At 34.5% G+C, this 72,089-nt stretch overlaps 1 protein-coding gene across 1 annotated transcript; it reads right to left on the bottom strand.

The window, feature by feature from the left end:
- Nucleotides 1–33,634: 33,634 nt before the first annotated feature.
- Nucleotides 33,635–35,084, bottom strand: LOC149187821 (uncharacterized). The gene is made up of 2 exons (XM_089409775.1): nucleotides 34,121–35,084; nucleotides 33,635–34,023 (listed from the first exon to the last, which is right to left on the bottom strand). The coding sequence occupies exons 1-2, from the start codon at nucleotides 35,082–35,084 to the stop codon at nucleotides 33,635–33,637; spliced, it is 1,353 nt and encodes a 450-aa protein (XP_089265901.1).
- Nucleotides 35,085–72,089: the final 37,005 nt, after the last annotated feature.

Here is a 72,089-nt window from a genome sequence, read left to right as displayed (position 1 = left end):
ATAGTTTTATGATGTTTTATATATAAATTAATTATGGTTAATAAAATTTAATTAAATAATAAAATTTTCTATTCTTTTACTTCGATAATATTTTGTTTAAGTAATTAAATTTTAAAAACTAATGATACTATATTTATTATTAAAAAATAGTTAAAATATATATTAAACTAAATTTAAAATAACAAAAAATTCTTATTTGATAAATATAATTTTATTTAACAATTATATTAGCTATGTTAATATTAACTTTATAGTTTGTTTATTTATTGGTTATTATTCACCTTGTTTTATATTTTGGAGTTATTTTGGCATATTTTTTGTAAAATTTCTTTGAAATGTAGAATACATTTTAAATAACAAAAAAAACTAAATGTTTTGAAAATTTGTTTCACTAAATTCTTAAGAAAAAAATTTCAAAACATAAAATAATTAGAAAAAAAAAAAGTTTTCCAATCCAAATTTAGAAACCAAATGATAATAAATATGCTACCAACGTAATTATTAAAAATTTATTCAATGAAATATAATAAAATAAAAAACCTTAAATGATTTCGGGGTTCTTTTGTAATTGGCTAGGATTTTGTTTTGGTTTTCAAATGTTTTCTTAATGTTTTTTTAGGAAACTTACCTTCGCTTATAAATAGTGTTTGGTTTCAATTGCAGAGATGGTGATGGGGTCATTCCTCCATTAAGCCCCAAAATTGTTAATCAAGTAGGTAAACACCTTAGTGGAACACTTGTTTGCATAGTGTTATGCAAAAATGACTTGCCACATGGCCACTGCACATTATAATGACAAATAGAGACTCAACCCAACTCTATTGAGAGTTTGTTTCAGTTACACATGAGCTAGATTGAAAGTTTGTTTAAGCCCTTGATAGAAATATATATAAGCCCTGAAACATCATGAATTCTTAAAAATTGTTCGTGCATAAACTATATATATCTATATATATATATATATATATTTATTTATACCAAAATGCACCCTAGCTTTTCCAAAAAATCTAAATCAACTCCATGGATAAACACTAGATTCAATAGTTATAATGATTTTTCTTGGGTTAATCTATTTGGTTAAACATTTATGTTAGAGAGTCTAGATTTTGGTCAAATTTACCGAGTTTTTGAGATCCATATTTTTTACAAATTAGTAATGCTTTCATGGTCTTTGATGTGGGTAGTTGAGTGTAATTTAAAATATTACATAATTTTTGGCAAGCCAAACTTGCTAAGAAAAAAATTTGGGAAGGCTCCCCAAATGCTTTTTAGGTTCGACTTGGCTAGAAACAAATAGATGTAGAATTTAAGAAAATAATAAAAAAACACAAAGAGATCATTAGGCGAGTGAAATTTGTTATACATTGACTCAGAGGACCTCATCCCAAGTGGCTTAAAATTTAGGAATATCAAAGGTCCTTGTATTCCTCTTTCCTAGCGATATTAGTTCTCAAGATTTTTTTGTGTGCTAATAGCCAACAAAGGATGTTAACTTTTGGATTATTATTGGGTTCTTGGAGTGTTTACTAAAGAATTTATTTTGGAGGTATTTATGTTAACTTTTGGATTAACATTGGGTTCCTGAGAATAATTGTCTAATATCCTGCCAAACTGGGTGTTCCTCTTTCTAGCTCTATGGGCACATCTAATCAACTTATTTCTAAATATTGCAACCAAGTGTGTGAGATATGATGGTATTCCATTCAAGCTCCATCCATTCCAATTGCCTCGTTCATCCCATAAAGGGATACTTGTGAATGAGGACCTCCTTTTCACTACAATTATTTTTGTAAGATGTGAAAGCTCATGTGAACAATCCAAATGTTCCTTATCCATTATAGGGTTTTCCATATGTTAATTTTCACTGCATTTCCTAGAATCTAGTATTAATCGTTGTTGATTTGGCTGAATTCAAAGGAAGAGGAACCCTTATTAGATCCAATATGGAACTAGGAAAAGGTGTAGTTATTAGATCCAATATGGAGGAATGTTCCTCCTTCCAGTCCAATATCTTCAGCGAGGTCAAAGGGTGCATTATTCTAAGACATGTAGATGAAACTAGGGATTGATTTACGTGGATTCCGGTGTAACTCTAGCTCATTAATGCAAAGGAGGCGTAATGCCGACACTCGGTCCAGCCAGCTGGTGGCCAGTGCTTCTTCCCGGGCGCAGCCTTGGCACCTGCAAACTCACCTCACACGAGAGTAGGCCAACCTGCAGAAAATCAGAAATGATCCAGCTGTGAAATGAAGAAAGATCAATTTATTATGGCACCCATAAATCCATATCCTTGCCCTCTGTCCTTCAGCGTTTGCCCACTCCAAGTAGATATTCCCTGCAACAGAACTGCTACTGGAAAATTTTGTTGCCTACTCTATTGTCTTGCCTTTGGCAATGGGTTTGATTTTTCCCATTCCAAGCACTACCCTTTGAACCCTACCCAGAAGCCCTCTATGCAGCCTTTGTTTTCCTTCCAAGCCCCCAATTCTCCAGAGCTTCTCATCTGCTGCACAACAATGGTTTGTCGCTGCATGCGGAGTCACAACAAAGGTGTTCGTGGACTTAGTGCCCTCTCTCAAGCAACACACAATGAAGCCTAGCCACCACCACCTGTTTCGCTGCCTCCCTCTCAGGCCAGCTCTCTCCCTCCCAATCCACCTAGCAGTCACTACCCTCTGCTTTCCATTCAAACCATTTCGGATTCTAGATCAACCTGAATCGGCCTATTATTACAGCTAATATCACTATCACCTTCTCTGAAGAAGAAGACCACCCCAGTGCTCCTGCGTGTATCTCTGCAGAGCTACCTCAGAACATTAGTAGAATGGAAGTTTGTTTGGGCTCTAAGAGGCCTCTGTTGGATAAAGGAAGGGAAACTAGGTGTGGTGTTCTAAATGTTGCAGGTGACTCTAAAGGCAACACTCGAAACCGAGGTGGCAGCATTCATGGCACCACAACTTTGTTGGCTTTTTTTGGCAGCTCGAGTGGCACTCCTCTGGCTATGCATTTTCTAGGTGGTAATGTCCATGGTGCCACCATTGCACTGACCATTGCTAGCCACTCGAGAGGCATCCCTCAGGCGACGGGTCTTCTAGCTAGCAGAGAAGATAGCGACATGGTGAAGGAAGGCGAGATCTGGTATGGGAACGAGTGTCCAATTGTAGAGGAGGCCCTTGACCAGGATTTCCCAATGTAACACCATGTGGCCTCCCAAGAGCCACCTCAGAGATTTGCTACTGACTGGTCAAGTCTTGTTACCTATGGTTTTGTGTCCAATTCTCTGGTTAGGAATTTCTATCTTGTTTCTCAACTGTTCCAAATGGTGAAATCTCAAGATTTCATTCTGGTTTTGTTGGTTTTCTCCTAGTCTTTAGCTTGGTTATTTTTGAAAATCCAAATTGGTTTCCCCAAATATGGGGCAGATTTGCTTCCCAAAAGGAACTTAGTGGTTCTCGGCTGAGGCTATAGACTCATTGTAAATTTATTTTGCCTTCCGTTTAGTAGAATTAGCTTTTACAGAGAAAAAAAAAATTAGGGATTGATTTTATTTTATTTTATTTTTGAATTTAAAGGGTTTTTATTAATTAAATAATATAGTTATTTAGTTATTTTGGAAAGAGTAGTATAATGATCAGGTCATAATTTTGTCTAAAAAATAATGGAACTTTTAATAAGTTTTTTGTTATAGTGGTGAATCTATGTCCATAATCAAAAACATTATTTGAACAATCTTATGGTTATATTTTTTGAAAGGAAAAATGGTCTAATTCCCACTAAAAATAATTTTATGGCTAAAATAGTAGCTTCCATAATAATGTCATCTAACAATAAGTGTTTTGAATTTCAATTTAATTATTAATTAAAAATATAGCTTGCAAAATTTAAACTTAATTATTAATAATTATTAAATTACAAAATGTTAATTTAATTATGATGGTAGAAATTTAACCTCCATAAAATGTTACAAAATATTCTTAATATTAACACAAATAAAAAATTGAGATATATTTTTAAAGTATTTATGTTTTTTTTTTTCCCTTTAAATTAAATTCATTAATTAGAACTAAGGTCATATGAACAAATTTCATATGAATTGAATTATGGTTTTTTGGCATATGATATTGATAAGCCATGGTATTGTAACAAAGTTTATTTAAAAATTAATAACCTCCATGGTTAATAGTGTTCCATGTTTTTTATTTACATATTTTAACGTATATATTGTTTCTTTTTTTTGTAAGCTTGGTGGGATTAAATCTTCATCATTTCATTGGTGGAATTGAACCAATGAGTTCACATAAAATAGTACATTAACACAACACCAACCATTTAATTTATATGGTTGTGCTACTTATATCAAATTTAGTACAAGATATTTTATTAATTATTGAATATGTATTAATATTATTTTTATTAGTGAAATAATTGATAATGAATCTCCATAATTAAAAGTGAAATAAGTAATGATGAAGTGAAATTGTATTTCCATAGTTAAAAAGAGAAATTTAGGTTCAATTCAAGATGGATGCTTTGTTTAAATAATTTGTAATGTTGGAGGATTGAAGAACTTCTACTTCATTGGGGTTATGCCATATGCATATTGAGAGTGCTATTGAATAGTTTAGGGGATATCCAAAATTTAGAATTTTGACACTATATTTCTACAAAGGGCATGAAACATTGCAAGTGTTAATAGTGGTGATAATATTGTGTTGGAGTTGGTATATATCCTCATGGAGTAGTAGCTTGTAAAGTTTTAAAAATAGTTAGGGATGTTGATATTGGAATTAATAAGTCTTGTATCATTAATTTCTCATGATACTATAATATCCTATTCACTATATGTATTGGTTCTTTTGTTGTAGAAAAAATCTCATGTATGGAATGTTGTTGAAATATTCTAATTGTGAAAATAATTAAAATATTTCCTATCTTATACTAAAGCTTGAAATATTTATGTATAATAAAATTGCTTAAATGATATAATGAATTTTTTTTTAATATAAGAAAATATATTTACATTTCCATTATATTTTATCATAAAATTTAACATAAAATAGTGTTTTTTAGGATTTCATACCATAACAATATTCTACTGGGCATAAAAATGTTTAAAAAATCTAATATAAATAAAATTAGAAAGGTGTTTTAGAAATTTAATATAAATTATTAGAAAATAACATAAATTTAAATAGAAGGCATGATAATGTTTCGTGGATTTGTGGAAAGTTGATGATGGCTCTGCAGAGCGGTGGCAACTACGGCTGGCCAGACGTGGATGCAGATACGTGTAGCAGATGGCAGACCTGGGTGGATCCACATAGCTCGGGCTTGGGGCTATGGCCATTACCCTTACCATAACCCTGCTTTCAGGCCTGCTTTGGTTTTTACTGCTTTTTACTTAGCCGTTTTACCCTAGTTTCGAGTCCTTTGTTTGGGGCTGTCATCCCTCTCGCTATCTCCTTGGCGGTTACAGGCAGCTTGCACTCATGACCCCTCGACAGCAATGGACCTCAATCTTGTTGATTATTTGGAGGACCCGATGCTAGAGGGGTCCATTTGGTCGTCGCTGAATACCTCAAGGGAGGATCGTATCCTATTTAGTTGTGAGATGAATGAAGCCATTGTTAATTTGCCTCCAATCTCTAGGCCATTCAACTGCTTGGTCATCCTGCCAGACATTCCCCTGACCTAGACATCCCTTTCTACCCCACTGGCATCCCCATCCTCGTTAGGGTTTTTTTCATGCTGTCTAAACCCTAACCTCCTAGAGTACTGGGCTGACCCTCCTCACTTACCCCTCTCATGTGGAACCTCTTCTATATTGAACAATTCGTCACCTCCCTCTGTTTCAGCTACTCTGTCCTCATCTCACAGTCCTGTCCATCCTCCCGCAATCTTACTAACACCCGCGCCCTCTTAGGCGCCCTGCAATATGCTCCATAGCCTGGCCCTGAGGAACCCACCACCCTTGGAAAAAGCGCTGACTCAAGGGAGCCACCAACCGAGGAAGTGAGACCCCGTAAGAAGGCTAGGTGCTTCAGATCCAAGATTGACGACATCTTCCTAAGGTTGGAGGAAGATATACAACTGGCGAACTCCATGGATATTGCAGATAGGGTCCTGGCTGGAAGGATTCGTAGATGAAATTATATGGTGGAAAGACTAAAGGCATGGGTTTCCGAGGTATGGGGCCACTACCTTGCAAACCTACCCACTATCCAGACATTTATGAGGGGCTAGTTTGCTTTTAGGTTTGCTCGATCAGACCATACGAACTGGGTATTATCTTCTTACTAGCATTTTGATCATGCATTGATCCTCCTGAAGTGATGGTCACCTCTATTTGACCCTATATCAGAACAGATGGGGGTCGGGCCAATTTGGGTGAGGTTTCAAGGGCTTCCCCCTAATTTTTGGTGAGAAGAAATCTTCAAGCGAATTGGGAATTCTCTAGGTTCATATATGGGATCGGACAAGTGCTACCACACTACGGGCAAGTTTTTGTATGCCAAAATTTTGGTGCACATGGATATGAGGGGGGGGGGGGGGCGGGGGGTCTGTAGGAATTCATCATCATCCAATGGTGGAATTTCACCAAGAAACAAATTTTGGATTACAAAGGAGTGCCCTACAGATGCCGATGTTGTCTTAAGGTCGGCCATGTGCATATGGATTTCCATCTGATTTCAAAATGGGGATAGAAGCCTCGTGAGGATGCTCAGAATACTGAGACCCCCATGGAGCCTGCCCAGCATGTATAGGATGTCGTGGAGCAGCCAGTGCAACGTATTGCAGAGGAAACTGAAGATGCAGATCCTGGTCCCAGAATGAAGCGAGGAAAAGATCCACTTCGGCTACCCTCTCCTCCACTGACAAGAGCTCAGGTGGCTTCAGGGGATGCTTTCACCACGGGTACAGCCTCTTCTACTCTCCCTTTTGATTTCTCTGTATCTGACATTCGTTCATGATATGTTATGCATTCTCATGTTTATCCTCCCCCCCATGGGCATTTCGTCCTGCTCACTACCCCTCCCTTCAATCTCCCTTCCCCCCATCCCCACCCATCACTCCCTCTCTATTCAGCACTGCCCCATTGCACCCCCACCATCCGCTTACCCCTTCCCTCAACCTACCCTCCAGGAAACTCTTACTCCCTCCTCCCCTGATTCCCCCCCTCCCCTACACTGACCATCGCTACCATATGCGCTCAAAGTTCCATTCATAAGGCCAGGATGCGGTTGGTTTTGGGGTAATACCCTTCCCCCTTCTCCCTAAGCTCCCCCGGGGCCGACCCTCCTCTATCTCCAGGGAAAAAAATAAGGCCGGGGAAGAGATCACATCTGGCAGACAGAAAACAATCCCTTGTGGTCTTAGAGCAGAGGAAGCCTCAGCCCACCACCCTCCCCCCATGAAGATACTCTCTTTCAACTGTTGGGGATTGGCTAGTCCCAGGAAAAAACTAGCGTTGAGGCATTTATTCTCTTCAGAAATTGTGGACATTATCTTCCTCGAAGAAACTCTTGGCCCAGCTTGTACTATCACCCCCCTCCTAGAATCCTGGCTCCCAAACTAGTCTTTCCACTCCCTTGATGCAACGAGAAGATCTAGTGAGGTTACCTTAGGTATCTGCACCCGCTCCACACAACTGCTAAATGTCTAGTGGGGTATGGGGCTTTTGGGAGTGGATATATACTCGTCCATAGTAGAAACCAATTTCAAGATTTTCAACATATATGGCCCTTGCCACAACAGGGTTGTTTTCTAGAGGAATCTACTATCCTCTTCCATCATGCAAGGAGATAACGTCATCTTCGGAGGCGATCTAAACTTCTTTATGGGGTTCACAAACTCTTGGGGGCTACAGGCAAAAGTGGACACTCTGTCGGTATTTTTTGAGAATTTATTGAGTCCATAATCTGATAGATATACCTTCTGCTAAAATCCAGCCTACTTGGAGAAATAATAGAACAGAAGAGGCCATTCTGGCCAGAAGATTAGACCACTTTCTCATCATAGAAGCTCTAGTAATAGACGTTACCACATTAGACATTGGGTTGGCTCAGGCGGGTTATCAGACCATAGGCCTATCTATCTGGAAATACAAGCTATCATCAATAAACCAAAGGCCCCTTTTAATTTCAATGCCACCTAGCTAAAGGATGTCAGGTACATGAAGGAAGTAAGTGATTACTAGAAGGCTCATCCAGTGGGCTCAGAGGGCAACATTGCAGAAGGGTTTTCCCACAACATGCTAGCTTTGAAGACTCTCTCAAAAGAGTGGGCCCAAAGGAAAAGAGAATAGGAGGAGCAATTTCTCAAATCAGCAAAGGAGGCCATTGCCACAATGGAGGAGGGCATGGGAGGTATTTTAGGCTCCTAGGAACAAAAGGATAAGATGGTCGCTCTCCTCCAAAAAGGGACCCAAATTCTGAAAGATAGGGAGGAGCTCTGGAGACATCGTAGCTGAGCTATATGCCTCAAAGAGGGAGTTGACAATACCAAGTTCTTTCACAAACATGAAAATGGGAGAAAGGCGATCAACACCATCTGGGAACTCAAAAATGAACAAGGAACCCAAGTAAAAACTTTCCAGGAACTCAAAAGCCTAGCAAGTGCTCACTTTAGGGGAATTTACAAGGAACCCCCTATTTCCACCCTGGCCGAAGTCATGCGCATTGCACAAACCTTCCCTAGATTCGTGGATGAAGAAGTAGAGCAGGATCTGACAAAGGAGGTAACCCTTGGAGAGCTGGAAGCAACTCTCAAATGGTTAAAAGGAGATAAGAGTCCAAGACCGGATGGATGGATAGTTGAATTCCACATATCATTCTTTGATATACTTGGTTCGGACCTCTTAAGATTGATAGAGGATTGTCGAGCAAGGGGAAGGATGTGAGAAAGCTTCAAATCCACATTCATTGCTCTCACCCCTAAAATTGATAATCCCTCGACCTATGAAGATTTCAGGCCTATCTCCTTATGTAACTGCATATACAAGATCATTGCAAAAATCATTGCTAACTGCCTTAATCCTATATTGTCTTCAAATCTCTCCCTTGAAAAATTTACCTTTTTATAGAATAGACAAATCCACGAGGCTATTGGCATAGATCAGAAACTCCTTCACTCCGTTCAAACCAAAATATTCAAGGGCATGATATTGAAAATTGACTTGTCAAAAGCTTTCGACAGGGTCAACTGGATCTACCTCCGCATCATGTTAACCCATCTAGGTTTCCCCTACTCCTTCATCAAGTGGATCCTGTGTTTCATTACGAACGTATCATATAGTGTGCTAATCAACGGCTCTGCCTCCCCTTTTTTTCATGCAGAAAGAGGATTGAAGCAAGGCTGCCCCCTATCCCCGCTACTCTTCCTAATCATTATGAAGGGCCTCAGCAAAATTATCGGAGAGGACCATAGTCAAGGGTGAATTAGGGGAATCAAAATAACTGAAGCTTGCATCCTCACCCATTTATTATTTGTGGACAATGTGTTGGAAATAATACTCAGAGGGGGGAGGTGAATTAGTATTATCAAATTCTTTTCAATATACCTTACAAATTTATAATTAAATTTATTATTCATATGCTGACCATTAATTTATATGTCAGTGCCATATAATAATGAACAGGAACAAGGAAAACAGACAGTCACACCAAAGAACACCAGATATTAGGTGGAAACCCGATGTGGGTGAAAACCACCTGCTGCAATATGCCTCTATCTTCTTTCAATTAGAAACTTCTTTTTACAATGAATTTATACTGGTGCAGTCCTTTACCAGTACGGACGCTATGACCTGCAGAGAGCTACAACCCTCTCTCATTTTCCAGACTCTCCTGGAAGGGAGCTACAACCCCCTTAGCTCTTGCACTAGCCGAGCTACTAGTACATAGGTGTTCACCTACTGAAGGCTTCAACCTTCTCTTTTCTTCCAGGGACCATGTTTCATAAATTTTCAAACTGGATCCATGAACATTCAACAAACATCAAGTACATGTGTATCAACCAATCTCCTTTCCACAATCAACTACTGAATCAACCATTATCCTCTTAGAAACTAGAAACCAGACACCTATTCTGAACCTAGAACACTACAGTAATAGACAAAAGTAGCTAAAATAAGTTTCAAGAAAAGTCCACAACTTCACCAATAGAAACCTACAGATATCTACACTTCATCTGTGTCGAGCCTACAGACCTCCGCACCTACACCTGTCACTGAACTTCACACCTCCGAACTGAACCCATGTCTGAACTGCGCACCTCCACACTGAACCTGTGTCTAAACTACGTACCTTCGTACCTGAACCCGTGTCTAAAATGTGCTCCTCTGCACCTACACTATGGTTCGCCTACGGACCTTCGAATAATGCCAAATTATTAGTCCTCCAATATGCCCCAAACTATCAGATCCAAATTATCTATCAAACCGATCACCAGAATTTCAGATCTTGATTTTCTTTAGATATTTCACATGCAAGAGGGCCCAGCCAAATGATCTCCTTTCCTTTTTATAGACTAGCCCTTACTAAAACCATGGTCAAAAACCATAGAATTTCAATAAAAGGGAACCAAAACTTGGGTTCAATACTTCAGAAGAAAACCCACGACCCAAAACCATAGGATCAAAAATGTCGGACTAAATAATATGGATCACCCGTAAGTTTTCCCACGTATGTGCGCTTTTCTCTACATGAAAGTCTGTGAACTTTAGGTCTGCACCTTTTGTTCGGAACACCTGCGAACATGACCGCATCTTTTGAATGGTGCACCTGCGGACTGAGCCTAAGGCCGCATATTTGGGAACAGGAACCTACGAACCTTTCATTTTCTACATTCTTTGTAGTCTGATCGTCAAACTTTCACTACTGCCCTGCTGCACTATGATCTTTCATTTGTGTGAGTTTCCCTCAAGGACAATACTTGTATCATAATCCCAAGAATCTCCCCCTTTGGACTTGATGGCAACAACACCAAATCACTCTCCCCCTTTGACATCAAGGGCAAAGGGTGGACCAAGATATTCTCTTTCCTTGATAACCATCCCACTGACCATACTCCCCCTAAGAACTTGTTGAAATCTCTGCTAAAGTGTGTTGAACATGCTCCCCCTGACTATAAGCAAGGTATGCAAAAATATGTTATACAAGAAAGAACATGACTTCATACATGATAAGAGACCTTCCTATCACCTAAGACTCATACATACAACTCCCAATCAAGTGGGAATACATAATAATCACATTACGTTATCCATCCCAGGCATAGTGGGGCAACCAAGATAGGTTGTTACATGACCTTGACAAAAGAAATATAAGACATAGAGACAAAACATTAGTAGCATTCTTCAGATCAACATCCATGTTCTTCTTCTATACTTTCTCCTCCAAGATCTTCTACCATAATGCCAACAATGCATATTTAGAAGAATAGATGCTCCCCCTGAACCTCTGCCAACTGGTCTCTGACCAATCCATGTACGCGTATACCCCATATGAAATTTGTGTACAACAGACAAGATTCAACAGCAAGATGATGCATCAACTACTCCCAGCTTTTGTCTCAGGTATTCAAATGTTTCCGTGGGCAGTGCTTTGGTGAGTATATCAGCAACTTGTTCCTTAGAGGGAACATACTCCAACTTGACCTTTTGTTCAAGCACTTGTTCCCGAAGAAAATGATATTTGATAGGTATATGCTTGATTTTTGAATTCATAACTGGGTTCTTTGAAATGATGATTGCACTTGTATTATCACATAGGATGGAGATAGGTGGAGTACAAGTGATTTGAAAATCCTGCAAAGTTTGCATCTTCCAAAGAAGTTGTGTGCAACAAGATGCAGCAACCACATACTCTGCTTCAGCTGTAGATAATGCTATTGAGCTCTGTTTCTTGCTAAACCAAGATACTAATCTCGAACCCATAAAGAATGCACCACCACTAGTGCTTTTTCTATCATCCACACTTCGAGCCCAATCTGCATTTGTATAAGCATGAAGTGTGAGATCTGTATCTCTAGGATACCATAAGCCATAGTTTTGAGTTCCTTGAAGATATTTGAAGATTCTCTTTACTCCCTGAAGGTGAGTTTGGATTTGCCTGAAATCTTCCAACTATTCCCATTGCATGCATGATGTCTGGTCGGGTACCTATCAAATAAAATAGACTTCCAACCATTGATCTATAGGTTGGTTGATGCACTGCTGCTCATTCACTTCTAAGAGGAAGATAGGACAGAATGTATTTCTTTTAATTTTGAGATGTTGAATTATAAAACAATATTGAATCAAGTTTGATGTAGTTTTAGGATACTTTTTATTCTTCCATATTATTTATCTTGTTCACATAGGTTAGGTACCGATTTATAGTTGTGTTCCCAATGGAGGAAAGATTCACTTCGATTTGGAAGACACGATACTCCTTTTTTAGGTCTCCACCCATGAACGCCTAAGCAATATTAGCCCACTTACAACTCCAATAAAAAATATATCATATTCCAATAGGTAGTGAGAAGAAGCCCTTGATTTTTCATTGCACATCCATAAAAAATATCTTAAGTAATAAATTTGTAGCAAAAACCTTTGTAACTAGTCTTTGTTACCACATATTCAAAAGATTATCACTCATTTAATAATTAAAATTGTATATATGTATTTTTTGTTTTGTTTGCTAAGTTGTATGAGTCTTGAAATGAATGCACCATTAGCTTTTTGTTTGATAAAACACAACATAGGGGCATTTAAGCTGTGAAGATTATCAACAAATCACATTTGGTTTGGGTCACACCAACCATTAGCATAACTAGATTTTTTCTCACAAAAATTCCATGACCTTTATATCACAAAGTGCCTTAAGAATATACCAATCATTGTTTATTCTACACCCTATCAATTTTATATATGTATAATTTATTTAATTTTATAAAAAAAATTAATTAAATTGGTGAATATAGTTGTTTATCATTATTACATATTAAAAAAAACATAACTCAAATTGTTAAGTGAGAAAGGTTGGTTGTGGTCCAGTCCCGTAAGACTATGTAACACTATGTATGAGGGCATGATTTCCTAAAAAATTGGAATTAGTAAACATTAATTTAGCTTCAAAGGCCACATATTGTCCGACCTCATGATCTCCTCCTCCATCCATGACCTGCAGCTTTAAATCCGGTTGCCTAACAGCTATTCTCTCAGGGCCATAGAAGTCCACGAAGTTAATGTTGTGTTATGGAGAGACAGGTAACGCCTTTCTAATGTGTAACATCAAAATCTCAATCTTCGCTGGTTCTGGTTGAGAGTGTTCTCTTTGTTCTGGATATTGTCATGCTGCGATAGATGCAATGTCTAAGATTACAAGGCTTGACATACCTTCGACTATCAATGAATTATTGTTATAAATATGCATTGTCTAACGTTACAAGGCTTGACATTCCTTCGGCTATCAATGAATTATTGTTATAATCCGGCTATCAATTAATTATTGTGACAATTATAACACATATCGACAATGAGATTTTTTATTATGATGGGAAACCCCACGCTCGTCACTAAGAGTTACAACGGAACAAGATAACAGTGGCTATAAATTACAAATAATATGTCGCGGACTATGAGAGAATTGCTAACAACAGTGTCAAATACAAAGTTAAATGCTCCTAAATGATATTCCCAAAAAATGTTTCGAAGCTTTGTCTTGTCTTTGTCGTCACACCACTCTCTCCTTTGCGGGCTATGGAAATAATCTATGGATGACAAAACTCTCTCTGTCATCTCTTCCTCTTCTTTCTTAAGAATGAGGTTGTAAACTCCCAGCAGAAGTTATGTCTGGTTGTAGCAATAGTAGTTATGTCTGGTTGTAGCAATAGTATCTCATACTGTTGAGAGTGGCAAATCGCTAAATAAGTGAATCCTTCGTTGGGTTTCACGCACTACACAGAATATACGTTAAGAAAGAAAGCCCAATTCTCACATCCACATCTTGAAACTTTTTGTTATACTGGACAAAACTAAACTCGGGGTTTATTTGACATTTGTTTTCTGTTTAGTTTTCACTTTTAATCTCTTTTCTCCTTAATGTAAATAATTTTAATCTCCTTTCTCCTTAATGTAAATTATTTTCACAATTAGTTTTCACATTTAATATCTCTCATGTTTAACTTTTAATATCTCTCCTTTTTAAGTTATTATTAAAAATGTGTGTGCTGACCACACAACTAAAGTACATCTGAACAAATTCTACGAGGGAATTTTTTTTAGAAAACAAGAAGGGGTTCCAACAATGAACCTATTGAAGGTTAAACATAGCAAGGTAAAAAAAAATCAATGGATTCAAAGGAAGAATGCAAAAAATTATTCATGAAAGATGTAGAGATTCAATAATACTAAAGGGGTTGAAGATTAAACATAATAGTTTTTTTTTGTATAAGGGAAGATTTTTAAAAATTGTTGGGTCAAATTTATGCAAAAACAAAATATTTCAGCTAGATAAACCTTTATTAGATCTACATGAATTTTTTTCTAAGTGTTATTAAAGGATAGAGAAATGGATTTATTTCTTAAACATAAGAATATGAGGGAAAAGAAGAAGGATTGAACACTTCTTCCTCTTCTTCTTGCTTCTTTTCTAAAACAACAATTTTTTTATTTCCCTTAGTTATAGCCTCTTTCTAGATGGAAGAAATGATGGTCTTTGAATGTGCTTGATTTAGAATTGGTCGATTAAAATGGTGAGTTGGATGAGATTTGGATTCTCTAGCCTTATTGTAAGCCAATAAAGATTGTAAAACTCCAATCTATTACTGGTGTGAGAAGGCTATAGAAATTCAAACCTCTTGGCACGATGTTATCTCTTAGACAACATATTCTTAGGTTTCCTTGAAACTTGTTTGAATGTTCTTTGCTCATCATTAAATTAATAAAATGGCATTAGGATAGAAGGAGGCTCAAATACTAGACCCTTGAGACAAGTTTTCACAAAGTGATCATACTCATGGAAATAATTATATTTAAAGGGTACTTACTCATAATCCAAGGCTTGAAGATGAATCCAACCCTTCAAGCCAAGTTGAATAGCCTTATGCAGTCCTATTGCAAAATATGTTTCAACATTAATTCTGGCACATGAGAATTTATTCTCCTTCACCTATGAAGAATAATTATATTATACCAATTTGTCTCCAATAAATCTAGAAATACCATCATCTTAGAAAAGTAGGGGAATATTTGGCAATCTAATCCATACATGCACATAAAAAATATTGTTTGGATTGAAATATAGAGTACATTAGGTGAAAAACATATCACTTGAGCCCATTAAATAAGCCATAAATCTAAATATGACATCCATATATTCCTTTCCATAAAAGATAAAATTATAATAACCCTTACCATAGTATAGAACACAAATCCATTCATGATTTTCCCAATGGTTAGATATCTAGTCCAAAACATAGCTATGACAAGGTAGAAGGTTGATGAACTTATCAATCAATTTTTTTCCTTAATATCATTAATATTCTTCTTTATTGAAGAAGGAAACCCCAAAGTGAAGAGAAGGAAATGTATCTGCCCTTTTTACAAATATACTTGGCTGAAGCCTTTTTTATTCACTAAACCACTTGGTAGAGAGTTACTATTATGGGATTGGAAGGAACGCCCATTGAACATGAATGATAGTAACTTCATCTTCAATAGTTCCTCACCAAAGCGTGGTACATACATATGGTAAGGGGTGCATGTGGGGTACAAAATAGGAGTGCTAAACTATAGGTATGTCAATATTTATATTTATTATGAGAAAAACACATTTGCATAGTATATAAATTGAGTGATTAATTGTGGGATCTCTAGATCATGTTTTCTTCTATATCCACCTAAACGTGCCTAAATACCAATCCCCCAAATAGCTATCGAAAGAAAAATAACCAATTGTATGGAGCGATACTACCATAAAGGGGTAGTGTTATAGACGTTTTTGTGCCTTACAGCATTGAGCATGAAATGTCCATAATCCAAGGGATCCAAAGTCCCTAAAAGAGTTGTTCCTACCCCTAAAGGAACAAGGTAAACAAATGACAGCTTCTCCCAGAAGTTCTCCACCAGAAGGTGCCCAAAACTAGTCAAATCAGGATCAATTCAGAGGCTCCACTAGGTGCCTGCGTTGAAATGTAGAGGCTACACTGGCTAGGTGCATTGCAACGTAGGTGGAAGCACTACCAGGGTGCGTTGAGCGAGAAATGACAAATGGAAAGCTCATTCAACGAGGTGGAAAGACCATGGAAGCTTCGAGAATCTTCTCCAATGACACTTGCCTCAATGAATTCGACTAGTGATGAGTAAGAGGTTCTGAGCCTCCAAGTGGAAGCAAGAACTGACAGAGAGAAGCCACAAGTCAAAACATAAGCTGACTCATCCTCTCTGCTTACATCTATATATGGATCTCTCACTCAGAGGTTCAGGAGGCTGGAATTTTGTACTTTGCAGAGAATTGCTATTGGTTTGAGGTTGAGATTAGTACATTGGGTGATTTATGCTTTTTTGGAGGAGAGGAAGGGATTCCTTTGCTGGGAGGTAGATGCTAGATCGGGACTCACTTGGTTGTATCTCCTCTTGGACTTTGTTATCATATCAATAAAGCTATTTGAGTTTCTCCTATATGCTTGTATATCAATGATGCTTTGTTATATTTGCATATTTAGTTTATATCTGATCCTAAACTAGTTATGAATGTAAATCCATGTCTTTTGTGTAGTTTTCCTTTCTTGTGATCTTGCAGGAACTTGGTGAAGTTGGGCCAGTGAAAGAGCAGGAAGCGGGAAGCGAACGGAAGAGAGAGTGATTGGATCGACAAACTAGCGGAAGACACCGGTTAGTTACATCCTTCTTTCTCTATTTACATCTCATAAAGAAGAATACTCACATAGTTTTCCGTGTTTGTTGCTAAGGCACTATCACACCTTAGAGTGGGATAGGGGCATTCTAAATTGGATACTTTTCCCAAAAACAAATTGGCGACTCCGCTGGGGAGAGTATCCTGTTAGTTTATTTGTGTTTCTATTGCTATTCATTCCATAAACTCAAGAGTGGAGAATCGAACTACATTTGCCATTTACAAATGCAAAGTAGAGATCTGCTACTCTAGTCCATTCGCTGGGCCTGTTTATGATCTGAACAGCTGATCCACAAGTGCTCTAACAACCCTTTGTGATAGACCTTACTCCTCCTTTAAATCATCCCTCTAATTGTACCTAATTGATAGCTTTTATCTGGCCAAAAACCGTAGATTAAACTGCAAACCGTGACCTTGAACCCAGAAACAATTCTCGTTTCTGCATCAGCGCAGACTTTGTGAAGAGGTTCTGCATTTCAACGCAGGTCTCGTGAAGGCTACCTGCGCTGAACTTCAATTTCTCTTTGCTGAGGGTGTGCTAATCAGCCTTGCCTTGTGCAACTGTGGTTCCCTACTTCCTTTTGCTCAGTTTTATCTCTGTTTTTGCAGCGTGTAATCAGTTAGTGTACCTATCTGAAACCCCTTTTCTTTGCCTCAATTCCGCCTCAGTTGTATAAAGAAACTATATTTGTTCTTTGTGTATTTGTTACATCATTTGCAGTTTCCCATTACAAAAGTAAACTAGTCGTACTGTCGCCCTTAGATCTAGACCTGTCGTAAGTGTCGTTTTGATCTTAGGAGTGAGTTTGTTGTTGTTCACAGTTGATTACGCTTTTACTTTTGTCTTTTGGTTTGAATTTATGCATTTCAAGTGTCGAAACAAGTAAATCATAAAGTGTCGTAATCGTCTTTTTGATTTCGAAAAAGGAACTTGTTTGTGTTTTTCAATTGAAATCGAATTCAAATTTGTACAACAGCTTTCTTTTTAGGCATCAATATTAAGAAAGTGAAAACAAATACATGCATATGTGCATTTGCATTTTGAAAGTTTGTATGTTGATTTAGGGAAAAGTGCATTACTGTGTGCTCTATGCTCTTTGAGAAAAGATGGTGTCTTTCTTTTCCCCTTGTAGCTAGGATTTTCATTGTTGAAAAGATATAAAAGCTTGCTTATCATCTTTAGACTACATTTAGGAATTGTATCATACATCTCGTGGTGATCCAAAAAGGCAAACTTCTAAGAAAGATCAACCTAAAATAATTGAATGAACTTAACAACGCTTTGTAACTTAACGCACAACATAGAGGTCTAGGCTAGAGACGTGTTCCGGCATCGTAAAACCTGGTCACTGGTCGCCTCACTGATGGTTGGGTGATTCCTCCTGAGAGACGATAAGTGCGAGTACGGATTGTGCTCCCACGTACCATCGAGTATATATTGGGAGACCCCTATAGGCATAAAACCTTTATCCATAGGAAGCCGTGTCGGCCGCCCTACTGATCGCAATGCACTGAACACAGCATTCGGGAAGATTGACCGCCCGTACCTTAAAAAGTATTCTACGGTTTTGCAAAAAGTTTAGCACACCCTCTACCTATCACTCCACAGTAGTCCCTTTCGTTCCTTTTCAGACTCCTTAACGGAAAAGGTCCATCTCAGCACTTGTCACTTCAGGCTCATTAAAAATCGAAGGAGACTAGAGTCATCTTTAGCTTTTTCTCGACTCTTTAAAATTGAAAAAGCAAGTTGTGTCTAAGCGTCGTTAAAATTTATTTTAAACGGAACAATCACCCCTTTTTCCTGCGTTGATCTTTAGGTTGAGAAAATGGAGCCCACCAACCAAGGAATTCCCCTTGGTGGAAATCCTAGTCTCTTCTCCTCTTTGGGAGATGTTGGTGCGCCCCATATGGCCACATTGTCACTTCGAGGAGTGACAATTGGCCTACCGGTCTAGCTCTTCTCAACCAATGTCGTTCAGAACACCACTATTCCTGAACGGTCGAATGAGCAATTAGACAAGTCCAGAATTTCCCACCAACCTTATACTTCTTCTAATTCTTCCTCTCTTCCTTCCTCTTCGCATGACGGGACTGGTAAAGCTAAAAACCGAGTTCCTAAGGAGAAAAAGGAAAAGAAGAAGAAGGAGAAAAAGAATAAGGAGCCAAAGGCAAATAAGGGAAAACAAGTGTCGTCTAATGAAAATCCACACACAGCAGTGACCAGGCCTAAATCGCCATGTGTCATTTGCAAGGGAGACCACTTTCACAGAGATTGTCCTTGCATCCCTCGGATATTAAGGGACCGGTCTCCCCATTTGCACAATTCGATGTCATCAACCTCTGATAGCCATGTTGAAAGTACACAGTCAACTAGCGAAAGTGAAGTCGCTGGACAAAAAGGGAGGGCTAGACCTCCCTGTAGACTATGCGAAGGCAGCCATGATCTCCACTATTGTCCCTTCTTAGACGAGGCTAAAAGAGTCTTGGAAGATTGTCTGGTTTCACCGTTACGACTTCCTCCTGGACATAAAAAACTCTTTCCAAGTCCTTCGTTAGTTGAGAATCCAGCTGGTCCACTCAAGTGGTCGGCTGAAGCGTCTATCATTGAGGATAAACCGACTGAATCCATACCAGACGAAAGTCAAAAGGTCGAGGTGGCAGTTGACCCAGTCTTACCTTCAGAGGATTTATCTTTGAATGATACAGTCACGGAAGAGGATAAGGATGACACCATCCAAATTCTCTTCATCAACACAGACTCCGATGAACACAGGGGAAATGCACCCATTCCTTTATCGCAGGAAGGAAGGTTGTCAAAGTGATATCCGGCCGTCTACTCGGTCCCACCACCAAGCAACCTAGTTGTGTCCTTCGACTGGAACCAACTAGGCAGACCCCGATTGCCAGCAAGCATACCATTCCGAATTTACAAAATGGTCATGGCTGGTACCATCATTGATGAGGGGGCATCTGTGAGTATCCTTTCCTCTATTGCTTGGAAAGTGCTTGGTTCGCCATCGCTTTTTCCTGAGATGAGAAATCTGACAGGCTTCGATAAAGGAACAAGTCGACCTTTAGGGATCCTCCCCAATGTGCCTATAACATTGAAAGGGAAGATCGTTCAAATGAACGTGATGGTCGTTCAAGGACCCTTGGATTATAACCTACTCCTTGGACAAGACTATATATATTGCATGGGAGCCATCATCTCCTCACTCTTTAGAGTAATGTGTTTTCCACACGAAGGAATAGTGGTCAAGCTCGTGGACTAGCTTTCATTTCCCGGATCACGCATCGCAAATAGTCATATACCATCCCTAAATGGTCTCTTCATGCAAGAAATGTCTCAACCCACGGTCCGTCCTCCCGATGAGTGCGAGTGATTCAGAAGGATATGACTGGAACCCAGGGGGCATGCGTCCTGGTCTGCTTTGGCAGGAAAACTTTGGGTATAGTGTAGGTTTCCGCGGGAGAATATGACTAGTCTGTACCCCGCCCATGCTGGAAGAGGGTTATTCTAGAATAAGATTCTTTTGTCAAAGTTATGTAAGTTGGGTCAGCGCCGCTTACCTTTGTTTATCTCGGTAGACATCGCCGAAGAAGTGTTTTGTTTGCTGCGGAAATGAGACAATCTTTGGATAACCTGAAAGAGGTAGGCCTTTCCTGGTAGAACAAATGTTCTATCTGCAAATTGAGGGGTAACCTTGAAATCGTACTTTATACCTGGGGGCATGCAAACCTTTTGGAATGCAAGCAAGGGGCGGCTATTTATTTTTTTAAATTTTTAGGTCCTCCCTTTAAACCCGTAGGTCTAACCCTTTAAACTCGTAGGATTAGTCGTTTTCGAACTTGCATAAAGAAAGGATTCCAGGGCAAAGCTTTATAAGGTGCAAGCCCCATAAAAATGGCATCTTAAATGAGACATTCATATCATATGACTGGATTAATCGAGTAGTTTTAGCACATAGTTCATTCTCGTTAAAAAATAAACATAAGATCGAGCAAGTGTTTCAACCCGCGTTTAAGCTCGTTAAAAAATGAACTATCCTCCGGTAAATAACGACCATGAATGTAAATTTATCAGCCATTAAAACCTTGGTCGTGTTTGCACCGTCACCTCCATTTCATTGTTTACCCATTTTGAGGAACAGCTGCGAAGAGTGATTTCACTAGCCATCCTTGTGACACTGTCGTGATTGGAAAATTCCAACCCTTACGTGGAATCAACTGCTACCCATTTATCACTCGTTCCTCAAAAGACGAGTCTTCTTTAAGCTCTTTTCATCTGACTCGTAAAATATGAAAAGATTGCCAAGTTTTGGCCTTCCAGCTCGTTAAAACGACCAGAAGTGCTATCCCTCCTCTAGATTTTAATCTTTTTGGACCTGAGGGATTATTGCACAAAAAGATTGAGCGCTTGTTTTGTTAGGCTCGTTAAAACTATCGAAAATTCATCCCTTCTGTATTGTTTTATACTTTTTCGGACTTAAGGGATTAGATGACGAAAAAGGAACCTTGGAGTTACCTTTACGTACCTTTTCAGACTCTCTAAAATTGAAAAGGACCAAGTTATCTTTGTCGTTAGACTCGCTAAAAGCATTAATAGCGACAAACTTGTCTTTAGACGAGAACGAGTTTCACTATCGCTAGGCTCGTTAAAACATAGCGATGGGTTTGCCCGAAGGGCAAATTATAGAACAAGCATATGTTATCCTCCTCAATCTTGACAAAAATAAAGAGGTACTGGTCAGAAATGACTAGGGAAAATTGGGAAGAAACTCAAAGAAATTTTATTGGTAGCAAGTCGCTCTTGAACATGACACTTCCACTTGGTGCCTGAGTCGGGTTGGGTTGTTTCATTCACCGGTCACATCACCATGGTCTCGCCATACCATCAACCTTTGGGGTAAATGCTACCGATCCATCACACAAGTGTCGCCGATATGTTCAAGAGAAGTCAACCGTGTGCCATCCACTACCATACATTATCCTTCATCCTTTCATGACCGCCACCCTGAACCATATATCATCAGATAATTTTCACCTCCATCAAAATCATTTGCTCCGTTCTGTGTCACTGATGTGGGATACATTAAGGCCCTCCTTTGACAGATCGCTTCTTGTCGAAATCAGCTCATTATCCAAGAGGTTGATCTGGGAACACCCCCTTCAGTACTTTGAAGCTTGCATGCCTCAATGGCAAGTTTCTCACTTCCGGCGACAGGTATACATCAATGACATTCGACCGAAAGATTTTGCGTGGTGTTCGACGCCAAGTCCTTTATTCACACCACGTGAATTGTGCTGCAGTACCTTAAGGGTCATTATCATTATCGGTGATTCCTCTCACGCTTGTTAACAGTTTACATCATTGACTGGTAATCAAGCGATGTCTTTCCATGTTCGACTTCAGAACATTTCTCACATGGATCGACTTGTACTTAGAGTGAAGATCGAACGAGATTGAAGACCCCGGATCTAGTTTCATCCATCCGAGCTGCGATATATATTTAGGAAAAAAAAAAAACATTGACATGTACAACATTGCAGCATAGATAATCATCCTACCAAAAGGATGATGATTTCATCAAAATCATCAGTCTACCATCAGACGATTGTCTGTTCTATGTACAGAAAAATGAATTTATAAAGCTGAGCATGGAAATGCCCGCCTCACCTAGATCATGAAAGCAGTATGAAAAATAATGTATTGTATTGTATCTTATTACAGGTCTCCTCCGAGCATTGAAAGAACTTCGGATCTTCCTAATAAAGTATTTCACCCGATAAACGGACTCATACTTTAGGGGGCAACTGTTATAGACATTTTTGTGCCTTATAGCATTGAGCATGAAATTTCCATAATCCAAGGGATCCAAGGTCCCTAAAAGAGTTTTTCCTACCCCTAAAGGAACAAGGTCAACAAATGACAGCTTCTCCCAGATGTTCTCAACCAGAAACTGCCCAAAACTAGTGAAATCAGGATCAATTTAGAGGATCCACTAGCTGCCTGCATTGAAATGCAGAGGCTACACTGGCTAGGTGCGTTGCAATGCAGGTGGAAGCACTACCAGGGTGCACTGAGCGGGAAATGACAAATGGCAAGCTCATTCAACAAGGTGGAAAGACCATGGAAGCTTCCACAATCTTCTCCAATGACACTTGCCTCAATGAATTCAACTAGTGATGAGTAAGAGGTTCTCAACCTCCAAGTGGAAGCAAGAACTGACAGAGAGAAGCCACAAGTCAAAACATAAGCTGACTCATCCTCTCTGCTTACATCTACATATGGATCTCTCACCCAAAGGTTCACGAGGCTGGAATTTTGTACTTTACAGAGAATTGTTGTTGGTTTGAGGTTGAGATTAGTACATTGGGTGATTTATGCTTTTTTGGAGGAGAGGAAGGGATTCCTTTGCTGGGAGGTAGATGCTGGATCGGGACTCACTTGGTTTTATCTCCTCTCGGACTTTGTTATCATATCAATAAAGCTATTTTAGTTTCTCCTATATGCTTGTATATCAATGATGCTTTGTTATATTTGCATATTTAGTTTATATCTGACCCTAAACTAGTTATGAATGTAAATCCATGTCTTTTGTGTAGTTTTCCTTTCTTGTGATCTTGCAGGAACTTGGTGAAGCTGGACCAATGAAAGAGCAGGAAGCGGGAAGCGAACGAAAGAGAGAGTGATTGGATCGAAAAACTAGCGGAAGACATCGGTTAGTTACATCCTTCTTTCTCTATTTACATCTCATAAAGAAGAATACTCATATAGTTTTCATTTCTTGTTGCTAAGGCACTATCACACCTTAGAGTGGGATAGGGGCATTCCGAATTGGATACTTTTCCCAAGAACAGGTAGTTAGATGTAGAAATAAAACTAAACACCCTAAAATGAAGACTAGAAGGATGGAGCATTACTGACCACCCAAAGGGCTTGGACTACTAGAAAGATCAATAATTTTATATCAATCATGTCATCATGAAAAAATACAATACATCAATCATTACACTTTTAGCTCACCATGATGGTCACATTTAGTAAAAATATGTTGGGTACATTTTACAGAATATAAGGTGTAATAGTGGACTCCAACTCGAGGACATGTGGTCTTTTTGAGCATCCATTAGAACTCTAGAATATCCATAAACCTATGACACCTAAAGAATGCTCACAAAATGGATATTAAATGCAAAGAAGGTTTAAAGACATGAGTTCCTTGTCCCTTCAAAAAGAGAAATAAATTTGTTGATAAATGAAATTTATATGGTTGCCCTAGTTATATAACATTTAGTAAAAGATGTTTTATTAATTATTGCATATGTATTAGTATTATTTTATTAGTGAAATAAATGATAATGAATGTGTAAAATTAAAAGTGGAAAAATTTATGAAGAAGTCACATTATATTCTTATAGTTAGAAAGGGAATTTTAGGTTCAAGTAGAGATGGATGTTTTTTTTCAAAGTGTAGAATGTTGGAGGATTGAACAAATTATGCTTCATTAAATTTATGAGATATTCATATTGAGATTGCTATTGAATAGTTTAAGGGATATCTTAAATTAAAACTTTGAAATATATATATATATATATATATATATATATATATATATATATACTAATTAAATAATATAATGAAAATATTTTGTTAAGTGTGTCAATAAAATACATTTATAATACAATTATATTTTATTTTAAAATTTAGGATAAAATAGATTTTGTTTTTATATGATAACAATATTCTACAAGGTAGGAAATATGTTTTAGCAATTTTTTATAACTAAAGGTAGATAGTTATTTTCAGAATTTAATATAAATTATTGGAATATACAATTAAATTTAATAAGATTTTTCCAAACTTTTAAATATTTTTACAATAAAAATTTAATATTATTTATTGTATCTATTATTTTTTATAAATATATTTTAGAATATGATTTTAAAAGTATTTATTGATTAAAAAATAATTTTATAATTGTAAGAAAAAAGTTAATAATTCAAAATATAAGGTATTTGATAATGGTCAAATTTTATAACAATTATAAATAGAGTATTTTAAATATAATGACTTTTCTTGAATAATAAAAAATTGATGGACATTAACCACTAGAAACTAATAATTATTATATATATTATTATTTAAAAACATAATTATAATTACTTTTACCACCTAAAAAAAATTAACAAGAAAAAACATAACTTTTCATTGTAGTGACATCTTACCTTTACACCAATTTAAAATATATTAAATAATAAAAATGTTAATGTGCAAATAAACTTACATGGAGTATTATGGATTACCACATATCGTAAAATCAAAACTCATTTAATTATTAATTAAATTTAAAATTATCAAAACTCATTTAATTATTAATTAAATTAAAATTTTAAGGCCATATTCACAATAAATAAATTTTAATATATAATATATTTTTGAATCCTTATAATACTTTGTAAAACTGTTTAAAATAAATTTCTTTAATAAATATCTTATAATTTAATTATATATTTATATAATTAAATTATAATAACAAAATTTTGAAAATTATTATATAATATTTAATATATTTAAATAAAATTAAAAATAAAAAACCTAAAATACTCTAATCTACATCTCTATTCAAATCACAAAACATCATAATTTGTAGCTATTGGAATCACAATTTGTAGCTATTTGACATCACAATTTGTAGCTATTTTAAATTAAAATTTTAAAACCATATTCACAATAAATAAATTCTAATATATAATATATTTGGGAATCCTTATAATACTATGTAAAACTGTTTAAAATAATTTTTTTAATAAATTTCTTATAATTTAATTATATATTTATATAATTAAATTATAATAACAAATTTTTTAAAATTATTATATAATATTTAATACATTTAAATAAAATTAAATATAAAAAACCTAAAATATTCTAAGCTACATCTCTATTCAAATCACAAAACATCATCATTTGTAGCTATTTTACATCAGTGACTTTTTCAAAATCAAATTCGCACATTCACCAGCCAGTACACCTTTGCCTTATTGTTATTTGACATCTGGCGTTCCACGAATAGAATGACCACAGTGGTTAAACTTTAGGGTTACCCATGAAAAAAAAGATTATTCAAAAGTCTTGTCCAAAACCCTTTGCATATATTCTGCTACTCCAACCTTCAAAAACTGCTAGCTACGGTTATAGATTCAATACATACTCTTTCATGCATATAAATTAGTTCAATAGTATTTAGGCATGATGTATGCTAAAGTAGGCCTGAAAAAAAAAATAGCAAAAACAACATTGACATTACATCCTTGCATAAAACATTCACCGACCAGTACACCTTTGCATTATTGTTATGCCATTTTAATGTGATTTGACATCAGTGACTTTTTTCAAAATCAAATTCGCACATTCACCAGCCAGTACATGTTTGCCTTATTGTTATTTGACATCTGGTGTTCCAGGAATAGAATGACCACAGTGGTTTTTAGGGTTACCCATGAAAATAAAAAACATTATTGAAAAGTCTTGTCCAAAACCCTTTGCATATATTTTGCTACTCCAACCTTCAAAAACTGTTAGCTACGGTTATAGATTCAATACATACTCTTTCGTGGATATAAATTAGTTCAATAGTATTTAGGCATGATGATGTATGCTGAAGTAGGCCTGAAAAAAAAGCTCAAAAACAACAATGACATTACATCCTTACATAAAATTTAAGTTGATAAGGAAGGATGATTTATATTACAAGTCATTGAAATTTCTATTTTTTGTTTCTGTTGTAAAGTTATTTTGACTAAGTTAAGTGAAAGGCCATAACTATCAATTTTATAATAATTTTTAACTAAATTTATGTCTATCACTTATGGAAAAAAACATAATTTACTTGTTATCATGTATATAATTTAAATTTAATTTTATAATATATATAATTTAAATTTAATTTTACAACCTAGATATTTGATAGGTATATGATTGATTTTTGAATTCATAAGTGGGTTTTTTGAAATGCTGATTGTAATTGTATTTCATAAGTGGGTTTTTTGAAATGCTGATTGTAATTGTATTATCACATAGGATGGAGATAGGTGGAGTACAAGTGATTTGAAAATCCTGCAAAGTTTGCATATTCCAAAGAAGTTGTGTGCAAAAGGATGAAGCAACCACATACTATGGTTCAGCTTTATTTAGATAGTGCTATTTTCTTGCTAAACCAAGATAATAATCTGGAACCATAAAAAATGCACCACCACTATTGCTCTTTCTATCATCCACACTTCACTTCGAGCCCAAAAGAATGCACCACCATTATTGCTCTTTCTATCATCCACACTTCACTTCTAGCCCAATCTGCATGTGTATAACCATGAAGTGTGACATCTGTATCTCTATGATACCATAAGCCATAGTTTTGAGTTCGTTGAAATACTTGAAGATTCTCATAACTAGCTGAAGGTGAGTTTCCTTTGGATTTGCATTAAATCTTACAACTATTCCCATTCCCATTGAATGCATGATGTCTGGTAGGGTACCTATCAAATAAAACAGACTTCCAATCATTGATCTATAGTTTGGTTGATGCACTGTTGCTCATTCATTCACTTCTAAGAGGAAGATAGGACACAATTTATTTCTTTTAATTTTGAGATGTTGAATTATAAAACACTATTGAATCAAGTTTGATGTAATTTTAGGATACTTTTTATTCTTCCATATTATTTATCTTGTTCACATAGGTTAGGTACCCACTTATAGTTGTGTTCCCAATGGAGGAAAGATTCACTTGGATTTGGAAGACAAGATACTCCTTTTTTAGGGCTCCACTCATGAACACCTAACCAAGATTAGCCCACTTACAACTCCAATAAAAAAATATCATATTCCAATAGGTAGTGAGAAGAAGCCCTTGAATTTTCATTGCACATCCATAAAAAATATCTTAAGTAATAAATTATAGCAAAAACCTTTGTTAATAGTCTTTGTTACCACATATTCAAAAGATTATCACTCATTTAATAATTAAAATTTTATATATGTATTTTTTGTTTTGTTTGCTAAGTTGTATGAGTCTTGAAATGAATGCACCATTAACTTTTTGTTTGATAAACCACAATATAGGGGCATTTAAGCTATGAAGATTATCAACAAATCACATTTGGTTTGGGTTACACCAACCCTTAACATAACTAGATTTTTTCTCACAAAAACTCCATGACCTTTATATCACAAAGTACCTTAAGAATATACCAATCATTGTTTATTCTACAAGCTATCAATTTTGTATATCAATTTTGTATATGTATAATTTATTTAATTTAAAAAAAAAAAAATTAAAATGGTGAATATAATTGTTTATCATTATTACATATTAAAAAAACATAATTCAAATGGTTAAGCGAGAAAGGTTGGTTGTGGTCCAGTCCCGTAAGACTATGTATGAGGGCATGATTTCCTAAAAAATTGGAATTAGTAAACACTAATTTAGCTTCAACGGCCACATATTGTCCGACCTCATGATCTCCTCCTCCATCCATGACGTGCAGCTTTAAATCCTGTTGCTTAACAGCTATTCTCTCAGGGCCATAGAAGTCCACGAAGTTAATGTTGTGTTATGGAGAGACAGGTAACGAAATTCCTTTTCGATTTGGAATAAATTCTCAATAAAATTTCCTTACATTCGTCTTTGTTCTTAATTTTAATCATTATGAACATGTCCCTATTTCCCGGGATTCCAAAGTTGAACTTCGATTTTAAACAATCGTCACTTGTATCGGGAATTCTAAACAAATCTGTGTACTTTTTCAATTGAAAAAACTTGAATACTCCGTCACTCTTATCATAAATCATGCCTTTCTAATTTGTAACATCAAAATCCCAATCTTCGTCTGGTTCTGGTTGAGAGTGTTCTCTTTGTTCTGGATATTGTCCTGCTGCGATAGATGCAATGTCTAAGCTTACAAGGCTTGACATACCTTCGACTATCAATGAATTATTGTTATAAATATGCATTGTCTAATCTTACAAGGCTTGACATTCCTTCGACTATCAATGAATTATTGTTATAACATATATCGGTCAATCCGGCTATCAATTAATTATTGTGACAATTATAACACATATCGACAATGAGCTTTTTTATTATGATGGGAAACCCCACGCTCGTCACTAAGAGTTGCAACGGAACAAGATAACGGTGGCTATAAATTACAAATAATATGTCGCGGACTATGAGAGAATTGCTAACAACAGTGTCAAATACAAATTTAAATGCTCGTAAATGATATTCCCAAAAAATATTTAGAAGCTTTGTATTGTCTTTCTCGTCACACCACTCTCTCCTTTGCAGGCTACGGAAATAATCTATGGATGAAAAAACTCTCTCTGTCATCTCTTCCTCTTCTTTCTTAAGACTGAGGTTGTAGCAATAGTAGTTATGTCTGGTTGTAGCAATAGTATCTCATACTGTTGAGAGTGGCAAATCGCTAAATAAGTGAATCCTTCGTTGGGTTTCACGCACTACACAAAATATATGTTAAGAAAGAAAGCCCAATTCTCACATCCACATCTCGAATTTTTTTTAATGCTTGACAAAACTAAACTCGGGGTTTATTTAACATTCGTTTTCGGTTTATTTTTCACTTTTAATCTATTTTCTCTTTAACGTAAATAATTTTAAACTCCTTTCTCCTTAATGTAAATTATTTTCACAATTAGTTTTCACTTTTAATATCTCCTGTTTAACTTTTAATATCTCTCCTTTTTAAGTCTTTATTAAAAATGTGTGTGCTAACCACACAACTAAAGTGTACATCTGAACAAATTCTACAAGGGAATTTTTTTTTTAAGAAAACAAGAAGGGATCCAACAATGAATCTATTGAAGCTTAAACATAGCAAGGTTAAAAAAGACAAAGGAAGAATGAAAAAAATTATTCAAGAAAGATGTAGAGATCCAATAATACTAAAGGGGTTGAGGATTAAATATAATAGTTTTTTTTTGTATAAGGGAAGATTTTTAAAAATTGTTGGGTCAAATTCATGCAAAAACAAAATATTTCAGCTAGATGAACCTTTATTAGATCTACATCATAAATTTTTTCTAAGTGTTATTAAAGGATAGAAAAATGGATTGATTTTTTAAATATAAGAATATGAAGGAAAAGAGGAAGGATTGAACACTTCTTCCTCTTCTTCTTGCTTCTTTTCTAAAACAACAATTTTTTTATTTCCCTTAGTTACTACCTCTTTCTAGATGGAAGAAATGATGGTCTTTGAATGAGCTTGATTTAGAATTGGTCGATTAAAATGGTGAGTTGGATGAGATTTGGATTCTCTAGCCTTATTGTAAGCCAATAAAGATTGTAAAACTCCAATCTATTACTGGTGTAAGAGGGCTACTGAAATTCAAACCTCTTGGTAAGATGTTATCTCTTAGACAACTTATTCTTAGATTTCCTTGAAACTTGTTTGAATGTTCCTTGGGCATCATTAGATTAAGAAAATGGCATTGGGATAGAAGGAGGCTCAAATACTAGACCCTTAAGACAAGTTTTCACAAAGTGATCATACTCATGGAAATAATTATATTTAAAGGGTACTTACTCATAATCCAAGGCTTGAAGATGTAACCAACCCTTCAAGTCAAGTTGAATAGCCTTATGCAGTCCTATTGCAAAATATGTTTCAACATTAATTCTGGCACATGAGAATTTATTCTCCTTCACCTATGAAGAAGAAATATATTAGACCAATTTGTCTCCAATAAATCTAGAAATACCATCAGCCCTAGAAAAGTAGGGGAATATTTGGCAATCTAATCCATACATGCACATAAAAGATATTGTTGGGATTGAAATATAGAGTACATTAGGTGAAAAACATACCACTTGAGCCCATTAAATAAGCCATAAATCTAAATATGACATCCATATATTCCTTTTCATAAAAGATAAAATTATAATAACCCTTACCATAGTATAGAACACAAATGGGTTCATGATTTTTCCAATGGTTAGATATCTAGTCCAAGCCATAGCTATGACGAGGTAGAAGGTTTATGAACTTATCAATCAATTTTTTTTTCTTGAGATCATTAATATTCTTCTTTATTGAAGAAGGAAACCCCAAAGTGAAGAGAAGGAAATGTATCTACCCTTTTTACAAATCTACTTAGTTGAAAGCCCTTTTTATTCGCTAAACCACTTGGTAGAGAGTTACTGTTATGGGATTGGAAGGAACACCCATTGAACATGAATGAGAGTAACTTCATATTCAATAGTTCCTCACCAAAGTGTGGTACATACATATGGTAAGGGGTGCATGTGGGGTACAAAATAGGAGTGCTAAACTATAGGTATGTCAATATTTATATTTATCATTAGAAAAACACATTTGCATAGTATATAAATTAAGTGATTAAATGTGGGATCTCTAGATCATGTTTTCTTCTATATCCATCTCAAGCCTAAATACCTATCCCACAAATACCTATGGAAGAAAAATAACCAATTGTATGGAGCCATACTACCATAAAGGGGTAGTTAGATGTAGAAATAAAACTAAACGCCCTAAAATGAAGACTAGAAGGATGGACCATTACTGACCACCCAAAGGATTTGGACTACTAGAAAGATCAATAATTTTATATCAATCATGTCATGACAAAATACAATTCATCAATCATTACACTTTTAGCTCACCATGGCCGTCACATTTAGTAAAAATATGTTGGGTACATTTCACAGAATATAAGGTGTAATAGTGGACTCCAACTCGAGGACATGTGGTCTTTTTGAGCTTCCATGAGAACTCTAGAATATCCATAAACCTATGACACCTAAAGAATGCTCACAAAATGGATATTAAATGCAAAGAAGGTTTAAAGACATGAGTTCCTTGTCCCTTCAAAAAGAGAAATAAATTTGTTGATAAATGAAATTTATATGGTTGCCCTAGTTATATAACATTTATAAAAGATGTTTTATTAATTATTGCATATGTATTAGTATTATTTTTATTAGTGAAATAAATGATAATGAATGTGTAAAATTAAAAGTGGAAAAATTTATGAAGAAGTCACATTATATTCCCATAGTTAGAAAGGGAATTTTAGGTTCAAGTAGAGATGGATGTTTTTTTTCAAATAGTGTAGAATCTTGGAGGATTGAACAAATTATGCTTCATTAAATTTATGAGATATTCATATTGAGATTGCTATTGAATAGTTTAAGGGATATCTTAAATTAAAACTTAAATATGTATAATACATTTATAATACAATTATATTTTATTTTAAAATTTAGGATAAAATAGATTTTGTTTTTATATGATAACAATATTCTATGAGGTAGGAAATACGTTTTAGCAATTTTTTATAACTAAAGGTAGATAGTTATTTTACGAATTTAATATAAATTATTGGAATATACAATTAAATTTAATAAGATTTTCCCAAACTTTTAAATATTTTTACAATAAAATTTTAATATTTTAATATTATTTGTTATATCTATTATTTTTTATAAATATATTTTAGAATATGATTTTAAAAGTATTTGTTGATTAAAAATATAATTTTATAAATTTAAGAAAAAAGTTAATAATTCAAAATATAATGTATTTGATAATGGTCAAATTTTATTTAACAATTATAAATAGAGTATTTTAAATATAATGGCTTTTCTTGAATAATAAAAAATTAATAGTTAACCACTCGCAACTAATAATTATTATATATATTATTATTGAAAAACACAACTATAATTACTTTTACCACCTACAAAAAATAAAAAGAATTGACAAGAAAAAACATAACTTTTCATTGTAATGACATCTTACCTTTACACCAATTTAAAATATATTAAATAATAAAAATGTTGAAAAAACTGTGCAAATAAACTTGAATTTGGATTACCACATATCATAAAATCAAAACTCATTTAATTATTAATTAAATTAAAATTTTAAATCCATATTCACAATAAATAAATTCTAATATATAATATATTTGGGAATCCTTATAATACTTTGTAAAACTGTTTAAAATAAATTTCTTTAATAAATATCTTATAATTTAATTATATATTTATATAATTAAATTATAATAACAAATTTTTGAAAATTATTATATAATATTTAATACATTTAAATAAAATTAAAAATATAAAACCTCAAATACTCTAAGCTGCATCTCTATTCAAATCACAAAACATCACAATTTGTAGCTATTGGAATCACAGAACATCACAAATTCAAATCACAAAACATCACAATTTGTAGATATTGGAATCACAGAACATCACAAATCCGTAAGGAAAAAAAAAAAAAAAAGTGACAAATCCTCTAACTAAGGTATATCATAAGTCATTGAAATTTCTATTTATTGTTTTGTTTCATTAGAATTATAAAGTTATTTGAGTAAGGTAAGCTAAAGGCCATAACTATCAATTTTATAATAATTTTTAACTAAATTTATCTATATCACTTATTGAAAAAAAACATAATTTACTTGATAAAATCATATATATAATTTAAATTTAATTTTATAATATATACCATTTAAATTTAATTTTATAAGCGAGTATTATTATTAATGAAATTAAAATTTTAAAGCCATAATCATAATAAAAGTAAACGTACTTCATAATTAATTATGAAAAACAGTGAATTCTTCGTTACACAGATAGATAGAAGTTCGAATTGCTAGACACTAATTTAGGTCGAGCGGCTGCCTATTGTCCGGCCTCCATGTCTCCTCCTTCACTCTCGTCATCCTCTGATATCGATAATGGCACGTCACGACACAATTTATTCGACCATACATAAATAATTCCGTTAGTATCTCCTGATATAATATCATGAGTCCTTTCATCGTATACGAATGCATTGGTTTGCATATCTTCGAATGCCAATTCTCTCAACGCAGAAACACTATTTGGATCATGAGTTGTAATCTTTCCCAACCTTTTTCCTGTAACAATGCTACTAATATTGATGGAGTCGGCATGTTCGCCAACACCGCAAGCAGAGATCAAAATGTCCTCTTCGGTGGTAACGTACGAACCTTTGCCATAGTAGGAGTCAAAAACGCTATGGTCCTCAAATGTGACGACAATCTCACCTTGTAAATCACAAACATAAACACAATACGCCACTTCTTTTGGCTAAGTAGAGAGGTGGGCGAGCAAGAAGAATATCAGTTGATTTTATTATTTTACAAATTTCAGAAGATATATCCATGACCTGCATCTCTAAACGCCATTGGTGAACAAATATTCTATCAGGGCCACATAAGTGCAAGAACTCAATCCTGCGTTGTGGAGTGACAGGTATGGAAATTCTCAATAAAACTTCCGTCCTCTCATCTTCGTTCTTATTTTCAATCATTATTAACATGTCCGTATTTCCTGGACTTCCAAACCTGCAGTTTGATCTCAAGTTTTTGTCAGTTGAATCCGGAATTCTGAACAATTCCGTGTACTCTTTCAATTCAAAAAATTTGAATACCCTCTCATTCTTATCATAAATCATGCCTCTGCAATTTGGAAAATCAAAATCACAATCTTGTATTAGATCTCTTTCTTCTAGATATTTTCCTGCTCCTATAGATGCAACGTCTAAGCTTACAATTATTGACATGTCTTGATCGTTGTCATTGATAGTCGTCCCTTCGACTATCAATGAATTATTGTGACAATTATACCACATCGAGTCAATACTATCAATACTATCAAACTGTATTGTGATGGGCGACCCATGCTTGTCAGTAATTTGCGACATTTCTCCATAGAGTCGCACTGGAACAATATAGTCGTACACATAAATTACAAATAATATGTCGCGGACTACGAGAAAATTGGTAATTTCCATGCCAAATTCAAAGTCAAATGCTCGTAAATGATACTCCCGAAAAATATTTGGAATCTTTCTATTGTCTTTGTGATCGCACCACTCTCGCCTTCGCAGGTTCTGGAAATAATCCATGGATGACGAAACTCTCTCTGTCGTCGCTTCATCCTCTTCTTCTTCTTGAGAATGAGGTCGGTTTTCATTGAGAGACTCCCCGACCTCCTCAGATGGGAGAAAGTGTGAGCTCCCAGCAGAAGTTATGTGTGGTTGTTGCAGTGACATCTCATCTTCTGGTTGTTCATACCTTGCCTTCTTAGTCCCGTAATATTCCATTCCTAAATTTTTGAGGATGTTGAGGTGAATCCTTCGTTGGGTTTCAATGACTGCACAGAAGATATGTTAGGATATGCCTCTTTAAACACACATGGACAGCAAGAGAGATATGAAATATAAAACATGTTATACATTTTTTATTAACATGAGATATATATTTATAGTACATTGTTGTGACCATTGGGTTTCACATCGCAAGGTCTCTTGGACTCCTTTTGTCCATTAAGCTTCCACACTAACCCATTGAGGATAAAGTGTCCAACAATGAAGAAGAAATATATTAGACCAATTTGTCTCCAATAAATCTAGAAATACCATCAGCGTAAAATAGGGGAATATTTGGCAATCTAATCCATACATGCACATAAAAAATATTGTTGGGATTGAAATATAGAGTACATTAGGTCAAAAGCATATCTTGAGCCCATTAAAATAGCATTTAATCTAAATATGACATCCATATATTCCTTTTCATAAAAGATAAAATTATAATAACCCTTACCATAGTATAGAACACAAACCCATTCATGATTTTCCCAATGGTTAGATATCTAGTCCCTATGACAATGTTATATTTACATATGATCGTGATGCACTCCCATCCATTATAAAAATATTTAGTGTAAAGTTATCTTCACCCAAGATGTATTAAATATCGAAATATAACTCGACAACAAGACAAAAAAATCCTCCACTTAAAATATTCAAAGTCATTCTTTATCCATGTTACTTTATTTAAATATCATATACTTTATTTCACAGATAAATAGTTTTTTTTGTTCTTTACCATACAAAAACAAGTTTCTATTATTTCCATTTATAAGAATTATACAAACAAATAAACATGACACAACTCAATAATATAAATTATCGTTTTCAACTCACTTATCTCAATGCAATGATATAAACCTAATCATATATCTCTAAATTTGAGTATGTTTCCCATGATATGCTTACATGTATGTTATGAGGATGTTAAAGGAGTAAAATCACAAATGGTGGGTACATGTCCATAAAAAAACCAAGGTGAACCTATTCCATAGACTCAGGGTGAAGTTTTCTATTTTGATAGTTTTTAGGCCTTAAATTTTTAGAGCAATTTTGAGGCCCTAGATGACAATTTTTGGGGAATTAGGCTAATGAAAATCATAGACTACCATCGGTATTGGAAAAATAAACTCCCCACATATACCTCTTAATCGATATATCATGCCCACAAAAGGAAGTTTGTATTCCAAAGTTACGATCCTCAAAAGTTGACATTCTAACTTACGCCATTGGAGCCTATACGTTCTATTAGGCCAACCATACTTGTGGAAGAATCATGTTGTGTATGAGTCTAGAACTTGTAGTGTGATTATTACTTTGGTATTTTTCACAAAGTGACCATAGTCATAGAAATAATTACATTTAAAGTGGCCTTTCTCATAATCAAGACCTTGAATATGGATGTAACCCTTTAAGTCAAATTGAATTACCTCAAGTTTTGGATACATTACCGAGTAATAATTCATTATTGTTTCTTGATGGCTTCAATGGTTATAACCAAATCTATATAGCTCGTGAAGATTGGGATAAGACTACCTTTACATGCCCCTAGGTAAAATTTTCTTACTGAATGCTATGCTTCGGGTTGTGCAAATCTCCGGATAGTTTATTGAGAGTAGTATCAGCCATATTTTGTGATATTATTCATGATTGTGTTGAGATTTATGTGGATGATTTTCTATGTGTGGTATCACTTTTTATGAAGCACTAAAGTATAGGGAAGTTAGTGATTAGGTTTCAAGAAAATAACTTTGCTTTGAATGATGTTAAGTATCAAATGATGTAGACTTTAGGAATTATTCTTAGACATCTTATATCTCATGCAAGGATATAGATTGATCCAACCAAGATCAAATTTATTATTAAGATTCTTGTTCAATGGTATCATATGGAGGTAAGAATATTTTTATGTCATGTTAGATTTTATAGCCGATTCATAGATGACTTTACAAAAATAGATGCTCCTTTGTTTAAATTTCTTACTAAGGATGTTAAATTTCCTTGGAATAAATATTGTCAAGATGCTTTGAAAGGGATAAATGAAAAAATTACCATGGATCCCATGTTGAAGGAACCTTGTTGATTTCGTCCCTTTAACATGTTGATGGATGGATTATATAAGACAGTTAGAGTAGTCTTAGGATAAAAAGGGAACTGCTTTTCTTATGCCATTTATTTTAGTAGAAAGAATCTAACACATACTAAAATCATCGATACATTCATGGAAAAATAATTTTGACAATCATGCATGTAATCAATAGGTTTAAACATTATATCATTGGATATGAGTTTTTCATTCATAATTCCCATTCTACCATAAGATATTTAATGAAAAGTCATATAACTAGTGATATAATCACTTGGTGTATTTTTTTGTTACAAGTGTTTAATATTGCTATTTTAGATATCCCTAGAAAGGCTAATCTCATAGTGGATTTTCTTTCTAATATCCATAATGAAGGATTAGAAGATCCCTTAGATGATGATTTTCCAGATGAACTTTTGGTTTTTATGTTTACTAACACTCGTTGGTTTGCAAATATAGAAAATTACTTGGCTACAAGGAAATTACCACAATATCTCTAACCCCAAGATAAATAAAGAATCATTAGACTTAGTGCCTCCTATTATTGAATTGGAGGAGATATCTTCCACACAAAAGTTGACATGATCATCAAAAATTCCATGTGAGGAAAATGTGTTTGCCATCTTAAAATTATGCCACAATGAACCATGTGGAGGAAGATTCACTGAAAAAAAGTAATATATAAAGTTCTTTGTTAAGGATATTTTTGGGCTACTCTCTTATGGGACATTTTTACCCATTTTGGTGACCTAAGTGAGATTGTGACAGATTAGGAAAAGAGGTTCACAACAAAAGTTGTGGAAATCATCACTCAATGATACAGGATCAAGAATCAAAGGTCTTCCTTATACCATCTACAAGCCAATAGGTAGGTGGCTTCAACCAGGAAGATTCTTGAAATGATCATGACCAAGATGATACAAATACATCATAATTATTAGGCGAATTGGCTTCCCAAGGCACCGTGGGTCTTCAAAACCACATGGAGGGGTTCAATTGGATTTACATTGCATGAGAAGGTGTATTGAAAAGAAACGTTATTGTTCCAATAGAGTTCTAGGTGAAGACCATTACTGTTATAGTCATTAGGGTCGACCTTTAGTGAATACCTTTAGGAGCAGGGTCCATTGAAAGTAAGAAACATGGGTACAAGTGCTCTTGCTTGAAATTTGAGTAAAATCATAGGGAGATAAGTTAAAAGTACAAGTTGAAAAGGTAGTTTCTCCCCTCTAAAATTTGATGATGTAATGTAATCTTATTTTATTATTGTCACTATTATTTTATAGAATTCCTTACGCAACCGAGTTTATACCTCAAAATTTCTCTCTAATGGAGACGTACAATGAAAATATTGAGAAAACTACTCTCATCCAACATGAGAGGAGTATGTTGCATTATAGATTCATTCAGAAAAAGAAATTAAAACAAGGTGACTAGGTTATCCTTTCTAACTCAACATTTAAATATTAAATGGAATTTCAGCACACATTATTTAGGCATGTATGAATTGATCAAGTCTTTCAAAATGATTTATTTAGAATCAAAATAAATGATGGTGAAGGAATCCCCTTTCTTGTTTTAATGGAAATAAATTGAAGGTGTATCAAAAGCCTCTTAGTTGAGAAGAGTTTATTCAACATGTCTCAAAATAGTTCAAGATGGTGATAGTGGGTAGATAGGACTCTAAAAGTGTTGTAATTACTTCTTGATATACCATTTTCCTTTAAATAATCGTAAATGTGAACATAAAATGAGAAAAAAAAATACAAAAATATAACAAGATAAAAATAAGGGTCTAATTTTGATAACCAACATCTCGTCTAATTAGATAGAAATTTTGATTGAAAAACTAATAAATGATGTGCAATTATTCCCCAAAAAAATTATCATAAAAGTGAGCTCACTAATTGTAACAAGAGAATAGGTTTCTTTCAAAAACTGAGAGTTTTTTAGTACTTGATTTCTCTAGCAACAACATTGAGTCAATGATGAACCAAGTTCATGAAAAACCTCCTCATTATAGAGCTTGAGAGAGCTACTTTTTGTGATCTTGTCACCATAGTTAGCAAAACCTCGGTTGTTGTTAATTTCATGGATGAATACTTTCTTTAACATATTTTTCTTCGAAATTTATCAAAATCAAATAAAAATTTCAGCATCAACAATTAGCACTTGTGTTTTTTTATTTGAAAGGAACAATAAATATACATGGTTTGATCTTTTAAAAATTTGACTTTAAAATGTTGATTCTCAGTATCTAGTTTTCAATTCTCTAAAATAATTTATAGTGTTTTGTAGCCTTCATAAAAGTAGGTTTTTGGTGATTGATCTCAAGAAACATTATATGAAGTTTCAATAGTATTTTCATAAAACTATAGGCTTTCCTATAAGCGTCACATAATCATGTGACCAATGATTACAGGAACATTAGAATGGTTATAGGATGACCTATAGCATGTCATTTTCAAATTGTTTTTCAAGTTGGGACTTATTTAGCATAATATTATGTTGAGACAAGGGTTTGAATGTATCCGATGTCTTCAGGTGCTTTCTCTCATTAATTTCTTTAGTCTTCATAAAAAATGGTTTATTTTGGTACCAAAATTTAACTAAGTAACTGGTCTTTTGTAGTGTGATAACAATACTTGTAACAACATTTTAGTTATTGATAACCTCAATGTTTCAATGATTGACAACCTCAATATTTTATATGTATACAAGTTTTAAAATTTATTTGAAATTTTCCTTGCAATTAATTTCAATGCGTAAGGTAAAATATCAAGATGAGCAACTTATTTAATTTATTTTGACATGTTAAAACATGTAAGCAATAATAAAAAAGGTCTTGTTCCTAATCTTATATGTGATCTTCCTTATAACCTAACACATTATTTTTTATAACCTGACACGTTATTCGTGTATGATCATTTAACACCATGACTCCCTAATTTTTCCAATCACTACACCTTGGAATGAGTTATTTGACTCAGATTTATCTCCTTGCTTCTAATTTCTTGACTTGAAGTAGAACTACCAAAAAACATAGTACCCTAGAAATCACTCAATTGTAATGATATGTGTAAATCGGGAGCCATCAGGAAAGAATCATTTCCATTTAAATCACTAGAGAGATATCGTGAGTATGAAACAAAAATTCCATATTAAAGGATATAGGGTGGCTTTTCTTCCTCTGCAATGCCTTTTGGTTTGATAATGTTGGAATGGAGGAATTTGCATAGGGTTTTGATGGTCAAATCATAGAATTGGAAACCTTATGATGGTATTCTTGGAGGCTTTCATGGTTGAATAAACTATAATCCATCAAATAAGGGATCATTAGCTTAAGTATAGATAGGTAGGAAAAAGAGTATGTACAAGGTTCTTGTGCTTTACAGACTTGAATCTAGATTGGAGAAATGTTTACAGAGAGCATGGATTTTGAACAAGTGGATAAATATATTATTCACCCCATTAAAATACATTATGTATGAAGGTATATATGCCATATCCTTCCTTTACTATATTATATTTCTCCTCCATTTTGATTCCAGCAAAATTTAAAATTTCCTTTTATATCTCTATAAAAGTCTAGGTCATATGGAAAAAGGGTCCAATACAATCCTAAGAACATTATTTTTTGTATTTACCACCATGATTTGATAACAATACTAATTCTGGAAGATATCTAAATGAGGGTGGATGCTTGGGAAGATTTCCTTGCTAGAAACAAATTTGGCACTCAACCCCAAGGATTCCCAAGGAAAGCACCTAAGAGGTCTATCACAAAAACACTTGAGGACGTTGAAAATGAAAGGGAAACCAAGCTTAAGGATAATAATGATAACGATGATAGTGTTTTTTTAATTTGATTATTTTGGGGCAAATCCAAAGAAATTTAGAAGGACAAGTAGAATGGATCTTCAAAGTCGGTTAAATAAGCCTCCTTACCCCCTATTTAAAATCCTAAAAAAACCTCCATATTCTCCTCATAAAACGTTTAAAAATACTACATCAATACCCCCTAAACAATCAAAATAAGTTACCTCTAATCACAATCCTACTACATAATGGCATTAAAAAATAAGAGGCTGTGGCTTCCTCATTTTAAAGACCTGGAACTAAGTACTCTAATCCAATTTTTTTTTACTTCAATTTTAATGATTCTTTTGGTCCATCCACTCCATTTTAGTTTGAACATACCACTGACTATGTTATGAACCAGCCACAAAATATAGAAAAGATAGATCAATGTCTTCAAAATCAACCTCTTCGAGGGGGAAAGCTCCTTTACATTACAAAAATGAACAATTCCTGGATGATACAAATGACTATACCTTTGTTCTATTTATAGGAGTCTAAGGGGTCACAATATAATAAAAGTCGACATAAAAATTATAATATAAGGGTACAATAATAATAATAGTGGGCTTCTATGGGGCACACTAATAACAATATGGGGATAATACGGGCACAATAATGAAAATAAGGACTACAATGACAATAGCAATGGGGGAATCACTAGTACCATAGGGACCTAACATGCCTGTATCCTTCAAAAAATTATTGTCCTCAATGCTTGAGTAGTTTTGGATGCTTCTGTACAAAATCATCATCCTTGCATGTGGAATCTTCAACGGGTAATTTCTTACACTTGATGAGATACTCTGAAATTGATCGATTTCATAACTATCAAGTTCTTGTTTCTGTGACTGATTTAGGTACTAATATGATTTTTTCTTCCTCATCAAGTTCTAGCAATATTGTTTGAACTAGGATCTTGTCACCTATAAACTTATTTAAACATGAAACATGGAATACTGGGTGCACTCGAGAAGCTGCAGGAAGCTCTAATTTTTATGCCATAGTACCAATATTTTGCAACACCGTGTATGGACCATAACACTTTGGTGATAATTTATTATTCTTCTTAGCTTCCTTGAGTCAAATTTCTTTATATGGTTGTATTCGTAAGAATGCCCAGTCACCTAAATCAAAACTTCTTTCGCTGCAATGTTGATCTGCATGTTTTTTCATTCTATTATCTACCAGAGTGAGGTTAACCTTTAAGAGTTGGAGAACTTGTTGTTGATGCTCGATGTGAATTTCCACTACTTGAACCTTAGAACTTTCTCTTAAATATGATGTGATGGATGGTGGATGATGATATCCATAAATTGCCACAAATGGGGTCATTTTTGGTGCAGTAAACAAGGAAGTATTATACCACCATTCAGCTAAAGGCAACCATTTGACCCATTGTGTCTATTTATCAAAGACAAAGCAAAAAAGCTATCCGTCCAAACATGTGTTTACTATCTCAATTTTACCATCAGATTGAAGATGATAAGATGAGATATGAGCTAACTCAGTACCGAAAAAAGAAAATAATTATGTCCAAAATTTTCCAGTGAAAATGGGATCTCTCTTGCTTACAATAATCTTTGGGTTTCCATGTAGCTTTTGAATTTCTTCCATAAATGCAATATTAATTGTACTGGATTTAAATGGATGAGATAATGCACAAAAGTGTGCATACTTGGTAAGTTTGTCAAAAAACACCATGATGAAACTCTTTCCTTCAGACTTGAATAAACCTGTGATAAAATCCATTGAAACCTCCTCTAAATGTTGGCTTGGAATGGATAAAGGTTGTAATAGACCTGGAGTCTTAATTGTTTCAACTTTATTTCCTTGGAAAACCTAACATTCTACCATAAACTTTTGTATACCCAATTTAAGGACATCCCAAAAAAATTCCTTCCTAATCCGACCTTTATTGCTTCCAAAGTCCATGAAAATGCATCTCTCTTCAATAATGTTGTTAGGTGTGCTACTATTCTCCCATAATTCTTAGAAAACTTACGATAATACCATGTCAACCCAGGAAATCCTCATAGATGCTTTATGGATGTGTGGATTTTTCATTAGATAATGACTTTAATTTTTCTAGGGTCTACCTTGACACCTTCATGGCATACAATATGACCTACATATTCCACCTCTTGAACTCCAAAGAAGCATTTGGATATTTTTCAATATAATTGTTTCTCCTCCAATAGTTTGAGCACCCTATCAACATGTTGAACATGATCCTTCCAAGACTTGTTGTAGATTAGTATATCATCAAAAAATACTAAAACAAATTTTCTAAGGAACGGTTTGAAAATGGAATTCATCAAACCTTGAAATGTAGAAGGTGCATGGCTACTACCAAAAGTCATGACCAAAAATTCATAATGACCCTCATGAATTCTAAATGTTGTTTTCGAAATGTCTTCAGTCTTCATTCAGATTTTATGATATCCTGAACGAAGATCCAACTTGGTGAAGTAAATTGATCCATGCAATTCATCAAATAATTCATCAATGACGAGAATGGGAAATTTATCTTTAATAGTGAGTTTGTTGAGCTCCCTATAATCCAGGTACATGTGCCACGATCCATCCTTCTTGTGCACCAATACTACTGGAGCAGAGAAAAAACTTTGACTAGGTTGAATAAACCAGCTTATAGCATTTCTGCAACCATATGTTCAATTTCACTCTTTTTGGTATAGGGATAGCTGTAAGGCCTAATGTTTGGAGGAACACTTCCTGGAATCAAATGAATAGCATGATCATGATCAAAAATAGGTTGGAGGCCTTTGGGAGTCTCAAATACCTTAGAATGATTGTCCAATACATTTTGGAGATTTGGAGAAATAGATGATTTCTATGTGGGAACCTCTAGTGAACATAATTGTGTAATTACGCCTAGTTTTTATTTCTTTAGAAGATTTTTCATTCCGTTACAGCAGATTATCTTTCCCGATTTACCTACGATACCCCTTAATTCAACTTCCTTTCCTTCCAAATAAAATTTCACGAAATTTTCTTAAAAATTAAAAGCAATTGTACCCTAGGATTGTAGCCATTGGACTCCTAGTACAACAGCAATACCACCCATTGGTATGGAAAGAATTGGGCTATTCAATACATATTCTCCCAGATAGCTTGATATTATGACACTTTCTAGAGCAATTTATGCTTCCTCCACTTGCCACGATCACTTGACACTCTAGTGATAGGAATAGGAAACAATTCAATTCCTTGGCTATCTTACAATGAATAAAATTATGGGTACTTCCTGAATCAATCAATACTATTACCTTTTTCTTCTTGATATGCCCTTCTATCTTGATAGTTTGAGGAGTGGTAATTACAACCAATGCATTATAAGATATTGTTATGAAACCAGCTCACAAAAAGATAGAAAAGATACATCAATGCCTTAGAATTCAACCTCTTTGAGGGGGCAACCTCCTTTACATTACACAAATGAATGATTGTTTGATGATTCAAATGACAAAACCTCCTTTCTATATATAGGAGTCTAAGGAGTCACAATATAACCCAGTCGACCTAACAATAATAATATAAAGGCACAAAAATAACAATAGAGGGATTCTATGGGGCACAGTAGTAACAATATGTGGACAATAGGGGCACAAAAATATTAATAAGGGATACAACTGCAATAGTAATGGGGTAATCACTAGTATTATAGGGACCTAACATGCCCCTCTTCTTCAAAAAAGTGTTGTCCTCAATGCTTGAGTAGTTCTAGATGCTTCTGTATGAAATTCTCATCCTCCCATGTGGAATCTTCAGCAGATAAGTTCTTCCACTTGATGAGATACTCTGAAATTGATCGATTTCGTAGTTGTCGAGTTCTTGTTTCTGTGACTGCTTCCGGTTCCAATATAATTTTTCCTTCCTCGTCAAGTTTTGGAAATATTGTTTGAAATAGGAGCTTGTCGCCTATAACCTTCCTTAAACATGAAACATGGAAAAATGGGTGCACTTGAGAAGCTGCAGGAAGCTCTAATTTGTATGCCATAGTACCAATATTTTGTTTTAAAAACACCTTGTACGGACCATAATACTTTGGTGATAATTTATTATCCTTCTTAGCTTGCTTGGGGGACATTTGTTTATATGGTTGTAGCCATGGGAATACCCAATCACCTACATCAAAACTTCTTTTGTTGCGATGTTGATTTGCCTGTTGTTTCATTCTATTCTGTGCCAACATGAGGTTATCCTTTAAGAGTTGGAGGACTTGTTGTTGATGCTCGATGTGATGTTCCACTACTTGAACCTTAGAATTTTCTCTTAAATATGATGTGATGGATGGTGGCTGATACCCATAAAGTGCCATAAATGGGGTCATTTTTGTTGCTGTATGGAAGGAAGTGTTATGCCACCATTTAGCCAGAGGCAACCATTTGACCCATTATGTCTATTTATCAGATACAAAGCAACGAAGATATCCTTCCAAACATTTGTTTACTATCTCAGTTTGCCCATCAGATTGAGGATGATAAGATGAGCTATGAGCTAACTGAGTACCGAGACAGGAAAATAATTATGTCCAAAAATTTCCAATGAAAATGGGATCTCTGTCACTTACAATAATCTTTGGGTTTCCATGTAGCATTTGAATTGTTTCCATAAATGCAGTAGAAATTGTACTGGCTTTAAATGGATGTGATAATGCACAAAAATGTGCATACTTGGTAAGTCTGTCAACTACCACCATGATGACACTTTTTCCCTCAGACTTGGGTAAACCTATGATAAAATCCATTGAAACCTCCTCCCAACATTGGCCTGGAATGGATAAAGGTTGTAATAGACCCGAGGTCTTAATTGTTTCCACTTTATTTTGTTGGCAAACCAAAAATTCTGCCACAAACTTTTGAATATCCAATTTAAGGCCATCCCAAAAAAATTAATTCTTAACCCTATGGTAAGTTTTTAAAATTCCTCAGTGCCCTCCTAAGGGGGAAGTGTGCAATTCCATAAGAATCTTTTTTTTGAGTTGGAAATTCTTATAGAGGTATAAGCGATCTACCATAACGAATCATTTTGCTAGCTAAATGTATCAGATGTACTCGAATCTTGTTATAACTTTTGAATAAGTTCCCACACATTCATCATTCTTCCATTCCTCCCTTGCTTCGTTTATCCAATCTGGTTGGATAATAGAAATGGTGCACAACAATGCTTCCACATCCTCATCCTTTCTTGAGAGTGCATCTGCCACCACATTTTGCTTCCCTTTTTTGTAGATGATTTCAAAGTCATAACCCAACATCTTTGTGACCCACTTTTGTTGCTCTTCAAAGGATCTTTGTTCTAAAAATTATTTAAGGCTATCATGATCCGTTTTTACCTTGAAGTGTCTTCCCATTAGGTAGGGTCGCCATTTCTTAAGTGCATGTAGTATTGCCAACATTTCCTTCTCATAAATAGCTTTGTGTAAAACTTTCCCTTGATTGTACGACTTTCAAAAGAAATGGGTCTTTCATCTTGCATTAAAACAGCAACAATTCCATTTCCTAAGGCATCACATTCCACAATAAAGGTTTTTGTGAAGTCCGGTGTAGCTAGGACCGGTGCTTGGCACATTGCCTCTTTAAGATGTTCAAAGGCCTTTGTTGCTTCTGGAGTCCATGAAAATGCATCTTTGTTTAATAATGTTGTTAGAGGTGCTTCTATTCTCCCATAATTCTTAACAAACTTGCGTTAATACCCTGTCAACCTTAGAAATCCTCGCAGATGCTTTATGGATGTGGGGATTTTCCATTCCTTAATGGCTTTAATTTTTCTAAGGTCTACCTTAGCTCCTTCATGAGATACAATATGACCCAAATATTCCACCTCTTGTACTCCAAAGAAACATTTGGATCTTTTTGCATATAATTTTTTCTCCTCCAATAGTTGTAGCACCCTGTCAACATCTTCAACATGATCCTTCCAAGACTTGTTGTAGATTAGTATATCATCAAAAAATACTAACACAAATTTTCTAAGGAAGGGTTTGAAAATGGAATTCATCAAACCTTGAAATGTAGAAGGTGCATCGGTAAGGCCAAAAGGCATGACCAAAAATTCATAATGACCCTCATGAGTTCTAAATGTTGTTTTCAGAATTTCTTCAGTCTTCATTCTGATTTGATGATATCCTGAAAGAAGATCCAACTTGGTGAAGTAAATTGATCCATGCAATTCATCCAATAATTCATCAATGACAGGAATGGGAAACTTATCTTTAATAGTGAGCTTGTTGAGCTCCCTATAATTTGGACACATGCACCATGATCCATCCTTCTCGTGCACCAATACTACTGGAGTAGAGAAAGAACTTTGACTAGGTTGAATTATACCAGCCTCTAGCATTTCTGCAACCATACATTCAATTACACTCTTTTGGGCATAGGGATATTTTTACGGCCTGATGTTTGGAGGAACATTTCCTGGAATTAGATGAATAGCATGATCATGATCATGAATAGGTGGGAGACCTTTGGGAGTCTCAAATACCTTGGAATGATTGTCCAAGACTTTTTGGAGATCTAGAGAAATAGATGATTTCGATGTGAAAACATCTAGCGAACATAATTGTGAAATTACACCTCTTTGTTCCTTTTTTAGAACCTTTGTCATACCGTTAGAGCTAATTATCTTTCCTGGTTTCCCTACAATACCCCTTAATTCAACTTCCTTTCCTTCCGTAGAAAATTTCATGAAAAGTTATTCAAAATTAAAAGCTATTGTACCCAAGGATTGTAGCCATTGGACTCCTAGTACAACATCAGCACCTCCCATTGGAATGGAAAGCATTGGGCTAGTCAATACATATTCTCCCATGGATAGCTTGATATTATGGCACTTTCCAGAGCAATTTATTGTTCCTCCATTTGCAACCATCACTTGACACTCTGGTGCTAGATATGGGAAGCAATTCAATTCTTTTGCTACCTTACAATGAATAAAATTGTGGGTACTTCCTGAATCAATCAACACTATTACCTTTTTCTTCTTGATTTGTCCTTCTATCTTGACGGTTTGAGGAGTGGTAATTCCCGACAATGCATTACAAGATATGGTCAAATTCATTTCTTCTTTATCTAGGCTTTGTTCCTGGAGTATATCCTCTTCTTTTGAAATTTCTTGCTCCTTTTCTTCTTCCTCTTCACAATCTATGTAGAATAATTTCTTCTCAGCACACTTATGACCTTTAGTGCATTTTCTGTCACAACTGTAACAAAGCCCTTTTTCTCTTTCTTCTTCCAATTGTTGTTGTGTCAAACTTATAGGTTGTGGAAGACTAGGGGCAATAACACTTCCATCTTTATAGTTGTGAGTGGTATGCTTCCTGGTTGCCATAATTTTGCTTTCCATTTTTCTTGCTAACCTGAATGCCTTCTCTAATGAATCAGGTTCCCAAAGGCGAACATCATGTTGGATATTATCCTTTAAAGTCCCTATGAACACATCAATACTATGCTCCTCTGGAATATTTTTTACCCTTATGTTCAATTTTTGGAACTCCTCAATGTGCTCCATTATTGAACCCTTTTGTTTGAGACTTATCAATTGGCTAAAAAAAGTGTTTCTTTTTGTATCCTCATAATGTGTTGTCAATTCTTCTGTAAAAATTGCCCAAGTGATAATTTGTTTACAAGGGAAAAACCATTGATACCATACAAACTGATTTGGTTCCAAATCTAGATTTGCAATACGTACATTTTGTGTGTTTTGCACATTATTGAGATCAAAAAATTACTCCATCTGTAATATCCATGTTGCGGGATCCTTGCCATCAAACTTCCTCATATCGATTTTTGGAATATGGTGGGTCATCGATCCCACATTAAAGTCTATGAAATCATGATTAACATTTATTTTGTTTGCATCATTAGTTTCCTTTACTACCCTTTCACCATTAGTAAGTATTTCTTGTAGAAAATTTGTCAAATCTGTCTTCAAATCTACCATGTCTGTCTTCAAATCTGCCATGTCTCTCCTCAAATGTGTCTTCAAATCTATCTTCAACTCATCCATCTTAACTTCCATGCCCTTTATCTTAGATTCCACGCCATTTATCTTAGTTTTTTTTAGCTTTTGTGGGAGTGACATTTGTTGCACTTGGTCTTGTAATTTTGATACATCATGTAGCATTTCTTCCTCTTCTTCATGAGTCACGCTAGAGCTTTCAGGTTGCTTACTACGTGTTTGCATTTTCTTTACTCGTGGAATCAGTTATCGATAATAATTTTATACTATGCCCTTTGAATTCCTTCAAAATAAATTTTCAAACTAGCTTAAGCAAAAATTAAAAAAAAAAATCTACACCCCTTTTTTCACTTTGTAGGAGCCCGATATTGCCTCTGATGTATCTCTGTAATTTCATATCATCCAGTTATGAAATTACGATATGCAGTAGCCCTCTATGTCCTCTTTCCAATTCCACCAATCTGATCCAAATTGGATTCTCCAAGGAAGAGTTATGTCAATTCTCCCACAGTGACCTCATTATAGACTAGTCCAGTAGAGCGATATTGTATGACATGCCATGTGTCCCTGTTTCAACCTTTGGCTCTAAAAAATATATACATGAAACTATAGTTAGTCCTCTTTTTTTACCTTACGAAACTTCAAGCTAATGCTCAGAGAGAAAGTTATGACGATTTTCTCCAGGTCACCTATTTGGAATCTAATTCATGATTCTGCAAACAGACGAACTTCCTCAGATCATATCTCCACAAATATAGCACGAAAAGCTCTGAAATTTGGACCCCAGGTTCAGTGCTATTTCATCTCAAATGGGTTTTTTTTTCTCTTCTGAAACATCCCAGAACAAATTTATAGTGAAAATGCCACAATGACCTATTTGGAGGAGTGAAACCCTAGAATCCAAAGTTGTGATACTAAATGCTATGAAACCAGCTCACAAAAATATAGAAAAAATAAATCAACGCCTTAGAATTCAGCCTCTTCGAGGGGGAAACCTCATTTACATTACCAAATGAATGATTCTTTGATGATTCAAATGACAAAACCTCCTTTCTATATATAGGAGTCTAAGGAGTCACAATATAACCTAGCGCCAACCTAACAATAATAATATAAAGGCACAAAAATAACAACAGAGTGATTCTATGGGGCACAGTAATAACAATATGGGGATAATAGGGGCACAACAATATTAATAAGGGATACAACTACAATAGTAATGGGGTAATCACTATTATTATAGGGACCTAACAGATATGGTCAGATTCATTTATTCTTTCTATAGTGTTTGTTCCTAGTGTATATCCTCTATTTTGATGTTTCTTGTTACATTTATTGCTCCTCTTAATAATCTATGTAAAATAATTTCTTCTCATCACACTTATGACCTTTAGTGCATTTGCTATCATAATATTAACAAAGCCCTTTTTCTCTTTTTTTCTTCCAATTGTTGTGTTGTCAACCTTGTAGGTTGTGCAAGGCTACGTGCAACAAAACTTCCATCTTTATAGTTGTGAGTGGTAGGCTTCCTAGTTCCCATAATTTTACTTTCCATTTTTCTTGCCAACCTAAATTCCTTCTCCAATGAATCAGGTTCCCACAGGCAAACATCATGTTGGATGTTATCATTTAAAGTCCCTATGAACACATCAATCATATGCTCCTCTAGAATATATTTTACCCTTATATTCAATTTTTGGATGTCCTCAATGTGCTCCATCATTGAACCCTTTTTTTTATTTATCAATTGGCTAAAAAGGGTATTACTTTTTGTATCCTCATAATGTGATATCATTTCTTGTGTAAAAATTTCCCAAGTGACAATTTTTTTATGAGAGCAAAGCCATCAATACCATGAAGACTAATTTGGTACCAGATATAAAGTTTCAATGTGTACCTTTTGTGTGTTTTGTATATTATGGAGATCAAAATGTCGCTCCATTTGTAGTATCCATGTTACGGGATCCTAAGCATCAAAATTACTCATATCTATCTTTGGAACATGGTGGATCTTCAATCCAACATTAGATTCTATGAGATCATGATAACATTTCTTTTTTTCTCATCATGAGTTTCCTTTATTACCCTTTCACCATTAGTAAACATTTCTTCTAGCAACTTTGTCAAATCTAGCTTCAAATCTTCCATTTTTCCTTCCATCTTAGCTTCCAGGTCATTCATATTAGCTTATATGCCTTTCTTTAAACCATCCATCTTATATTCCATGCCATCCATATTAGCTTCCATGCCTTTCTTTAAACTATCCATCTTAGCTTCAGTTACTTTTTGCGAGAGTCAGTTTTGTTCTACTTGGTCTCGTAATTTTGATATAGCATGTTGCATTTCTTCCTCTTCTTCATAATTCATACTAGAGATTTCAAGTTTCTTACTAGGTGTTTCCATTTTATTTCTGTAGGGTATAAATTAATGATAATTATGCTTCACTATGCCCTTTGAATTCCTTCAAACTAATTTTTCAAACCAAACTTATGCAAAATTAAAAAAAAAAACTACACACATTTTTTCACTTTGTAGGAACTTGATATTGAATCTGATATACCTCTAAAATTTTGGATCTCCAAGGTCTTAAATTATGAACTATGGTAACCCTCTGAGTACTTTTGCAACTCCACCAATCTGATCAAAATTGGATTCTCCAAGAAAGAGTTATGCCCAATCTCTCAAGATGACCTGATTATACACTTTTTCAGTAGAGCGAACTTGTACGGAGTTCCATGGGTCACTGTTTCCACCTTCGGACCTAAAAACGATGCACATAAACCTACAACCTGTCGTATTTCTATGACATTTTATGAAATTTCAATTTCATACTCAATGAAAAAGTTATGATGATTTTCCCAAGGTCACATGTTTGGGATGTAATTCGAGATACTGCAAACACCCTAACTTTCATAAATCATATCTCTGAAAATATAGTGAGACAAGATCTAAAATTTAGACCCCAAGATCATAGATATTTTAGGTCAAATGAGTTTTTTTTTCTTTTGAAATGTTGTAGAAAAAAATTTATAGCAAAAATGCCATGATGACCTATTTGGAGCAGTGAAACCCTAGAATCCAAAGATCTGATACCAAATGTTATGAACTAGCTCACAAAAAGATAGAAAAGATAGATCAATGACTTCAAAATCAACCTCTTCTAGGGGGAACCTCCTTTAAATTACACAAAATAACCATTCCTAGATGATACAAATGAATAAAACTCCTGTCTATATATATGAGTCTAATGGGTCACAATATAATCAAAGCCAACATAACAATAATAACATACAGGTGCAACAATAATAAAAATTTCCCTCTATTGGGAACACTAATAACAAAATGGGGACAATAAGGGAAAAATAATAACAATATTGCTACAATGACAATAGTAATGGGGGAATCATTATTGTTATAGGGACTGTTAGCGCTTGAAATTTCACCTCAGGCTGAAAAAGGTAAACTCCAAGGCAACATCAAACCACTTAGCCTCGTAGCTAGCCCTACGGGGCAGGAGAGGGCTCTCTTTGGTCTATCTCAGAAAATATCTTCAAAGGGTGAGATAACCAATAAGGAAACACTGATTTTAGGCTAGTAAACTGATAAAAAGAGTTTGTTTTGGGATTTTTTGGATTTTGGTGGAAAATCGGGGAAAGGCAATTTTGGGTGCGGGGATTGGACACAGTGTTTGCAGGGGATTTTTTGGAGCAAGGTAGGAGACTGTATTGATGCCTTTAAAATAAGTGAATGGGTAGGAATGACCGGTGAGGAGCTAAGGAGAGAAAGCAATCACCTTTAGTTCTCCTTAAACAGATGAAAACATTGATATTAAGCAAATTTAAAAGCAGAGCATGGAAATCATGAATTCTACTTTAACACTTCATTTTCCTAATTTCAGAAGAAAAAGAAAGAGGATGATGTCACATAACACACTTACAAGTACAAAGAGAAGCACACCATCAATACATGTAACCCAAAAAGGACTGAAAAACCCTGGTCTTTCTTCCTTTGCCAAAATTGCAGAGATACAATGAATAATACAATAGAGCTTTCTCCCTCAAGATTCCAACCTCTCCAACCCCTGAAAATGACCAAGAAAATACATAATATAGGCAAGCTAACACCTTTCCTTTCCTCTATGGGTCGAGATCATCCTTCTAGGAGCTGTTTCAACTAATTCTAAACCGAGCACTAAAATCTACGCAGTCAAAACAACTTGCCTCTATAAGCTAGGAAACCAATTCATTCATTAAATGTTTGCTATTTCATGAATGAATCTTCTAGAATAGCTAAATAAGTGTCATGTCAACATAAAAATACATTAATTACATCAAAGAGGGTGAAAAATCCCATCCCAAGTCAAAACTGGCCAAAGCTGGGCGAATTCCTGAGCTGTAGGTGAAAAATTGTGAAAATTGCCCAAGAGGTCGCGCCCTAATCCTCATAGGTCGCGCTTCTTTGGAGTTGCTTTTGAGGCACTTCCAGGTGTCCAAATGAGGCAAAAGTGGGCTTTTTGGAAAGGTTTGAATGTCTACTTTCCCACCCAAGTGGAATTTCGGAATTTGGTGGCCATTTGCCCCTCCAAAATTGTAATCTCCCAGGACTGCTTCCTGTTTTTCAAAAAGATGGCACAAAGTCAATTTTTGCATGTTTTTTGACCTTCTCGAGGCTCAAAACTTGATGAAATATCTTGGTAATTGCTGAGCAGGTGTATCTTTGCATGAAAAATCTAGAAATGTTGAGGTTTCCCAAAATGAAGTCGCCCATCGAATAGGTCGCGCACGGCGCGCGACCTGTGAGGGAGAAAAACTTGTTTTTTGCCCAAAAATTCATAAGTGACCAAAAATGCTCAAATTTTTTTGAAATTTGTGCTGTAGTGAGGTCATTTAATATCATGCTCCTTCAAGAAAGCCTCATCCAAGATGTGGAGGGGATCGGGCCTTCTCCGTCGTTTCAGTGCCTTGGCCAACCGCCCTTGAATCACCTTCATTTTCGCCTTGCATACGTGCATCCACACCCAATAATGATTTTTCATGTTCCTGAGCAAGTCCTTATCTTGGTTGGCTTTAGCTAGCAGCCTCTCCAAATGAGCATTGACCTGAAGAAGCATAGCCTCTCGCTCAACGGGTACCAAATCGTCGGGTCTCTTTCGAGCCAAGTTACGATCCTCATGGATCCTCCGCAACTCATCTAGAGTGTGCTCCTCCTCAAGTTGCTTGTTGCGCTGCTCCAAGGGGACAAAAACACAAGGGAGATGTTAGGGAGGGGGAATTTTGAAGGGATTTAGGGAAAATACATATGAAAGGGGAATTTAGGGAAGCAATTATGAAGCATATACCATCACATAATCATATTTTGTAGGGGTTTCATAGGAGGTAGGGTTTAGGGACTTTGATATTTTGGTAAGGAGATTAGGTGAAAATTACAAGGGAGGTGGTAATGGGATATGGGGAAAAAAATGGAAGTGAAAGGGATAAGCTTGAGAGCAGAAAAACAAAACCCTAGCTTTACTTGCACTTTGACATTTTTAAACAAAATACACATGAACTTCTCCTTTCAAATTGATGGCATTAAAACACATTTTCATGCTCATGCAAGCTTTAGCAAGCAATAAACCTTGATGATTAGAGGCCTACCTGCAACCTTGAAGAATTTTGGGGTCGTTTTCAGTTTAAAGGTGATTTTTTATGGATGAATTCACAACAGCTCACGTGTGCCCAACAGGTCGCGCCAGTGTATTTTCTCAACTGGTAAGACCCCCCTGACAGGTCGCGCGCACCCAACAGGTCGCGCGCTTTTGCAGGAGGTTTTTGGAGGCCTTCCCAGTGTCGGAATCATGTGAAGGATAGCTTGTTGGAAAGGTCTTTGAGTCTACCTTCCAAAAAATCTGGAATTTTTCAATTTGGAGTTAATTTTCCCTGTCAAAAATCAAATCTCCTAATACTGTTCAAAAAGTGCCAAATGAGGCTGCCTCAAGGAAGAGTGTTGTTGCAGTCAATTTTTGAACGCCTTTCTCAACCCCAAATTGAGCGCATGATAGCTCATTGTAAAGCTCTTCGTGTCTAGTTATCATTTTACCCATCAAGAAAATCATTTGGCCAACCAAGCTAGGAGCAAACTTGATTTTGCCAAGGTCACTGCAGAGGTGTCTTTGATTCTCCTGAGGAAACGATATTCTTGACATTTCTCTCAAACCATGACACCTGTGCAAAACATGAAGGAGGTTTTTCTTCTTTGGAATGTTTTGGACAAAAAACTTTCTCAGTTTCCCAAAATTCATCTTTTATTTCTCTAAAACATCTTTTCAATGAAACTTATCCCAATGTGTGAAACAAGGAATTTTGTCGAAATGAAGCGAAATGAAGGGGATAAGGGGCTTCTAAATTCTTGGGGAAATTTTTGGAAGTAGGGAGGGATGTTAGGAAGCAAGGGAAAGTGGAATCGTGGAGATCAAGTGAAGGGAAGGGGTCCAAAAGGGCAAAACACAGGTCAAACCTAGAAAATTGCCAAGTTGTGGCAAGAAACTAGGGTTTGTGCAAAAATGAGGATTTTGGGGGACCTCAGTGATGGGAAGGTGTACAAACATCACGATACAAATTTTGCCAGTGATTTGGCCATCCAAGAGAAATTAGCTTTCAAAACCCTAGGAGAGGGAAATAATCTTGCCTAGGCGCAACTGAAGCATGAACAAGATGTAAAATGACTCATTAGATAATGACATGATAATGACAACCCTATGAATGATGATAGACTCAGCTGAGTAGTGACATGAACCGACATTTGGACAACTTTAGAAGGAGTGAAAGCAAACCCTAGACCTAATGCCTAGTGACCAAATTTTGCTTGAAAACTCTTTGAAATGACAAAATTTGACCTGGACACTCTCAGACCACTTTGTAAGAGCATATTTGATCACTGGAGGAAGGCTGGAAAGACTGAGAGTAACAGGGACCTTAAAGACTATTATGATTTTTCAAAACTAATCGTTTCATCTACTGCTTGAAGTAGGCCCCCATCCTTAGAACTAAAGAAGAAAAATAAAATATTGAAAACTTAACTATTGAAATTGAGGAATTAAAGGTCCTATATAGGTATGTCAAGAATGTAAATTATATCCTCAAGAGAAATAATTCCTAGTTGTAAGAATAAATTGAGAGGTTAATAACAAAGAGTAAAAAAAATTCAAGTTAGCTAAGAAGTGTGTAAGAGGAATCATTATTTTTCTATTGCAAATAGGGCTTTAGAGAAGAATATTTAGGAAGAGAGGAAGATGAATTGGTCTAATGTGATTATTTTCATTAGCAACCACTAGATCAATAGGCCACATTTTTCTTAGTTGTATCTAGTTTTTCTAACTCTCACCTACTATTAATAGATATCATATTAATGGAAACTATAGTTTTTGTTAAATAAGGACACACAAAGACTTAGACACGGGGGAGTTATCAGAGCTCAAAATAGATTTATTTTTCACTTCCATTCCAATTTTTACGAAGCATTATCACTGTTTTCATAACATTTACTGGAAAAAATCACTAAAAATGGTTTACAAGGTAATCTGTTGTTATTTATCATCAATTTTGTTCTTTTTAATATATTAAAGTCTTAATTAAGGATTATTATCACTAATGATGGTTTGTGATTTAGATCATGTAATCTTTATGGTTTTTGGTAACCCACCTCCATAATCAATATGGTTGCACACTTCTAGGAGAGAAATTACAACATGGGGTTTACCTCTAGTAGCCTTCAGAAGCTCTTGGATTCATCAAATCAAGATGAACATATTTTAGGAGTGTGTTGGTTGTTGATCAAAGTTTGATTAACTAAACCAAAACTATGAAGCATGTGAACAAGCTTATTAGGTTTACATGAAGAAACTATTAAATTACACATAAGGACACAGACTTGCAATTTGTATCACTCATACTTGAAGCCAAATATGTGAGGGAATTTTTTCGTATTACCCATTCTTTTAATCATTTTGATATGGTTTATATTCTCCGGACATGGGATGGAAGATTCAATTATGACTCCTTCTTGTTACATTTTCATTGTAGAAATTTATAAATATCAACCTTTGTGTACTTTACTGGGGATATAAATCTAATAGAAAATATAATTTGGAGAATGATTGATTCATTCGACCACTGGGTGTATACATCCCTATGTTTGACATGTAATTTTGATATGTTTAATTCAATAAAAAACAGTGTCATTCTGTGTACGATTATTGTTGTATAGGAAATGTATGTGGTTAGGAGAGCCCACCAACTCACCAATGCTTTCCCTATATTAGTATATTTTGACACATAGGAAATGGTTAAGTATAACTTGCTCTAGTGTAGAGTTAGGTAAAATGTGTTTTTTACTATGTACTTTTGTAACTTACAATCCAACAGTCAAAATATGTTTGAGACATGAAGTGATCTAACGGTTCATTCTCTCCTCGGTATTACCGACACTTGATTCGTGGGTTAACACCCGATTGGTCTATGATCTCTATTTAAAGAGCATGGAGGGTCATTTGTAAGGTCACCAATCATGAGAGAAGCTTATGTAAATTTTCTTTCTTTTACATTAATAAATTTCCTGAAGTAGCCATGTTGGCTTAGGCCATGGGTTGTTTCCCTCTTTGAGGGTTTTAACCATGTCAAGAATACTGGTGTATTGATTTGTGATATTTTTTTGAGCAGTTTCCTTCGGTGTTTTATCTGTGGAACTTACCCTGTAAATTCCTACATGGTATTAGAGCTATTTGAGGGTTGCATCCATTGGTGATCCAATTCTACAGCCGGTACAACTGCATTCGACTGTCATTTCCTAGATCTATTATTTCTGACCGCTTTCATCCTGAGAGGGCTGTTGTATTGTGTTAGGAGAAAATTTTCCAGTGATGAACCCGTTTCTTTCGTGTGAAAAGGTTTTCAGTTGCCTAGCTACGTCATTTTTTAGATCTGGAGGTCAAGAGTCTTTATTGGAAGTTTTAGTTATTTATCTCTTTGCATGTTTCAATTTATTTATCTCTCTATTTTTATTACCATATCCATACCTTTCATTTATGTGTATTGTATTTGCCCCGCGATTCTGAGCGATCTGGGAAAATCAGAAACAGAAATAAATGATTTTTCTCATGTGTATGCTCTTTTCCACCACGCCTTAGTGTGATCTCGGAAAATCAAAACATTGAGGAAAATATTTAGTTTCCGGTGAAAGCTAACTTTGTTGGGTCCCTACAATACTAGTGATTCCCCCATTACTATTGTAGTTGTATCACTTATTAATACTGTTGTTCCCCTATTTTCCCCATATTGTTATTACTATTCCCCATAGAATCCCTATATTGTTATTTTTGTGCCTTTATATTATTATCATTAGGTCGGCTTGGTTATATTGTGACCCCTTAGACTCCTATATATAGAAAGGGGGTTTTTTCATTTGAATCATCAAAGAATTGTTCATTTGTGTAATGTAAATGAGGTTGCCCACTCGAAGAGGCTGAATTCTAAGGCGTTGATATATCTTTTTTATCTTTTTGTGAGCTGGTTTCATAACATTTGGTATTAGAGCTTTGGATTATAGGGTTTCGCTCCTCCAAACAGGTTTTTGTGGCATTTGCGCTATAACTTTTTTATGCGATGTTTCATATGCTAAAAAAAACCACATTTCGGCTGAAATTGTTTTGAATGTCGGGTCCAAAATTCAAATCTTTTCACACTATATTTTTGGAGATATGAGCTTAGGAAGTTGGCCTTTTTGCAAACTCCTAAATTACATTCCAAACAGGTGACCTGGGGAAAATCATCATAACTTTTGTTTTGAGCATCAGATTGAAATTTCGTAAGAAGTTATAGAAATAGAATGAACTAAGTACAAGGTGACGTGTGGCACTTCATACAAGTTTTCTCTTCTGAAAAGGTATATAATCAGGTCATCTTGGGAGATTGTGCATAACTCTTTCTTGGAGAATCTAAATTCGATCAGACTCGTGGCATTGGAAAGAGGACACAGAGGGCTATTGCAGGTCACAATTTCAAAACTGAATGATCTGAAACTACAAAAATGCAACATGATATATCAAAATTACAAGACCAAGTACAACAAATTTCACTCTCACTAAAGGTAAATGAAGCCAAGAGGAATGGCGTGAAAGCTAAGATGTTAGGCCCCTATACTACTAGTGTAACCTCTTATTTTTATTAGTACAACCCCCTTATTATATTGTTGTATCCATGTAGTCCCGATATTGTTACTTTTGTGCCCCATAGAAGCCCACTATTGTTATTATTGTGCCCTCACATTATTATTTTTATGTCGGCTCTAATTATATTATGACCTCTTAGACTCATATATATATAAAGGAGGTCTTTTCATTTGTATCATCCAAGAATTGTTCATTTGTGTAATGTAAAGGAGGTTTTTCCCTCGAAGAGGCTGAATTCTAAGGCGTTGATCTATCTTTTCTATATATTTGTGAGCTAGTTTCCTAACATTTGGTATCAGAGCTTTGGATTCTAGGGTTTCGCTACTCCAAACAAGTCATCGTGACATTTTCACTATAACGTTTTAGATGCTAAAGAAAAATCCATTTGGGTTGAAATCATTCTAAACCTCAGGTCTGAATTTCAGAGCTTTTCGTTCTATATTTGCAGTGATATGATCTGAGGAAGTGGGCCTTTTTTCAAACTCCCGAATTCCATTCCAAATAGGTGACTTGGGGAAGATAGTTATAACTTTTTTTTTAAGCATCAGATTGAAATTTCGTAAGAAGTTACAAAAGTGTATATTCTGTAGTTTCTTGTGTATATTTTTCAGATCCTAAGGTCAAAACAATGACATGTGGCACTTCATACAAGTTTGATCTTCTGAAAAGGTATATAATCAGGTCATCTTGAGAGATTTTGCATAACTCTTTCTTCGAGAATGAAAATTCGATCAGACGGGTGGCATTGGAAAGAGAACGTAGAAGGTTTCTATAGAACGCAATTTTAGAACTTAAATATTGGAAAGTACAGAGTTAGATTCCTTTCAAAATCAAGCTCCTAAAATCAAGAAAAAGTGAGACGAGGAAGTTGGATGGCAAGGATCGGGTAAATTGGATATTACAGATGGAGAAATATTTTGATATACATGGTGCACCACTATTACAAAAGGTATGTATTGCATCTTCATATTTAGAACAAGATCAATTTTTATGGTATAAAGGGCTTTGTTCTCGTAAACAACTTCGTAGAAAATATTTAGAGTCTTTCCTTATTAGCTAGGCATATCTATGTAGATGGGTCATATTGGTGGTTCTTCTCCCATTGGCTCGGGCATATCTTGGCTATATCTTCTCCGGTTGGCTATTTCATCTCTTCTCCTTCGGCCGCGATCTGTAGTAAGCGAGTTGGGTTCCTTGCACACCCGAATGGAGGCTTTGAAGGGGGGCTTCTTTTGTTCTATTAACATGCATGTATACGCTTCTTGGACAAATATAAAGTGAACCAGTGTATACCTCTCTTTCTTCATTCTTTGGAGTCTAATGTGTAATCCTTTGTTGTTAATCTGCTACACTATGAACTGTCATCTAAGAGAGTTGCCATCGAGGACAACACCTGTATCATAATGCTAACAACATGAAATTAAATTGCAATATATTGTTCCATATACTCCACAACAACATGGTGTAGCTGAAAGGAATAATTGCACATTAAAGGAAATGGCTAATTGTATGCTTCAATATAAAGGACTTAGTCTTAATTTTTGGACGAAAGAAACTAACTGTGCAAATTACATAGTAAAACACACTCCTACTAAGTTTTTAAATAATATCACTCCAAAAGAAGCATGGGGCTCAATTAACCCAGATGTAAGTCACTTTTGTGTTTTTGGGAGTGAAGCATGGGCCCATATGTCGAATGGGAAACATAAATCCTTAGAACATAAGAGTGAAAAATGTATTTTTGTTGGATATTTTGAAGATGTCAAAGGATATAGACTTCTTACACCTAAATCGAAAAATGTTATCATTAGAAGAGATGTAAACTTTGTTGAACATATATCGGCCTATGAACCTAGTTCGGTAGGTGTGCCACCTCTCTCTATCCCTTCTACTTTGAAATATTTCTTCTTCATATGATGACAGCGAGGATGAAAATCCTCCCCCACCTTCTTAGGATCCTCCTTCAACTCCTCAATTTCCAAAATGGGTCCATGCTCTTGGGATGTTGCAGGTTCTCTTGTAGGTGATCCTACACATCAGCGACATACACGTCCTCAGTTTGACGGAGCCTCTTCTTTACCTATTCAAGGTTGAGCGAATGATGATCTTGACATCTTTGCAGAAGCTTCAGGTTGTCCAAATTGGGACACAGCTATGAATGAATAATATCGTTCATTATTGGCAAATGATACATGGGATCTTATTCCTCTTCCAAAGGGACGAAAACTTGTTTGATGCAAATGGGTTTACAAAACTAAGTTTTGACCAGATGGAAAAGTTGATAAGCATAAAGCTCGTCTTGTTGCTAATGTTTTTTCACAAGTTGAAGGAATTGACTACATTGAAACCTTCTCCCCTGTTACCAAAATTAACTCTATCCACCTTGTTCTTTCCCTAGTTTCCTCTTTCAAATAGGAAGTCCATCAGATGGATGTTAAATCATCCTTCTCGCATGGGGACTTGCATGAATAAATCTATATGGAACAACCTCTTGGCTTTCTACAAATAGACTCCAACCTTTTATGTTGGCTTAAGAAATCCCTTTATGCTCTCAATCAAGCCTCCCGAGCTTGGTATGCCAAAATGGATAGCTTGCTCTTAGATACTAGCATTTATAGGTGTCATTCTCACAATACTGTCTACACCAAGAAAGTGGGAAAGTCTATTATCATTTTTGTTCTTTATGTTGGTGATCTTATCCTTAATTGTAGTGAGCCCAACCTTATAAACCATGTGAAGGCTAGCCTTAAAAATTATTTTAAAATTACATACCTAGGACACTTGCATTATTTTCTTGGTCTTTAGGTCTTGCAATCCAAGGAAGGTATTTCCCTTTCCTAGTCCAAGTATGCATGTGATCTTCTACACCACTTTCACATGGAATACTGTAAGCCAAACCCTTCTCCCTTTCAGTCTAGATCCAAAATTTTAGTCATTTGTACGTCCCCTGAAGTTGGTGCTACTTTATACGTCAGCTTGTAGGAAAACTTTTGTATCTAACCCATACCTGTCCTAACCTTTCCTTTGTTGTCGACCTTCTTTCTTGGTTTATGTAAAACCCACATGAAATTCATTAGAAAGAATATGAAAGAATACTTCGTTATGTTCAAGCTACATTTCAGTTTGGCATTCATTAGAATGCAGAAGCATCTCCTCTTTTGGTTGGTTTCAGTGATTCTGATTGGGCTAGTCACCGTGATGATCATAATTCTACTGTAGGTTATGTCTTCACTCTTGGTTCTGGACCTATTACATGGGCTTGCAGGAAACAAAGTTCCATTTCTCTTTCTTCAACAAAAGAATATTATTGTGGCGTCGTAGAAGCTAGTAAGGAAGCCCCCTATCTTCATCAAATCCTATCAGAGTTTGGCCTTTAGCAACAACATCCGACTACACTTTAGTGCGATAATCAAAGTGCCATTCAACTATGCAAAGGTCCAGTCCAACATCAGCATAGCAACCACATCGAACTACACATGCTCCAACCATAAATCAAAGTTTAGTAAACTTCGCCTCTATTAGAGCCTTTGTCAAGATGTCACTAAGGGGGGATAGTCTCTAATTCATCCTTCCTTCTCCTACTGTGTCATATTTGTACATCCTTCAACCTTATCCCAAGTTGTTCTTAAGGGGGGACGTTAAGATATTCTGACACAGGAAATAGTTAAGTATACCTTGGTCTAGTGTAGAGTTAGGTAAAGTGTGTTTCTTTATTATGTACTCTTGTAACTTACAATATGACGTCACGATATGTTCTAGACATGAATTGATCTGATGGTTCATTCTCTCCTCGTTATTATCGACACTTGATCAGTCGATTAATACGTGATTGGTCCATGATCTCTATTTAAAGTGCATGGAGGATCATTTGTAAGGTGACCATTCATGAGAGAAGATTATGTAAATTTTCTTTCTTTTACATTAATAAATTTCCTGAAGTGGCCATGTTGGCTTAGGCTATGGATTGTTTCCCTCTTTGAAGGTTTTAACCACATCAAGGATACTAGTGTATTGATCTGTTATTTGTTTGTGAGCGGTGTCCTTTGGTGTTCTATCTAAGGAACTTACCTTGTAAATTCCTACATCTCAATATGATATTGTTGTAGCATAAATCAAATGCATGGTAGTACTTTATATCTTGGACATTACTCGTTTGATTTATTTTTGGTGATACAAAAACATATGTGTGTGAATATATATGAATGTATATATGTATGTGTGTATGTATTTATTTTGTGTGGATTGCATGCTAATTCATTTTGTCTTGCAGGTCTTAAACATAATTTCCTTACCCTTACAAACATAGCATATAACTATATTGTAGTATGCCTTGAAGAAAAAAATTATAGCCCTATTTTAAACTCCATTATAGTGAGAGAAACCCAATATCAACTTACCTCAATTGTATGGTTAAAAAGCATCCCCTTTCACCTTTCATTTTACTTATGTGAAATTTATCCCATGTTAAAAGGATGAAATTACATAATTGAGAAATTTCTCATAATTATTTTTCCAAAATATTATAATTATGAGATAATAATTATTTCATATTTAAGATACGGAGAAAAATCTCATAATTGTGCAAATGGATTTTATATTTTTCCATCCCTAAGGACATAAACTTCACCCACTTGTGTATGAGTTGGCTAGAGGTCCATTAGTATAGAAGTTTCCTAACTTCTCAAGGCCCTAGGTGTCTAGATACATCCTCCCAAAGTATGGAATGAGCTTATATAATCTTACGAAGAGGAAAGGGGCTTAGATCTAATATCCACACTATAGCGCAAGAAATTTTATTTATTGGGAGAGGAGACCATGCTAGAAGCTTGAGGAGAGGGTCTCCTTTGTTATAATGTATACATTTGTTTTACTTTCATTTTTTATTCATAGATACATGTTCCTTTTCTATGTCCATGTTTTAAATATGTTTTATGCTTACCTATGTTGGCTTTAAGCTCACAAACCCTCTGAAGAATGCCACTGTTTTCTTGTTTGGTGGTGTTATGTGTAGGGTCTTATTTTATTCTAGGTGGAATGAGGTCTCTAAGTGTAAGAATTATTCCTCCGTATTAGACTCAACATACTTCACCAATCTACGAGGATACCACTTTTCATCTTCTGATCTCTATCATATCATATGAAAGTGTTGAATGCATTTGTTTGTATAGCAAGGGATTAGGGTTTGAATCTTTGATCTTTTCATGATCACACATAAATCTGGGTATATCATTCTTTGATCTACTGGGTTAAAATTAATCATCTTGTTCTCGTAAAATTTTCTTCTAACAAGAGCATACTCTACCCTCCTAATGCATGGTTAGATTAGGGGCTTGATCATTTGATTAAACATATTTGTTATTGTTTCAATTGATTTTAGATTGGTCTCTTTTGATCATGTTTTTTTTAGAGTGTGTAATTGAGCACTAAATGGAAATGGCATACATTGTAGCCCTCTTAGTTGATTAAACACTAGTTCAACTAATGTAATAGACTCACGACATGTCAAACAATGGATTCTTGTGTAACCCTAGTGAACACAATATTTTTTAGAATTCTCCCATGTTCCTCACATTTATGTTTGATTTGTTTCAGAGAAATAGATTCCTAAAGGGTTGACATTGAATTTTAAATTCTCCTTGCGACATGAGCTAAATACCTAATAAATGAAAAAAATGGAACCTTTGATATTTTTTAGAGAGTTAGCCTTTGAAAGGTTGATATTTCATTGTAACTTCTACTCGTTGCATGGGTTCCCTATCCAACTAGTGAAAATAATCAAAACTTCAATCTATTTTAGAGAGATAACCTTCTAAAGGGTTGATATTGCACTATAAATTCTCCTGGTTGCATGAGTTCCTTGTCCAACCAATGCAAATTATGTGAGAATGCTCTGTACTAACTCCCTAGCTAGCATACATCTTCTAGGATCCAAAGTCTTTTCCTTGCATTCATAGTGCACTGAGTTCTTCTAAAGACTCAACTTTAACCATTTTCACGAGATAGGAACAATCATCTTCAATTTAGGTGAAACACTGAATCTTAGTCCTTGATAATATCATCCTTAGGGTTTCCATCTAAAGAAATAATTACCATTCATTTTGGTTGCAATTTCTTTGTTTTTTCACACGATATTTCCATTTTGTAATGATAGAACATAATACCTATCAATAATTTTACCTTTACACCTCTAGTGTAGTATCTCTAATTTTATGAAATCCTAGTTGATAATTTAATCTCAATTATTTAAGCAATTAAATCAACTAACAGTTACCTAGAAATTTCATACTTATGTATAGATTTATTTGGTTAACTGGGAAATTTTCTATAACAACACAAAGTTTCCTATAGACTTTATGAATTGTCGTATAGAAAAATCCTGAGTATTTCATTTTAGACATTTTTCTCTATAGAAGTGTAAAATTTACCTATAAAACCATCAATGGTACTAGGCTATGAGGTTCAATTGAAGGGAAATTGACGCAGAGCATATCTCTAGATCCTTCTTTGAAATTCAAAATATATTTTGGGCATGTTGGATCTAACTACTGTGTGCATTGGATCCCACTTTCTACTCCATCATACTAAATTGCAACTTCCATATTATTTTTATGTTGGAAAACTAAGTTATCTACAGTCGTCATCACAGGATTAACTGGATCCAATAACCTTCTTTTTTATTTAAGAGATGGATATTAGTGGTGGAAGCACAATTCTTTTGAATTTACCATTTCAAATTTTCCTTAGATCCAACTTTGTTTGTGTTGGTTAAATACTTAATTCGTGAATATTATATAACTAATAGTCACAACTTTTTTGTTATAGGTTGTGTTGACCTTTTAAGTGTTTGATCAAATTCCTTTCTCCAATACCAAGGAACTCACTGAAATTTACAAATTCCCATATGGGAGTACCATTATCCCTTAATGGATTTTGTCAAGACCAACCCCTATTCATTCTCCATGGAATTCCTTGTCCACACAATATTTTTCCTCCCATTATGAATTTTAGCACAGTCCTTCTCCTTCGTAATGTGAGATAGTTTTTGTCACAAAAAACCTTTTGAAAACATTGAAGAATATGTTTCTACAGGGTACAATCACTTGAATACACAAATTACTTCTAGAATAATTACAGATTGGGAAACAAGGAGAACACAAAAGTTGATATGCACACACACAGGAACCATGGATCCTCTCTCCTGAGATGGACTTTTTATTACTCTATCAAAAGATTACAAAGAGATCTAATTTGATCCTTCAAAATAGGATCATCAACAAAATCATGAATATATTAATTACATATCAAATCCTCCGTACCATCAAATTACATGACAAATTTATTTAAAATATAATCTTAACAAACTATATAAGATGAGGAACCAACTCCTCATATAATAGTTTAACCTCCCGGTTGGTTTGGAGAGGAATTTATATGCCCCTACATCAGAAATCAATAGTTGGATAATGTGATTTTAATATTGTTTGTGTTTTCTTACACTTTGAATTTTGAAACTTAGATTAATGATGTTTTGTATTTTTAGCAACCTAGTGATAGAATTATGCTTTCTTATACTTTGGATTTTATAACTTTATTAGAATGATATTTCTATTTTTGCAATCTCATTATAACACTCTTCCTTGTTTTTTTGTATTCCCTACTTGTTAGATTAGTTATAGTTGATTAAGTAGGTGTTGCTTTGAATGATTTCCTTATAGTTCAATTTTCAATAAACAGCCATGAAATTTTTCCCTTCACCTGAGCGAGAGTAATATTTAGATGACATTATCCCTTTATTATCTAGCATCACTAACATAAGTAGGTCCATCATAAGTATGAGAAACTGGCTTGCATATATAGTGATCAACTCTTAGGTTTGTATGAAACAATGTTGATAATTAAATATAAGAGAAACGAGATCGGAGTCACATTTCTATGGTCATAAATCCCATCACGATTAAAGGTAGATGGTATCACTTTTTTGAATTCCCCGTGTTAGTAATCTATAGAGTGACTTTTCTTACTTATTCTATAGGAGGAACATTTTGCTCTACTACTAATTGAATATTTCGAAGAATTTTTTCGTGATTATATGGTTAAGATGGTGTACATGTTCCATCATTGGATATGTTATCTCTAGTACTTTAAGGTATCTTCCTTTAATGGGTTTTACTAACATCACTTGAAACCTATACTTAGTGATATTTTTCCCTAAATTTCTCCCAATTTCTGCAATAGGGAAAAATTTAATTGAATTTCTTCCTCCTGATATTATATTATTTTTTAATTAACCATCCTATGATTTTCAAGCTTTACCTTTAAAATTTTGATGATATTAACCATTGTAGGGAGGGGTCTCTCTGTCTCTTCTTCCATCAAGTTCTTCTCCATTTTATTCCTACTTGTGTTCATTGTTTGACATACCTAAGGCTCTTGCAATCATCCATCGAAAAAGTTATTCAATTTCACAACATTGATTCCCTACAAATTAAATGGAAACACAATCTAATGGAAGGAATATAGACCCTAGTTCTATTACCATGTGATTTTATACCAATTTGTAATGTATATTCTATGACATCATTAGAAATATCATTTTCTAGCCTAATAATACAATGGTAGAGTTGGTATAAAAAAAAACAAGTTCTGTGATATCAAACCATTTTCAAAACCTTTTCTCGTAATGATATATATTGGCATTACAACTCATTCGTCAACACGAATCAAGTTTCAAGAGTTCAAAGAGTTGTTAACTAGTAATAGAAAATGTTCCACATGCATCATTACCAATGTGATAACAATTATAAACTATTATCATTCCATTTCATTGTAAGTATTCTTATTTATTTTTAAGATTAAACCGATCTCTACAATTCATCAAATAGACTCAACTCAACAATCACATAAAATATCTTGATTGGAGGGTCGTCACTTGAAAGGATGATGGTCATAAATATTAAGGTTTAATGTCTTCATCTTTAGAATTTTATTTATATTTTATGTCTTGGGTGGTTTTACAACTTTATCTATAATAGATCTATAGTCCCTATGAATGGGAGATTATAAATTGTAGCTTACATGTAGCAATTATTACATTGGATATACAACCATTACAAGTTCCAAATTTGCAATAGATCTATAACAATTTTTTGGGATCTATATCCACTATAATTTAGAATATCAACTACAATAGATCCTTAGGAATCACTAATGGGGATTTGTAGCCATTGATAATTCATAAAACCAACTACAACAAATCCATAACAACATGTTGTAGCCGCTACAACAATTAGTGAGCCACTAGTAGAACCCAACATCTTTTCCTTTGTCCTTTCAAAAGATAGAGTCTTAAAAGGTATGTGAGGAAGTATTGAACTATTATTGTGGGTACCGCTTTGAACTACATGACCATTAATATATAATCCATCCATACATGGCATAGTTAGGTCCCATTATTCCTTAGACACCACACTAAGAGTTCACACATGTAAGTCTTTGAAAATAACATAGATAACATGATAGAGCGTTTATTATATTCATAATTTAAAATTTCATTTTTGGTGTTGCTCTAATGCCAGAGGGAATCCATAGTCCTCAAAGAGTTACTCAATAAATAAATAAAAATTCCTCACTATCAATGAGAATTCATATCTCTTAAGAATTCATATTTCAAGTATTAAACATTTGGAGCTTTTTTGAGGCCCTAAATGACATTTTTTGGAAAGAAAATGAACTTATAGGTTCCATTAAATGATTTTAATTGAAATTTGTATTCGGTTCATAGATATTTATAATGAGGTATTGTGCGCATCAAACATAGATCAAATGCCAAAGTTACGACATGAGGAAATTGATGTACAAGTTTACCCCAATGGAGGTAACAGACTTTTGGTGCTTCTCCTAACCAATGGAGCTAACAGACTTTTGGTGCTTCTCCTAACATTAGGTTTTTCGATTTTTATGCTTTTAAATTGTTACTCAATAATAAATAGGCCTCATACCTCATTGTAACTCATTTCATAAGTCATGTATCTCTAATTTCATTTTTTTAAAATTAATTAATTTTTATATTTTATAATTATTATAATATTTTTATATGACTATTCAAATTAAATTTATTTAATAAATATTTATATTTATATAATTACATTTTAATTAAAATAACGAATTTTAGAAAATATTATTTAATATTTAATACATTTAAATATAATATTTATTTTTAAATATATAACTTTTATTTTGATATTTTGATATGTAAAAATATATAAAGGATGTTTAAAATATTATATTATAAAATATAGATAATCCTTTATCTACTAGAATTGTAGGCATTACAAATTTCTAGTAGGCATTACAAATTTTCTAATTAAATGACCAAAAAATATAACAAATTGTTTGGTTAGGTACATTACATGTTATTAAAATTTATATCTATTTACAATGTTTTATTCTTTCATTTAGAATTAAAATTATAAAGTAATTGATTAGAAAGTTAGGAGAATAGTCTTAACTGAAATGTGGTTTACCTCTATTACTTATTACTTGAAATCTAAATTATCACTCTAACTTGCAAATAAGTTGCATAGTTGGATTCTTCTTATTATAAGGGTCCCTAAAATTACCATATAATGTTCCATATCATAATTCATACATTAGAATTCATAATATAAATAATTGTATTATTATATGGGTTTTTTTATCTACATATTATTTCATGCACAAACCTTGCTTGCATGCTTGAGGTGTTAATGTTTTCAGGAACTTCAATTTATAAATCTATTTTAGATACTTAAATATTGAACTTCAAGTTTCTACTATATTTTCCATTGGTTGATATTGGTGATGTTTATTTATGATAGCTTAAGTTAGGATCAAATGACCTTGTTTGCAATCTTGTTTTTGATTTCCATAAAGCTTTTCCCCTAAGACATTTTATTCAAATCAATTTTAATTGTGCATACATGAATTTTCTTTCCCTATTTCATGGAATATGTAATAAATACATTAGTAAAGGAGAAAATATTTTGTTTCATGTCTTCTTGTTACATTTGAAAAAAAAATAGTAATATCTTTATAATACATATTTTATGCATATTCCAAAAATATGTTTGATTGAGTATGGATTTTCTCTCATTTAACCCATGAAATTTTAGGAACTATCCAACCATAAATAAAGTATGTTAAATATCATGGTTCTTCTTGAATAATAATAAGTTGATCTACATTAACCACTAATAACTACTAATAATTGTATTTATTATTGCTCAACAACTAAATTATGTTATAACTTCTAAAATATAATAATAAAAAATACTTTTAAAATAATGGTTACCATTAATTTTAAATATTTCAATGGGATTTCTTATTTAATCTATGACCATGAAATAACCATTAAATTTTAATATTTTTTAATTAATTTTTAGATGATAGTATTTCTCTACATATTTTTTCTTTCTCAAACATGCAAAAGCCTTGTTAGCATTGTTGAAGCCTCAATGCTTTAAGGAGCCCAATTTATAAGTTTGACATATAAATTTATTTTAGATAATTAGATGTTGCATACCAAATTTACATCATATTTTTCCTTTGTTAATAGTGACGATGATTTCTCACCTTCTTTACAATCTTGTTTTTGCGAATTTATCATCTTCTTTTTGGTCTCCATAAAACATTTCCAAATGAGACATCCCATTCAAATACAATTTTAGTTGTGTATGCATGAATTTCCTTTCTCTATTTTATGGCATATGCATTGGTCACATTAACAAAGGTAAAAATATTTGCTCTCCTGTCTTAGGTTGCATTTGACAAAAAAAACTATTTTAGCAATATCTTTATAATACATATTTTGTGCATATTGCAAAATGATGTATGATTGAGTATGAAATTTCTCTAGCTAATTAGGACATTTTAGCAACTATCCAACCTCCTTTTTTTACTATGGAACATGTGGGAATTTATTAGTATTTTATTATTTTTTTCTTTAGTCAATGAAATGAGATAATGTATTTTCTAGAATATGATTACTATTCTCTTTATAATATCTTATTCTCCTTGACTATATAAATACATAAACATTTTTATTAACATTTTACTTTCATAAAGTGAATGTCTTTTTTATTTATTAATGATTTCTGCCAGACTTAGCCTCTTTATGCCACCTTTGGATGAGGAAGAGTAGGTATTAATTCAAGTTTGAAGTAATTTTAGGATACTTTTTGTCTTCCAAGCTATTTATCTTGTTAACATATTATGTTGTGTAGTTACTTATAGTTTTGTTTTCAATGGAGGAAAGATTCACTTCTAAGAGGAAGATAGGACAGAATGTATTTCTTTTAATTTTGAGATGTTGAATTATAAAACACTATTGAATCAAGTTTGATGTAATTTTAGGATACTTTTTATTCTTCCATATTATTTATCTTGTTCACATAGGTTGCGTACCCACTTATAGTTGTGTTCCCAATAGAGGAAAGATTCACTTAGATTTGGAAGACAAGATACTCCTTTTTCTAGGGCTCCACCCATGAACACCTAAGCAAGACTAGCCCACTTACAACTCCAATAAAAAATATATCATATTCCAATAGGTAGTGAGAAGAAGCCCTTGATTTTTCATTGCACATCCATCAAAAATATCTTAGGTAATAAATTTTTAGCAAAAACCTTTGTAACTAGTCTTTGTTACCACATATTCAAAAGATTATCACTCATTTAATAATTAAAATTTTATATATGTATTTTTTGTTTTGTTTGCTAAGTTGTATGTGTCTTGAAATGAATGCACAATTAACCTTTTGTTTGAGAAAGCACAACATAGGGGCAT

The sequence above is a fragment of the Pinus tabuliformis genome, chromosome 3_1, assembly GCF_031772625.1.
Source record: "Pinus tabuliformis cultivar Carrire ecotype Pingquan chromosome 3_1, CPIR1, whole genome shotgun sequence".
Taxonomy (NCBI): domain Eukaryota; kingdom Viridiplantae; phylum Streptophyta; class Pinopsida; order Pinales; family Pinaceae; genus Pinus; species Pinus tabuliformis.
This window is presented reverse-complemented; position numbering and strand designations above follow the sequence as displayed.

Coding starts and splice junctions, on each gene's coding strand:
- LOC149187821 (XM_089409775.1), bottom strand. CDS start 35,084: ATGGAATATTACGGGACTAAGAAGGCAAGGTATGAACAACCAGAAGAT. Junction 34,024..34,120: donor GGATATATCTTCTGAAATTT/GTAAAATAATAA, acceptor GTGATTTACAAG/GTGAGATTGTCGTCACATTT.